At 42.1% G+C, this 72,089-nt stretch overlaps 1 protein-coding gene, 1 long non-coding RNA gene and 1 pseudogene across 3 annotated transcripts; 2 read left to right on the forward strand and 1 right to left on the reverse strand.

Annotated features, from left to right (window-relative positions):
- The first annotated feature begins 18,718 nt into the window (after positions 1–18,718).
- On the forward strand, positions 18,719–20,497 carry Spin2b (spindlin family member 2B). The gene is made up of 2 exons (NM_001408862.1): positions 18,719–18,951; positions 19,663–20,497. The coding sequence occupies exon 2, from the start codon at positions 19,728–19,730 to the stop codon at positions 20,436–20,438; it is 711 nt and encodes a 236-aa protein (NP_001395791.1). The 5' UTR covers positions 18,719–18,951; positions 19,663–19,727; the 3' UTR covers positions 20,439–20,497.
- Positions 20,498–36,622: 16,125 nt separating this feature from the next.
- On the reverse strand, positions 36,623–37,724 carry Fdps-ps5 (farnesyl diphosphate synthase, pseudogene 5; annotated as a pseudogene).
- A 17,802-nt stretch (positions 37,725–55,526) lies between these two features.
- LOC120099300 (uncharacterized) lies at positions 55,527–59,529 on the forward strand. 2 transcript variants are annotated; one of them, XR_010061640.1, is made up of 3 exons: positions 55,533–55,697; positions 56,185–56,290; positions 58,939–59,529. It is a non-coding gene; the product is annotated as an uncharacterized LOC120099300 (long non-coding RNA). The 2 variants fall into 2 exon arrangements; XR_005498377.2 differs by lacking the exon at positions 58,939–59,529 and having other exon boundaries at positions 55,527–55,697; positions 56,185–58,301.
- The last annotated feature ends 12,560 nt before the right edge of the window (positions 59,530–72,089 follow it).

Raw genomic sequence — 72,089 nt, forward strand, 5'->3', positions numbered from 1 at the left:
GCACTCCACCACAACTGTCTATGATAGCAAAGATTATTGATTTGTTGGAGCAAGATACACCTCAGAGTTGAGGTTTTTCACAGGCTTGCTTCTCCTCATTTGAAGGACTGTGATGGTTTCTATATGCTTGGCCTAGGGAGAGGCACTGTTGGCAGGTGTGGCCTTGTTGGAGTAGATGGGGCTTTGTGAGTGTGGGCTTTAATAGACTTGTTCTAGCTACCTGGGAGCCGGTATTCTGCTAGCAGCCTTAATATAAAGATGTAGAACCCTCAGCTCCTCCTGCACCATGCCTGCCTGGATGATGCCATGGCTCCTGCCTTGATGACTGTAATGACTATTCCTGGTTGTCACCTTGACTACATCTGGAATGAACTACAATCCAGAATTAGAGAGCTCACCTGTGATCCAGATCTTGAGGCTGGAAGACACAAGTTTCTGACCTGGATTGTGGCATGGAGATCTTGAGGCATAGTGGCCATGAAAAGCTTAGGGCCAGGCAAGGTTGTACAGGCTTTTAATCCCAGGAGACTGAGGCAAGGAGATCTCTGAGTTCCAGGTCACCCTGGGACAAAACAAGTCTCAGATCCCCATGTGGTGGTACACACCTTTAATCTGGGCTACACCTTTTGCTTACATTACATAAGGACATTTGAAGAAGGAAGATGCACTCTTCTTCAACACTTGCACTGACTTGCCAGCACATCTGTTGGAACCTACTTCTACAGAAGAGCAGCTGAAGCAACTACCTCATGGGACTGAGTAATTACTAGATTCTTGGACTTCCCATACACAGCTGACCATTGTTGGGGAGTTGGACAAAAGACTGTAAGTCATCATAATACATTCCCTCATTATAGGAGGACATTCCATACATTGTGACTCTAGGGAACCCTGACTAATACAGTGGCCATGCTTAAAAAGATCTACAGTGAGAAGGAATTAAAGAAAAACTGAGAGGTGGGCATAGTGGCTTCATGAATCTCAGAAAAGACTTTGAACTTTGGACTTTTAAACACTGTCTATATATTACTTATGCTCCTCTCAGTGTGGAAATCCAGTCTCCTTCTGGCTGCCTTTGGATCAAGTTTTAGAACTCTTGGCTCTTCTAGAACCATGTCTTCCTGCAAGCTATAATAATAATGGACTAAACTTATGAACCTGTAAGGCAGCTCCAATTAAATATTGTCCTTTATAAGAGTTGCCTTTGTTATGATGTCTCTTCATAGCAATAAAACCCTAACTAAAACACCTATATAATATAGTACTTGAAGTTTAGCTAGAGAATTCAAGGAGATCAAGGGAATACAAAATTGAAAAAAGTCAAAATATGTTTATTTACAAATTGTGTGATTTTTATACATAAAGGACCCCTAGAAAATCCACCAGAAAACTTCAGCTGGTAAACACTTTCAGCATAGTAGCAGGAAATAAATAACAGAGGAAAATCATTAGCCTTTTTGTGTACAAACTCACTAGAAAGAAATGTGTGGAACAATACCTTTTACAATTGATTCAAAAAGATTGTAAAGCAAGTAGAAGAGTTATATAATAAAAATTTCAAGTCTTTGGAGAAAGAAATTTGGAGAAAATATCAGAAGATGCAAAAAATGTCCAATGCTCATGGATCAGTAGGATTTACATAATAATAAAAGCAGCCATTCTAATGAAAGTGATCTACAGTTTGAATGCAATCCCCACCAATGGGAGGGGAAGTCCTTGGTCCTGCCAAGGCTTGACCCGCTCAGTGTAGGGGAATGTCAGGGCTTGGAGGGGCAGGAAGGGGTGGTGGATGGATGGGGGAACACCCTCATAGGAGAAGGGGGAAGGAAGGGGGTGGGATAGGGGGTTTATGGATGGGAAACTGGGGAAGGGGATAACATTTAAAATGTAAATAAAAAATTCAATAAAAAATTCTAACACTATTCTTAACACTAATTAAAAAAAAAACAAAGCCAATCTTTAAGTTCATGTAGAAATACACAAACCCAGGGTAGCTAAAACAATCTAGAGCAATAAAAGGCCTGTAGGAGGTATTACCATTCCAGATTTCAAGTTTTACTACAGAACTAAAGTAATAATAAAAGGGAATAGTATTTTCACATAAACATACATGCTGATCAATGGTATCAAATTTAAGATCCAAACATAATTCCACATAACTTTGGACACTTGTTTTTTGACAACACTGCCGAACATGCTTGCTAGAGAAAGACAACATTTTAAACAAATGGTGCTGGTTAAATCGTATGGCTAGGGGAATCCAAATCCATCTCTATCAGCCTGAACAAATCAATTTCAAATACATCAAGAAGCTCAGCATAAGACCAGACGCCCTGAATAAAATAGAGGAGAAAGGAGAAATTGGCCCAGAAAAAGACTTTCTGACAGAACCCCAGTAGGTCAGGCATTAATACCAACAATTACTCAACAGAACCTCATAAGGCTTAAGGGCTTCTAAACAGTAAAGGATAACATTTCTGGAGCAAAGCAGCCTACAGAGAAACAAAATGCTTTAGCAATTGTACACTGCAGGGAAGGTTACTATCTAGAATATATGAAGACCCTCAAAAACTGAAAACTAAGAAAAAAATTTTAATGAGATTTAGAATGGAACAGGAAGTTCTCAAAAATATTAAATGCAGATTGCTGAGACTTTTTTTCAATATCTTTAGCAATTAGGGGAGTGCAAACTAAAACTACCTTGATGCTCTTAACCCAATTGAAATGGTCAAGGTCAGTAAAACAAGTGACAGCACATGCTGCCAATGATGTAGTGAAAGGAGAACAGTTACTCATTGCTGTTGGGAGTGTGAATTGGCATAGCCTCTAGGGAAGTCAGTGTGGAGGGTCTCAAAAATGTATCTGTCACATAATCCAGCTGTACCTCTCTTAGACATACTACCAAAGGACTTACTACAGAGATACTTGTTGATCCATGTTCATAATAATAGTCAGAAATTGGAAACAGCCTAGATGTCTATCAGCAGATAAACAGATACTGAAAATGTGGTATACTGACACAATAGAATACTATTCAACTGTTAAGAAAAGTAAAATTATCGAAACCTCAGGTAAATAGATGGAGTTAGAAACATTCATCCTATGTAAGATAATCTACTCAGAAAGGGAAACATTACATGTTTTCTCTCATGTGTTGATGCTAGCTCTTACACTTTGGATGAATGTGTTCCATTCAGAATATTTTTAGAAGTTAGGTAGGTAGTAAGGGACCAGAGGGGAGGAGTGGATCTTTCAAGGATATAGTGTTGTAAATGGGTAAAGGGGAAATTATATTGAGATGATTAAATTGGGAGGAAGATGGGAGGACAAGGTAGAAGCAGGAATTTGGGGAGCAATAAGAAGCAGTAAAGGCCTTTTGATAAGACATAGCAAAACACACTTCTATTGAAGCTTCATAAAATTTATACGTTTTATAAAAAGGAATTAAATAAAATTACCTTACAATGGTAAGTATACTGGTCCAAATGCTACAAATAAAATCTCCAGTAGCCAGAATGAATTATAGTTGTTGAGTCATTGGGCAAAGTTATTAAAAGCTAACTAGTTTATTTTGATATTTATAATAGTAGAAAAATATATGAAATTAGAATAATAATCTACTTTCTTTTTCATCTACCAGCATCTCAGGAGAAATCTGCAGTGTTCTTTATTTCATTTCCCATCATGTTCACCAATATTAAGTTCCTAGTATGAATTCTTTCAAATCTTATTCTATTATATTAAAAACAATATCCCTTAAAATATACATAAAGATACCTTGAATTCTTTCCATATTTTTAATATGTGAGCTTGTAGTATATACATTAGTTTATAATTATAAATTGACAAAATAGCTACAAACCATCTTCCTTGTAATTATATATTCTATAGTTCACACATCATGTACCACAATGTACTCAACTATTCTGTTGTTAGGATATTATCAGTTTTGTTCAGCTATTTTGCTATTATTACCAATGTTGCAATAACAAGTGAATGCAATCTAATATTGACATGTCTTACTCCATTGATTGCCAGAGATGTTGGTGCATATAATTACTCTCTCAGGGACACTGAATTCATTTAATTTGAATTTACCTGAACGGACATGAAGCATATTTTCCAATAATGTGGACAACTATCTTTTAAAACTGAAAATTCTTCCTTGTCTGGGCTTCTGTTTAATATTAATATCAACATTCTTCTAAAAAATAACTCTCTGTGGATGTGTGTAACCTTGTAGAGACTTGATGTGCCAGGGTGGGGGAATACCCAGGAGCCCCCACCAGCTCAGAGGAGAAATGGAGGGGGGATAGGAGAAAGGTTTATGGGAGGAGGTGATGGGGAAGGGGGCAGTGAGCAGGATGTAAAGTGAATAAGTAAAATATAAATAAATAGAAAACATTTTTGTATCAAAAAGAAATTGTTTAACAATTATAGAAAATTTGAAAGATTGTGTAAATAATACCCTAATATGAGCCAGGTCTAGTGGTACACTCCTTCTATCCCACACTGAGACAGCAGAGGCAGGTGGACCTCTATGAGTTTAAGGACAACCTTGTAGTCTACATAGTGAGTTCCAGAACAGCCAGAGGTACATAGTGAGACCCTGTCTCAAAACAAAATAAGCAAACAAACAAAAATAAATATAAAACAAAACAACAACAGTAAAAACCTAATGTATTAGAAATGTTTGTAATGGCCAGTTCTACTCAGTGGGAAATTTTGTGTATTCCCATTACAACTGAACTCAAAACCATTGCCATCTATTCCATAGAAACTTAAAAGGAAATAACCAGAATTTGCAGAACCCAATAAAGCAGAAATCAGATTAGTAGGATACACACCAAAACCTAAATCTAAGTTTTGTTATAAGGTAGAATAAAACAAAACAAAACAAAAATCTGAAAAAAAAACTACTAACGAGTATAGAAAAATAGAGAAGTATAAAGTGTATTTATAGCAAGTTTCTCTTCTTCTTATATTTTTTTAAGATTTATTCATTTATTATATATAAGTACACTGTAGCTGTCTTCAGATACACCAGAAGAGGGCATCGGATCTCTTTACAGATGGTTGTGAGCCACCATGTGGTTGCTGAGAATTGAACTCAGGACCTCTGGAAGAGCAGTCGGTGCTCTTAACCACGGAGCCATCTCTCCAGCCCTTCTTCTAATATTCTTGACAGCATTCACTAGTTCTGTGTTCTGCATGACCTGGATAACAGACATTCTAATTGCAAGAAAATGAACCCTCCATTTATTTTTTATAATTTTTCATACAATATATTTTGATCATATTCTTTCTCCTCCCCCAACTCCTTCCACATTCTCCATACCCCCAACATCATGGTTTTTTTTACTCTCTTAAAAATCAAAACAAAACAAAAACAAAACATACAAAGAAATTCAAAGAATTTTGTGTTGGCCAACTACTCCTAAGCATGAGGACTGTCCTGGAGTACAGTTAATACACCCAATGCCATTCCATTGGAGAAAACTGATTTTCCCTTTCCCAACAAACCAATTACAAATAGATTCTTGTTTAGGGGAGGGCTTTGTGTATACTTTTCCCCTCTCCATGCTGGAACGGAGTCTGGCTTGAACTTGTAAAAATTTCCTTTTATTACATGGAGTGGTTTTTGGAGGATTTTGGTGTCATTCTAACCAGCCCAGAAATTCTTTTTTACTTCAAAGCCATAGGCCTCCTTTTTATCTGAAGCCCTTAAAAAATTAATGAATTGTATTGTAGATGTTTGGGTTGGGATTGGGTCCCTTGACTCTGTAGTTCAATTGGTCGTGAGGTTTTGCTTGCTTATTTTGTTTTGTTTTTGGAGACAGGGTCGCACTACGCACGTAGCTCAGGCTGTCCTGGAACTCACTTTGTAGACCAATTTGATATTGAACTCACTGCCTACCTCTGATATCTTAGTGCTGAGATTAAAGGTGTGTACCACCACATCTGGCTGTTGTTGTTGTTGTTATTGTTTGTTTGTTTTTTCTGATGGTCTCTGATTCAGAGAGGCTTCTGTGACCATAATGAGGGGTGAGGACTACACCTAATCTGTGGAGATAAGGACAACTACTTGGAATGTAGTTAGGGAGTATGCTAGTTTAGTACAATGATAGTTGTAGGTTCTCCTCCAGGATCCATGACACCACTAGCTCTGAGTCATTGGCTAGGTTTCCAGAACTAGTCATAATTTCTCTCTTGTTGAACCAGCAGAAAGATTATAAGAGCCAGAGAAGCAGGGACTTTGTTATGAGATGGTGTTTTCTAGTAATGTCAGAAGCTACTACACCCATAAAGTCTGTAGTACAACCAATTTAAGCTTATCCCAGACTAGTTTACACATAAATGAGACTCAGACTATGGTTATTTTATTTGGCTTTGACAATTACTGTTGAATCACCCTTAATCCACTAACTGCCAGACCGGAGGGGCTGGGGGCAATCCAGCAGGGGGAGGGTTATCCCTTCACCCCAGTTGCCAAACATCCCTCCCACCCCCTGGACCATCCTTTTCCCTCCATCCCTGACGGTTCTGGCCTTCCCAAACTGCTTTTGATCTTCTGATTCCTCTTGTGCTAAAGCACACCAAGTCCCATCCTAAGCACCCAATTTGGGGGGAGCCTGTATTTTTTTTAACGATACCCCTACTCCTCATCCGTTCCATCCCATGCTGCCAACTTCTAAGCACAATAGTGACTCTGTGCTTGTCTGTTTAGTTCTGTGTGTAAATGAACTGTGGAAATGACCCTCCCCGCACCAGCTGGTTGCCCTCCCCTTTCCCTTGATCTTGGCCACTCATGGAAGCAGGACCAGTAAGGGACCTTCAATTTAAAATACACACACACACACACACACACACACACACACACACACACACACACACAATAAAAAGGCTAATTAACAATGAAAAAAATCCACTAACTGCTGGCCTGGTTACCTCCCCAGCAGTGGACCCCAGATACTTGCTATTTCTCCTGGCCATGAACTCATGGTTCTTCTCCCCTCATGGCAGTGTCCTCCTCTCTCCTGTTCTTCCTCTCCTCTTCTTCTCTCTCTCCCACAGTCAGGTCACTTCAAACCTATCTACACCTAATCCTCCAGTAAAAGGTTGTAGCCAATTTTATTTAACCAGTAGCTTTACATCAAAGAACAAGGTTTGCACAATAAAGCCGGTAAAGATGAGAATTCATTCATACCTTTTTTGGGTACAGAATTAGTGTTACAATACATAGCAACAGACTGAACCTCAACAAAAGGTATTACCAACATGACCAACACCACTGGTTTTCCAAAAATATTTCTAAAAATAGGTATACAAGTAATATTATACATAATGAGTAGGTTGTATTTAGAAATTTATATTGTATGCATATATATGTATGATAAATATATGTATGTAACAATAATTAAGGTAAGAAGAGGCAATGGATTAGAAATAGAGCAAAGAGGGGTATATAGAAAGATTTGAAAGGAAAAAGGGGAAGGGGAAATGGTAAAATCGTACTATAATCTTAAAATATAAAAAGAAATAATAATTACAAAAAACAAGACCTGAACACTGCCAACAATAAATGCTATGCCAAAAAAAAAAAAAAAAGTGGTGAATCTCATGGGGACTGACCCTGGATGAAGGGTTTCAAATAATCAACCAGCGTTCCCTAGGGATGAATCCCTGAATGGTTGGTTATACAACACCAAATGGTTAGCCTTAGAAATATAAACAAGTAGGAAACACTGAACAGACTCTGCAAGGCACATTTATATATGTATTCATGTACATATAACAACATTGGTTTAAAAGGAGGTGGCAGTTAATTTGGAAGGAAGTTGGGAGAGGACATGGTAGGTAAAAGAGATAGGATAGGGATAGAGGAATGGCGTAATTATATTTTAAATACAAAATATTTTACATACAAAAGAAAAAAATTCCTTAAGAACTTTTATTTTTAGTTGGGGGATAAGATGAGGAAAAATAATTATATACTTGAATGAAAACTTCAAATAATAAATGAAATAATAATTTAAAAAGAATAATTACTATTGTAACTTCTAAGGAAATAGATTACTTGAACTATGTTTTTTTAATATTAACTAGATTGAATAATTTATTTTATGACTTTTTTGTCTGTCTTTCTTTGTTTCACATTTTTGTGGAATTCATTAATGCTGTCCCATGCTCTTACATATAGCTTACTCATTTTCATGAATGTGTGGTTGAAAGACCCCCTCCCAGAAAGGGAATTGTACAAGCCCAAGGCCCTCAACTATAGAAGTAAAAAGTAAGTTTTTAGATATGTGGGACAAGCTGACCCATCATTTAGACGAAACAGACCATAAAAGAAAACAAAATGCAGAAACCAGACTAAATTATGGGCACTACTCCATGGGCCACCTGACAGGAAAAAGAAAAAGTCCCTGACCCCCCGGAAGCCCTGACCACCATGTACTTTTTGCTAACTCATTGTTATGATTATAGCCAAAATAAGTAACATACACGTATGCCTCATTTACTCCACCAATCACATCCCTGTAACCATGCATCTGCTTCTGTAAGCCTGCTTCTGCTCCCCAAAATACTATAAAAAGCCCACCCTGGCTCTGCTAGGCGCGCCAGTCTTCCGAATTGACTGGGACGCCCACAGATACCTGTGTATCCTGATCAATAAAAATCCTCTTGCAGATTGCAGCCTGTGGACTCGGTCTGGTCATTGGGCTTGAGGATCTCCCTCCTGAGGGAAGATTCTCTCTGAGAGTCTTACATATGGGGGCTCGTCCGGGATCGGAGATCCTCTGCCTAGAGACCACCGACCACCCACCGGGAGGTAAGCTGGCCAGTGTTTGTCTTGTCCTGTCTTGTCTTGCTTTGTGACTTGTTCTGTAAATGCTTAGTTACTTGGCTTGGGTCTAGACCGTTTGTATTTGGGCGGGCCAGAGAAGGAGCTGAGGAGCTCGGACTTCTCCCCCGCAGCCCTGGAAGACGTTCCAAGGGTGTTTAGAGCCCGGTTTTTCGGGGCTCAGCCTGTATCGGAAGGATACGTGGTTTTGGGTTGGAGGAGAGAGGAGAGAGCCGGATCCACTGAAGGATCCGGACCCTTGTCGCCTCTGTCTGAATTTTTGGTTTCAGTTTGACACCGAAGCCGCGCGGTGCGTCTGTCTGTCTGACTGTTGGAATTGTTTGTCTTCTTTGTGTCCTAATTTTCTTTGAACATCTGTGGAAATTGGTTATAGGATGCTTTGTCTTGGTCTTGTTTGTCTGGGTTGTTTTCTGTGGTATTGTCCAGTGTCTTTTTGGCTTTTGTTTCGTTTTTGGACTTTGGATAGACGACTGTGTTTAAAATCTTGGACTGACAACTGTGTTTAAAATCATGAAACTGTTTGCTTTGTTTGTCAAGGAGTTTTACTTGGTCCTCTTGGTGCTTAACTTGGAAATAATTTGCTTGAGAAAAATTGTTTTCTGCTAGGGAGTTTTATCTTTCTCTCTTAGCCTCCTCCCCAAGGAGAGATGCCCCTCCCTTTGCTCCCCTTGTCCATTCTAGCTGCTGTTAACAGTTGTGTATGAAGAACTCCAGGTTAGTGAGTGACCCTGTCTGAAGCAGGTATTAACAAGAGCCTGAAAGCTTTACCTTAGATCCTGAAGAAAAATTCTCCCTGTTGCTTAAACATTCACAGCTTCTAAGGAAGGGACAACACAGAGTAGGAAAATGTAGGGGCTGAGGGTGGTGAGCATACAGGCCTGCTAGCAAGCTACAGGCCGCTCGTGGGCAGTGGCGCAGCTCAGGCCAAGTCAGCGTAAGAGGAGTTTCAAGGTGATGAGGCCGGCCGGCTTTGACAACAAGAAGATAGCGTAGAGTTAGTGGTTGTTTTATGAGACTTTTGGCCCTGAAAAAAAATAATAATTCCAGTTGCTGCCTTCAGTGACCAGACCTTCAACACTTGCTCACAGAAGGAGAGTGTTCATTAAGAGAAGTTCTTTAAGGGAGCCTGCCTTATCTGCTGGCCCTATTCCAAGAGAGGAGTTGATCTCCAACATTAAGTCACCTTCCCTGTTAGTCATCATTGATATGGAGATTGCCTTTGATCCTATCCCCACAGCAGCCAGTTCCTGCCCCTGTGGTCAAAATGCCCCAGGTTGGGGGACAGAGAAGCCCCTGAGATAGTTTCGGAGGGAATCTACAACAAACTGTGATGAACTTTGTTTTGCCAGTCAAAATTTAGAATTCGGGCTTTGGCTGTGGCCAAGGTCAGGATTAATGTTTTCTTTTCCATGGGCCTTTAGCCCACTGAGACAGTTTGGTAAAGGGCTGCTACTGAGGTCCTGAAAGTCCCAGGTGAACTGGTTACAATTCTTTTGTCAGCCACTTGGCATCTAGCACCCAGGTCCTAACCATCTCTCCATCCTTTTGTTATTAGTTCTTAAGTCCAGAGAGACAGTCGGTAACAGATCAGCTCCCTCTCTGCTTGCCGTTCTGTTTCACAGACACAAAGCTTGTGCTTATTTTTACAACAGCCTTTTTGTCCCAAAAAGTCCTCCTGGTTTAGCTGTGTGACTAAATGCTATTTGTCCTCTTCAGTGAACCTCTATTCCCTAGATTCTCTTGTTTTCTCACCATCCCATTTGAGATGCTTGTTAGTAACTGTTACAGGTCTTCTTTACCACTGAGGAAAGATGGAATCCTACTGGAGGCCAAAAAGAATGTTCCAGACATGGATAGAAGACCCTCACTCCTGACTGTTGACTTGAATACCCCTGAAGGTAGGGAGTGCTCCAGGTCTGCCACCAGGCTCCAAGGGTGGGTCTCCGAGGGGCTGGAAAATGCCCCACCAATCTGGCTAAGATAAGGAAAAGATATAAAGAGAGAAAGTTACAGAAATTTGAAGGGTTAAGCTAAGTTGCTGAGAGTTAGTGTAAGTTGCAGAGAAAGTAAAGTTGAAGTGTAGTTACATAAGTGGACAGCATCTAATAGCTGTAGAGGAAGAGGAAGATGCAGAAGATATGAGAGAGAGACTGAGGAAGAGAAAGAGGAAAGAAGGTAAAAAGAGCAGGAAGCTAAGGAAGAAAAGAAGAAGCTAGAGAGCTAAAGAGAGATAAAAGACAAGAGAGAAATATATACTGGCCACAGTAGTTAGGGAACCTAAGAAGACAGTACCCGGCAACAGAAGAGAATTCCTAAGCTAAAGATCAGTGTGCCTATCGCAAGGAAAAAGGACACTGGGTCAGGAACTGCCCCAGGAAGAACAAGAGGGGCCTCTCCAGCAACCCGGAAGGCAAGCCTCTTGGTTCTAGAGTGCTGGCTATGCGCTAAGATAGAAGGGAAGCCGGCCCAGTTGTTTTGTGAATACGGGGGCCCAACACTCTGTGCTCCTACGCCCAAATGGGCTAGTGTCAAGCAAAAGACCTTGAGTGCAAGGGGCTACTGGCAACAAATGATACTCATGGACTACCCGAAGAACGGTGGAGCTTGGCGTGGGCCGGGTATCCCACTTGTTCCTTGTGATTCCAGACTGCCCCTACGAGTCTAAACCCTGCAACCCTGCTCCCGGACCCCGACCTAGACACCCCCCTTCATGACTGTCAGCAGGTGCTCACTAAAGCACAGGAGTGGCATAAAGATCTGACTGACCAGCCACCAGAGGGGGTAGATGCCATCTGGTTCATAGATGGGAGTAGCTTCTTAGAGAAGAAAAAAAATGGGCTGGGGCAACAGTGGTAGATGGAAACAGAATCATATGGGCTCAGGCCCTACCAGAAGGCACTTCTACTCAGAGGGTAGAGCTCGCTCCCCTCACCAAAGCCCTTGGGCTGAGAAAGAGACTTAACATCTATGTGGACAGCACGTATGCCTTTGCTACAGCCCATCAGCAGAGGGGCCTGCTGACATCTGAGGGCAAGAAAAAAAGAGATTCTGGCTATGTTAAGGACCCTCTATGACCCAGCCAGGCTGAGGAAGAGACTCTGCTACACCTCAACGAGAAAGAAGATCCTGCTACAATTTTTACAGGCAGAGGCATGGTAAAACAAATGCATCAATAGACTCACTTAGGGGTAAGCAAACTCATCCAGACGTTTTCAAAAACTAAATATTATGTCACAGGTCTCAAGTATCTCGTGGAACAGATAGTGCACTGATGTATACCATGCCAAAAGGTAACTGTTTTCAGGAAAGTTGACTCTGGTAGGAGGCTCCGTGGGGAACGGCCTGGATACTACTGAGAAGTGGACTTCACAGAGATAAAACCAGGAAAATATGGTTATAAATGTCTCCCAGTGTTTATATATATCTTTTCAGGAATAGGTAGAAGCTTTCCCCACCAAGCAAGAGACGGCCTCAATAGTCATCAAGAAGATACTGGAAGAAATCTTCCCCCGATTTAGAATGCCCAAGGTAATCTGGTCAGACAACAGCCCTACTTTCATTGCCAAGGTAAGCCAGGGTGTGGCCAAGTATTTAGAGGTCAATTGAAAATTACGTTATATTTACAGACCTCAAAGTTCAGGACAGGTAGAATAAATAAATAAAATTTTAAAAGAGACCCTGACCAAATTAACCATGGAGACTGGCACAGACTGGGTGACACTCCTTCCCTCTTGCTCTCTTTAGAGCAAGAAATACCCCTTCCAGATTCAGCTTTACCCCCTTTGAGATCTTATATGGGGCCTCAGCTCCCCTGACTAGAATTATTTAAGGCTATCTAGGTGCTACAAGGGCAGCACAAGGACATCTTCAGTTGCCCTACAATGCAAAAAAGAATAAAAAAGACTTTTTAGCTGACCTCCAAGAATACCTAACCTCCCTCTCAGAGGTAGTCCTTCAAAATAGGAAAAGATTAGACCTGATATTCCTTAAAGAAAGAGTCTGTGTGCTACACTAAAAGAAGAATGTTGTTTCTATGCAGATCAGACAGGAATAGTAAGAGATACAGACTTTCAGTCATTCAAACTTTTGTGCTGAGACAACAGTATCAGATGGTGGAAAAAAAAAAAAACAGAGGTACCTTAACCAAGTTGAGTGGAAGATTCCACTCAAGGACAAAAAAAGAAAATGGGGGAATGAAAGACCCCCTCCCAGAAAGGGAATTGTACAAGCCCAAGGCCCTCAACTATAGAAGTAAAAAGTAAGTTTTTAGATATGTGGGACAAGCTGACCCATCATTTAGACGAAACAGACCATAAAAGAAAACAAAATGCAGAAACCAGACTAAATTATGGGCACTACTCCATGGGCCACCTGACAGGAAAAAGAAAAAGTCCCTGACCCCCCGGAAGCCCTGACCACCATGTACTTTTTGCTAACTCATTGTTATGATTATAGCCAAAATAAGTAACATACACGTATGCCTCATTTACTCCACCAATCACATCCCTGTAACCATGCATCTGCTTCTGTAAGCCTGCTTCTGCTCCCCAAAATACTATAAAAAGCCCACCCTGGCTCTGCTAGGCGCGCCAGTCTTCCGAATTGACTGGGACGCCCACAGATACCTGTGTATCCTGATCAATAAAAATCCTCTTGCAGATTGCAGCCTGTGGACTCGGTCTGGTCATTGGGCTTGAGGATCTCCCTCCTGAGGGAAGATTCTCTCTGAGAGTCTTACATGGTAATCCAACATACAAATATACCAGAATTCTTCTAATGGAAATTTGAATAATTTTGTTTCAAGCTATTACAAATAGAAGCAGTTCAAAGAACTAAAAAAAAAACACTATACTGTAGTATGATTGGCATACAAAACACTGTGTATGTTTAATTAATTCAACCCAATAGCAAGCAAAAGTATTTTATAATAAATAGTAAATAGATATTTTAGTAACAGAAGATAATAAGAAAACACCACACACATACCAAAGAGATTGAATAATTCAAAACAATTTTTCCACTAAAACCACAAAAAATCCTTAACATTAAAAAAATCCCTAAAAACACAATTTTCTTAAACATATCTGAAAGCTATAAGGGCAGATAACAAAAACCATGTAGAAAAGGCTATGGCAAGCTAGTAAATTTCCTGGAGATGGTACACCATTTTGCATGGGTGCATGCTGAAAAGGCACAGCCCAGAGACTTCATCCCAGGATTGTTCCTTGCTGTTGATCTGCCTTTCCTGCCACTATTACGTAGCCTAATGATTCCTGGGCATCAGCCCACCCTATTTGGCAAATTTCCTAAGGGCAACATGAATGAACTTTTATAAATTAATGCTGTTTAGATGAATTAATGGCTTTGTGGAATTCCTAATTTGAGTCAAATACTTTTAGGAAGAAAGTTTAAGAAGATGGTTTTAGTTGTGGGTCCCCTTTTCATAGAATAGAAAGTAAAGGTTGCAAAATAAAGGATACAATGAACTTACATAAGTTGCACTAAGAAGAGAAGTAGGCTTAGGACAGATTCCTGATCAGGGAAAAACATTAATTCCAGGTCAGAGCCAGGAGTAAGCCACAGGTGTGCATTATGATATAGCAAGGCCATGTGAAACTGTTGTTTTGAACTTATAATGAGTTTCTAGAATGAAACATTGCTTTAAATTTACTATTGACACCCTTCTGTAACTCCTTTGTGTGTAACATTTTATCTATAAAGTAATTTTCTAACGAACTTTTGTCTAAGAAGGCATAAAAGACTGAGAGGGGAAAAATGTATGGCTGTTGAGGCTCTGCTCCATCTACCAAACACACACACACACACACACACACACACACACACACACACACACACACACGCATATATATGTATGTATGTGTATAGGTATATGTGTACATATAAAGTATGTATGAAATTGATAAACAGGTAGTTGGAGCTAGCCACTGTGTGTGTGCTATGCATGCGCATACCTGACACACATACTTTCACTCTTTCTTTCTTTCTTTCTTTCTTTCTTTCTTTCTTTCTTTCTTTCTTTCTCTCTCTCTCTCTCTCTCTCTCTCTTCCTTCCTTCCTTCCTTTCTTTCTTTCTTTCCTTTTTTTCTCTCTTTCTTTCTTTCTTCTTTTCCTTATTCTGTAAAATTGCCAAAAGTCATCAGCTTTTGGCCCCAGAATAGCAAGAGAGAGTTAAATTGCCAGAAGCCATCAGCCTTTGGTTGTAGAACATTGAGTTTAATTGTCAGAAGCTATCAGCTTCTGACCCCCAGAACAGTGTGAATTACAAGTCCAGGGGTAATAAGCCTTTTATTAATATTTATTAATTTTATTAATATTATATATTAATAATTAATGTTATATATTATTAATATTATATAATATAATATTTTATTAATATTTATTAATATTATTATGTTGTGTCCCACCTCAGTACTTGACACTGTTGAGGTTGGCTCCCAGGAGGCAGACAATAATTTTCTAGCCTGAATAAAATGGCATTAGTGTTGAAAGGACAATATAAACCCCATTTATCCCCATTTAAGGACCCTGTATATCTACATTTTCAGGACCAGGCCTGATTTCAAAAATGGTTGTAAGGCACCAGCCTCACAAATGGATCATAAGTCCCAGAAGCTAGGTCATAAGACACTAGGTCTGGGAATAGACCATAAAATACAGAACAAGATCATAAAACCTTTTCATCGACTGGGCAGCCCGATTTGATCACATGACTGAATGCTCATGTCAGTCAATGAAGAACACTGATCACCTGTGACAACCCCCCCCCAAAACCCACCAATGAAATTTTAGATTACCTAATTCTTCTAGAGAGTTCCCCCAGTTCCCTATAAGAAGGCCTTAGTGCCTTTAAGTGGGGTCGACATTTCAAAGCAGTGTTGACTCCCGAATGCTGGTTGTTTCTACAGAATAAACACTCTTTGTTTTTGCATACTGTCTGAGTTTCTTTGGTGATTTTCAGATCCTTGCAGTGTTAAGATGTTTTTCCCTATTTTTTAACACTTATTTGTGTGTGTATGTGAGAGGAGTGGGAACACTTGTGCCTTATCATAATTTAGGGGGTCAAAAGACAACTTGCAAGCTTCCATCTCTCCTTCCAGCACAATGGGTCACAGGGAGGGAACTGAGGCAAGTGGCTTTAGTTATTGAACTACTTCAATAGGGCATAAAGTCTAAGAGTTCAGCAAGAATTCCATGGATGCTTATTTCCTAAGGAATTGCATCCATTATACAGGAAATTAAGGAGTAAATATCAGAATAAGCTTATGATTAATTTTTTTAAATGACAGTTTAAGGCCCAGATAGCCCTATTTCACTGTGGGTTAGGATTTCAAGGATAATCACCTCAGGTGTAAGTTTTAGATATGACCTCAGGGAAAGTATGGCATATCTACTGATTGCTTGCTATGAATAAGCATTCTCTTACCTTGCCATTGGATAGAGACTTCTTTTTAAAAGGCAATTAGGTTAATATTCTAAATTCTTTAAATGTTGAATCATATGATCATGCTCCTTTTCCTATTTAGTCATTTTTTCATTGTCTTAAAACTAGTCATGCTGTTAAAGTAAATAGTTTGTGTTTCAAATACCATGTGACTTAGTCAAGCAGATCTCTGAGTTCAAGGCCAGACTGAAACAGAGCAAGTTCCAAGGAAAGAACAGCTTAGGTACAGGCAGAGTGATACACACCTGTAGTCTGGGCCATACTTTCTGCTGGAGGTCTACATAAGGACAATGGAAAAAGGTAGGTTTCCTTCTTGTCTCCCTGCTTGCATTGGCCAGCACATCTGTTGGAACCTACTTCTTCAGGATGCCAGCTTATAAATACCAGCTGAAACACCCAGCCTCCTGGGACTGAGCAACTACTAGATTCTTGGACTTCCCATACACAGCTGCCCATTGTTGGGTTAATGAGACAGCAGACTGTAAACCTTTCGAATTATTTTCCTTATTTATAGAGATATCCAAAAAGTTCAGAGAGAACCTTGATTAATAGAGGCCGACTGACAGATTCAGAGGTTTAGTGCTTTATCCTCATGGTTGGGGTATGTAGGCAGACAAGGTGATGGAGAAAGAGAGAAGAGATGTACATTTGGATCTGCAGCAGCAGAAACAGGCTGAGAGCCACTAAGCCTGGCTTGAGCTTCTGAGACCTCAGCCCATCCTCACCGACATACTTCCTCCATCATGACAATACCTACTTCAAAAAAGCAACACCTCCTAATAGTTCCATTACGGAAGCCTATGGGACCCTATATGGGAGCCTATGGGAGCTTATGGGAAAGGTTTTCTTTCATACTATAAGTGCATCCTAAATATTTTTTTTTTTTGGTTCTTTTTTTCGGAGCTGGGGACCGAACCCAGGGCCTTGCGCTTCCTAGGTAAGCGCTCTACCACTGAGCTAAATCCCCAGCCCCGTGCATCCTAAATATTTATTCATACGGCTTTGGATCATTTTACTGGGTATTTGCTGTGTTTGATTATGCTATGTTATATTCTTTTTTTTTTATTTATTATATACAAGCACACTGTAGCTGTCTTCAGACACACCAGAAGAGGGCATCGGATCTCTTTACAGATGGTTGTTAGCCACCATGTGGTTGCTGGGAATTGAACTCAGGACCTTTGGAAGAGTAGTCGGGTGCTCTTAACCGCTGAGCCATCTCTCCAGCCCCCGCTATGTTATATTCTTAATGAATCAAATATGAATGCAGGAGCAGATTTACGGCAAAAACTTAATAAATTAGTAAATTATTACTCCAGTATTTGTTAAGTAGACTTAGTTTTAATTCACAGATTATATAAATTGATTACTTTCCCCTTGGAATTTAAGGTATTTCACAAACATTTACATTCTGATGAATATTTTATTACTAGTAGTATGGAACTGTTCTTCTAAAACTCAGAGACTAAGAGAAAGCTATGTCCACTGCAAAGCCAAATTTTACACACCGAAGACAGGAATAAAACTGAATAAGCAATAACCTTATATTAAATAAAAAAGAAAAACAAACTTTAAATTCTGTAATGTCCTCAGAAAACACCAACAGGAATGGGGTAAATGAAATAATTTTAATATTTAGCTATGAGGCATAGGAGCTGAAATATAAGTTTGAAAGTGATCTTGTTCTTCATGTCAGTTTCAAGAAATTTACATCGCTATAACGACAATTCTTTTTCCATAGGGTAAAGTCTTAAAGAAGGGAAAAGGAGAAGGGAAAAACCCCATTCAATAGAAAGAACTAGGAAAGGTCAACAAAAATTAGGTTGAGACTAGGTCAAAATGGCAAAATAAGGACTAGCACATTTTTCCCTTCAAAGGTTCTCCAACTGAAAGGAAAGTGAATTCTGGTACACCGAACAATTTCATAAGTGTATTTGGGGCAAGGGGTGTTATGTTTGTAAAACAAATTCCTGAAAGAAGAAAAACAGATGAAGGGGTCACTGAGAGGATTTAAACAGAAACAGGGAACCAAGGGATATAAATATAACAGAAAAAAAGGAGAGTTCTAGACTAGGTTAATAAGGGTTTTGCAAAGACTTGGAGCCAGAACTAATTGATCTCCCTGAGAATCTAGTGGAACAGAACTTTAAAACAGTGGGAGGGAGGGCTCTGTAGTAGGAAGGGGGACTCTGCTTTGCAGGCAGGAAGCTGGTCTCCAGGAAAGGGGAGGGAACAATTATCGCTGAAGCCTTTGGCTGTATCTCCAGGTGGCAGAGGAGCCTCCTTCAGGAGAACTAAGCAGAAGGGCCGGCGAGCCCACCAGCAGCACCAGGACACCACGTGAGCAAAGCAGAAGGGCCCGCGAGCCCACCAGCAATAACAGGACACCGCGTGACCAAAGCAGAAGGGCCCGCGAGCCCACCAGCAATACCAGGACACCGCGTGCGCAAAGCAGAAGGGCCCGCGAGCCCACCAGCAATAACAGGACACCGCGTGACCAAAGCAGAAAGACCGGCGAGCCCACCAGCAGCACCGGGACACCAGCAAGGGTCACTTTGCCTGTCCCTCCACCAGCTCAGACAACTCTTGAAGGCAGCCGGCAGATCCTCCCTTCTCAGCTTTGGTGAGCACTTCTTAGGTTGGACGCCTTCCCCTTAGGCTTTTAGCATAGTTCTTAGGAGCCCCCCTCTGGCAGCTACTATCCCCTTAGGCAGGAAGCCAGACTGTACAAGCTAAGAGGTGGGCGACCTAGAGCGGTGGTGGGGGATGGGACGGAGCCACACAGGAGAAACAGAGTAGCAGTGGGTACAGGCTCCCTCGGGAAGGGAGGGGGCGGGGTGAGGGAGTCTGCGGGGAGCTGCAGGATCTGGGGGTTGTCCTTAGGAATCTGAAAGAGCTGGGTGGAGCCCAGAGGGGGGTACCTGGAAGTAGTCAGGGAAGGCATAGGGGACTGTGAGCAACAGACCGGACTGTGAGCCTCAGGTGGGGGCCCTCAGGACACTAAGGTGGAGGGAGGAGAAGCCCTTTACTGCTCTTCTGGACTTCCGACCAGATTTGCAACAGTCCTGTGGGGGGTGGGGCGCTGGCTGCTGAGCATGGATTCCCTAATTCCCTTGCTGGGGGATTCCGAATTTTAGTGGGCACTGGCCACCCTGTCACTACTTTCTAGTACTTTCTTCCCAGGGGCGCTAGGGTACCCCAGAGCTCCCACCGCACATCAGGCGCCCAGCCAGGTTTCCAGCCTCATTCCCAGGCTCCTGAGCCAGCAGTTAGAGAGGCTCTCACTAGAAGTTCACCATTTACCCCTTTAGTTTCTCCCCCTTTCACCCTGCAGCCTTGGAGCCCTCCAGGACCCAGAAAGCAGAAGAGCAGCATACCAGCAAAGCTGCAGGACAGGTCATGGAAAACGCAAAGATGAACAAGAAGAGAGCTGGTCAGAAGAGGCAAAGAAGCAGATCTCCAACCCCGCCCCGAGGGAACATTGTGGGCTGCAGAATTTCTCATGAATGGAAGGAAGGAGATGAGCCCATCACTCAGTGGAAAGGAACTGTGCTGGATCAGGTGCCTATCAACCCCTCTCTCTACCTGGTGAAATACGATGGCATTGACTGTGTCTATGGGCTGGAACTTCACAGAGATGAGAGGGTACTGTCCCTAAAAGTTCTTTCCAACAGGGTGGCATCATCCCAAGTCATTGACCCCAGCCTTGCTGATGCCATCATTGGCAAAGCAGTGGAACATGTATTTGAGGGCGAGCATGGCTCTAAGGATCAATGGAGAGGGATGGTCCTGGGCCAAGCTCCTATCTTGGATGCCAGCTTTTATATTACTTATGAGAAAGATCCTGTGCTTTACATGTACCAGCTTCTGGATGATTATAAAGAGGGTGACCTCCGTATCATGGCAGGGTCCAGTGAGCCCCCTCCTTTAGACATTGACCTGGAGCTGGTGGATGGACTGATAGGTAAACACGTGGAATACACCAAAGATGATGGCTCCAAGAGAGTTGGCATGGTCATACACCAGGTTGAAGCCAAGCCCACTGTGTACTTCATCAAGTTTGAAGATGATTTCCACATCTATGTCTATGACCTGGTGAAACAGTTCTAACCATTTGTCACAGTGTTGCCAGAGCTGTAGAAATAAAGTTGTAAATTTTTTTGAAAATACAGCTGAAGTTGTAATTTCTAGATTTCTGGGCTAACTGCAGGCATAGTGTTGTCCTGACAAAAGCAGGATTCTGTGGGTATGGCACGCTGTCAGAAGCACTTTGCTGGGTGTGTCTGGTGGGTGGAGCAGGGAACCATGAAACAGCTGTCAATTCAGCCTCTGAGAGAAGTGAGCTTGTCTCATAAGCAGTCATCTAAAAATGCAATGGGACTTAGCTGGTCTGGTCTTGGGGGGAGGAGGAGAATGAACTGGAGATGGTTTGTGGAGGAGGGAACAGGAGGAGGTAACTGCCTAGAGAGGTGGAAGGAAGCCAAACAGAGAGGGGGAGACTCCTTGAAGAGGAACAGAGTGAAGGAAGAAATATGGATTGGGAAGGGAGGGCTGGAAACAGAGTGAAGCCTGGTGGCACCTTCAGGCTTTCAAGAAAGCTAAGGAATTCAGGAAGAAAGATTTAGTGTAAAAGAGGTATACAGCAAGGGTAGGCAGAGTAAGCCATTTACAAAGGTCCCTGAGTAGAGGCTCAAGGATCAGGGAGTCCAGGAAGACCCATGCATACATAGGTGGTGGAGCGACTAAAGGAGATACCCGTAGGAGGCACAATTCCAAGAAGAAAGGCAGTCTCTGGGTCGGGGGAGAGATAAGGAAGGATGGTGGGTAGGTTTGGGGGTGAGGGAGGGGGCAGGAAGGCCCAGAAAAAGTTGGCCTTCTGATGGCATCCGTGTACATTGGAGGGTCACTAAAAGCCATTTCAACAGGGACTACTTGGACAGTTTCAACCACAAGTCAATGTTGTATCTATCTCAGGCTTTTCTTTTTTCAGAGAGTCTGGCATAGCCAGCAGCCTGAACAAACTAGTAAGAGTTCAAGGCTAGGTCTGGGCACAGGGCAAGTATTTTCTCTGGAAAATGGTGGATCCAGGAATAGCAGTCGTGTCCTTCCTCTGTTGAAATTGTCCTTGCCTTCCTGGGGGGAGGAGGCATCTGATGATTGTGCCTCGTGTCTCCCTGATGTAGAGAGAACTTGTCTGTCCATGTTCCCTCACAGCTGCCTGAAGCCACAGGTGGCTCCCTTCCTTGCCCAGGCAAAGGGAAGACACCCTTCTTTTGCAGCCCTTTCTGCTTAGACTCCCACAAAGCCTATTCTCCTGACATCTTCTAGGTACCTCTTACTCAAATAGGTTTTCCCTTCTTAAACTGGGAGCTAACCCTGAAGGAAATGTGTGTACCTCTCTGAAATGGGAACTTATGGGTTCTTTGAAAATTCCTTTGTGTTGCAAGGTGTTTTGCAAAGGCAAACACTTTCTGGTCTAACGTCTAGGGGCTAAGCAGAGGCCAATGTAAAAAATTGTTATTTTTTTTATTTATTTATTTTTTATTAACTTGAGTATTTCTTATATACATTTCAAGTGTTATTCCCTTTCCCGGTTTCCGGGCAAACATCCCCCTCCCCCCTACCCTTCCTTATGGGTGTTCCCCTCCCAACCCTCCCCCCATTGCCGCCCTCCCCCCATAGTCTAGTTCACTGGGGGTTCAGTCTTAGCAGGACCCAGGGCTTCCCCTTCCAGTGGTGCTCTTACTAGGATATTCATTGCTACCTATGAGGTCAGAGTCCAGGGTCAGTCCATGTATAGTCTTTAGGTAGTGGCTTAGTCCCTGGAAGCTCTGGTTGCTTGACATTGTTGTACTTTTGGGGTCTCGAGCCCCTTCAAGCTCTTCCAGTTCTTTCTCTGACTCCTTCAACGGGGGACCTATTCTCAGTTCAGTGGTTTGCTGCTGGCATTCGCCTCTGTATTTGCTGTATTCTGGCTGTGTCTCTCAGGAGCGATCTACATCCGGCTCCTGTCGGTCTGCACTTCTTTGCTTCATCCATCTTGTCCAATTGGGTGGCTGTATATGTATGGGCCACCTGTGGGGCAGGCTCTGAATGGGTGTTCCTTCAGTCTCTGTTTTAATCTTTGCCTCTCCCTTCCCAGCCAAGGGTATTCTTTTTCCTCATTTAAAGAAGGAGTGAAGCATTCACATTTTGATCATCCATCTTGAGTTTCGTTTGTTCTAGGGATCTAGGGTAATTCAAGCATTTGGGCTAATAGCCACTTATCAATGAGTGCATACCATGTATGTCTTTCTGTGATTGGGTTAGCTCACTCAGGATGATATTTTCCAGTTCCAACCATTTGCCTACGAATTTCATAAACTCGTTGTTTTTGATAGCTGAGTAATATTCCATTGTGTAGATGTACCACATTTTCTGTATCCATTCCTCTGTTGAAGGGCATCTGGGTTCTTTCCATTTTCTGGCTATTATAAATAAGGCTGCGATGAACATAGTGGAGCACGTGTCTCTTTTATATGTTGAGGCATCTTTTGGGTATATGCCCAAGAGAGGTATAGCTGGATCCTCAGGCAGTTCAATGTCCAATTTTCTGAGGAACCTCCAGACTGATTTCCAGAATGGTTTTACCAGTCTGCAATCCCACCAACAATGGAGGAGTGTTCCTCTTTCTCCACATCCTTGCCAGCATCTGCTGTCACCTGAGTTTTTGATCTTAGCCATTCTCACTGGTGTGATGTGAAATCTCAGGGTTGTTTTGATTTGCATTTCCCTTATGACTAAAGATGTTGAACATTTCTTTAGGTGTTTCTCAGCCATTCGGCATTCCTCAGCTGTGAAATCTTTGTTTAGCTCTGAACCCCGTTTTTTAATAGGGTTATTTGTTTCCCTGAGGTCTAACTTCTTGAGTTCTTTGTATATTTTGGATATAAGGCCTCTATCTGTTGTAGGATTGGTAAAGATCTTTTCCCAATCTGTTGTTGCCGTTTTGTCCTAAATACAGTGTCCTTTGCCTTACAGAAGCTTTGCAGTTTTATGAGATCCCATTTGTCGATTCTTGATCTTAGAGCATAAGCCATTGGTGTTTTGTTCAGGAAATTTTTTCCAGTGCCCATGTGTTCCAGATGCTTCCCTAGTTTTTCTTCTATTAGTTTGAGTGTGTCTGGTTTGATCTGGAGGTCCTTGATCCACTTGGACTTAAGCTTTGTACAGGGTGATAAGCATGGATAGATCTGCTTTCTTCTACATGTTGCCCTCCAGTTGAACCAGCACCATTTGCTGAAAATGCTATCTTTTTTCCATTGGATGGTTTTGGCTCCTTTGTCAAAAATCAAGTGACCATAGGTGTGTGGGTTCATTTCTGGGTCTTCAATTCTATTCCATTGGTCTATCTGTCTATCTCTGTACCAATACCATGCAGTTTTTATCACTATTGCTCTGTAATACTGCTTGAGTTCAGGGATAGTGATTCCCCCTGAAGTCCTTTTATTGTTGAGGATAGCTTTAGCTATCCTGGGTTTTTTGTTATTCCAGATGAATTTGCAAATTGTTCTGTCTAACTCTTTGAAGAATTGGATTGGTATTTTGATGGGGATTGCATTGAATCTGTAGATTGCTTTTGGTAAAATGGCCATTTTTACTATATTAATCCTGCCAATCCATGAGCATGGGAGATCTTTCCATCTTCTGAGGTCTTCTTCAATTTCTTTCCTCAGTGTCTTGAAGTCCTTATTGTACAGATCTTTTACTTGCTTGGTTAAAGTCACACCGAGGTACTTTATATTATTTGGGTCTATTATGAAGGGTGTCGTTTCCCTAATTTCTTTCTCGGCTTGTTTCTCTTTTGTATAGAGGAAGGCAACTGATTTATTTGAGTTAATTTTATACCCAGCCACTTTGCTGAAGTTGTTTATCAGCTTTAGTAGTTCTCTGGTGGAACTTTTGGGATCGCTTAAATATACTATCATGTCATCTGCAAATAGTGATATTTTGACCTCTTCTTTTCCGATCTGTATCCCCTTGATCTCCTTTTGTTGTCTGATTGCTCTGGCTAGAACTTCAAGAACTATATTGAATAAGTAGGGAGAGAGTGGGCAGCCTTGTCTAGTCCCTGATTTTAGTGGGATTGCTTCAAGTTTCTCTCCATTTAGTTTAATGTTAGCAACTGGTTTGCTGTATATGGCTTTTACTATGTTTAGGTATGGGCCTTGAATTCCTATTCTTTCCAGGACTTTTATCATGAAGGGGTGTTGAATTTTGTCAAATGCTTTCTCAGCATCTAATGAAATGATCATGTGGTTCTGTTATTTCAGGTTGTTTATATAATGGATCACGTTGATGGTTTTCCGTATATTAAACCGTCCCTGCATGCCTGGGATGAAGCCTACTTGATCATGGTGGATGATTGTTTTGATGTGCTCTTGAATTCGGTTTGCCAGAATTTTATTGAGTATTTTTGCATCGATATTCATAAGGGAAAGTGGTCTGAAGTTCTCTTTCTTTGTTGTGTCTTTGTGTGGTTTAGGTATAAGAGTAATTGTGGCTTCATGGAAGGAATTTGGTAGTGCTCCATCTGTTTCAATTTTGTGGAATAGTTTGGATAATATTGGTATGAGGTCTTCTATGAAGGTCTGATAGAATGCTGCACTGAACCCGTCTGGACCTGGGCTCTTTTTGGTTGGGAGACCTTTAATGACTGCTTCTATTTCCTTAGGAGTTATGGGGTTGTTTAGCTGGTTTATCTGTTCCTGATTTAACTTCGATACCTGGTATCTGTCTAGGAAATTGTCCATTTCCTGAAGATTTTCAAGTTTTGTTGAATATAGGCTTTTATAGTAAGATCTGATGATTTTTTGAATTTCCTCTGAATCTGTAGTTATGTCTCCCTTTTCATTTCTGATTTTGTTAATTTGGACGCACTCTCTGTGTCCTCTCGTTAGTCTGGCTAAGGGTTTATCTATCTTGTTGATTTTCTCAAACAACCAACTTTTGGTTCTGTTGATTCTTTCTATGGTCCTTTTTGTTTCTACTTGGTTGATTTCAGCTCTGAGTTTGATTATTTCCTGCCTTCTACTCCTCCTGGGTGTATTTGCTTCTTTTTGTTCTAGAGCTTTTAGGTGTGCTGTCAAGCTGCTGACATATGCTCTTTCCTGTTTCTTTCTGCAGGCACTCAGCGCTATGAGTTTTCTTCTTAGCACCGCTTTCATTGTGTCCCATAAGTTTGGGTATGTTGTATCTTCATTTTCATTAAATTCTAAAAAGTTTTTAATTTCTTTCTTTATTTCTTCCTTGACCAGGTTATCATTGAGTAGAGCACTGTTCAATTTCCATGTATATGTGGGCATTCTTCCTTTATTGTTATTGAAGACCAGTTTTAGGCCGTGGTGGTCCGATAGCACGCATGGGATTATTTCTATCTTTCTGTACCTGTTGAGGCCCGTTTTTTGACCAATTATATGGTCAATTTTGGAGAAAGTACCATGAGGAGCTGAGAAGAAGGTATATCCTTTTGCTTTAGGATAGAATGTTCTATAAATATCCGTTAAGTCCATTTGGCTCATGACTTCTCTTAGTCTGTCGACATCACTGTTTAATTTCTGTTTCCATGATCTGTCCATTGATGAGAGTGGTGTGTTGAAATCTCCCACTATTATTGTGTGAGGTGCAATGTGTGCTTTGAGCTTTAGTAAGGTTTCTTTTACGTATGTAGGTGCCCTTGTATTTGGGGCATAGATATTTAGGATTGAGAGTTCATCTTGGTGGATTTTTCCTTTGATGAATATGAAGTGTCCTTCCTTATCTTTTTTGATGACTTTTAGTTGGAAATTGATTTTATTTGATATAGAATGGCTACTCCAGCTTGCTTCTTCTGACCATTTGCTTGGAAAGTTGTTTTCCAGCCTTTCACTATGAGGTAGAGTCTGTCTTTGTCTCTGAGGTGTGTTTCCTGCAGGCAGCAGAATGCAGGGTCCTCGTTGTGTATCCAGTTTGTTAATCTATGTCTTTTTATTGGGGAGTTGAGGCCATTGATATTGAGAGATATTAAGGAATAGTGATTATTGCTTCCCGTTATATTCATATTTGGATGTGAGGTTATGTTTGTGTGCTTTCATTCTCTTTGTTTTGTTGCCAAGACGATTAGTTTCTTGCTTCTTCTAGGGTATAGCTTGCCTCCTTATGTTGGGCTTTACCATTTATTATCCTTTGTAGTGCTGGATTTGTGGAAAGATATTGTGTAAATTTGGTTTTGTCATGGAATATCTTGGTTTCTCCATCAATGTTAATTGAGAGTTTTGCTGGATACAGTAACCTGGGCTGGCATTTTTGTTCTCTTAGGGTCTGTATAACATCAGTCCAGGATCTTCTGGCCTTCATAGTTTCTGGCGAGAAGTCTGGTGTGATTCTGATAGGTCTCCCTTTATATGTTACTTGACCTTTTTCCCTTACTGCTTTTAATATTCTTTCTTTATTTTGTGCATTTGGTGTTTTGACAATTATGTGACGGGAGGTGTTTCTTTTCTGGTCCAATCTATTTGGAGTTCTGTAGGCTTCTTGTATGTCTATGGGTATCTCTTTTTTTAGGTTAGGGAAGTTTTCTTCTATGATTTTGTTGAAGATATTTACTGGTCGTTTGAGCTGGGAGTCTTCACTCTCTTCTATACCTATTATCCTTAGGTTTGATCTTCTCATTGAGTCCTGGATTTCCTGTATGTTTTGGACCAGTAGCTTTTTCCGCTTTACATTATCTTTGACAGTTGAGTCAATGATTTCTATGGAATCTTCTGCTCCTGAGATTCTCTCTTCCATCTCTTGTATTCTGTTGGTGAAGCTTGTATCTACAGCTCCTTGTCTCTTCTTTTGGTTTTCTATATCCAGGGTTGTTTCCATGTGTTCTTTCTTGATTGCTTCTATTTGCATTTTTAATTCCTTCAACTGTTTGATTGTGTTTTCCTGGAATTCTTTCAGGGATTTTTGTGTCTCCTCTCTATGGGCTTCTACTTGTTTATTTATGTTTTCCTGGAATTCTTTCAGGGATTTTTGTGTCTCCTCTCTATGGGCTTCTACTTGTTTATTTATGTTTTCCTGGAATTCTTTCAGGGATTTTTGCGATTCTTTCAGGCATTTTTGTGATTCCTCTCTGTAGGCTTCTACTTGTTCTCTAAGGGAGTTCTTCACGTCTTTCTTGAAATCCTCCAGCATCATGATCAAAAATGATTTTGGAACTAGATCTTGCTTTTCTGGTGTGTTTGGATATTCCATGTTTGTTTTGATGGGAGAATTGGGCTCTGATGGTGCCATGTAGTCTTGGTTTCTGTTGCTTGGGTTCCTGCGGTTGCCTCTCGCCATCAGATTATCTCTAGTGTTACTTTGTTCTGCTATTTCTGACAGTGGCTAGACTGTCCTATAAGCCTGTGTGTCAGGAGTGCTGTAGACCTGTTTTCCTCTCTTTCAGTCAGTTATGGGGACAGAGTGTTCTACTTTCCGGCGTGTGGTTTTTCCTCTCTACAGGTCTTCAGCTGTTCCTGTGGGCCTGTGTTTTGAGTTCACTAGGCAGCTTTCTTGCAGCAGAAAATTTGGTCTTACCTGTGGTCCCAAGGCTCAAGTTTGCTCGTGGGGTGCTACCCACGGGCTCTCTGCAGCGGCAGCAACCAGGAAGACCTGTGCTGCCCCTTCCGGGAGCTTCAGTGCACCAGGGTTTCAGATGGTCTTTGGCTTTTTCCTCTGGCGTCTGAGATGTGTGTGCAGAGAGCAGTCTCTTCCGGTTTCCCAGGCTTGTCTGCCTCTCTGAAGATTCAGCTCTCCCTCCCACGGGATTTGGTTGCAGAGAACTGTTTATCCGGTCTGTTTCCTTCTGGTTCTGGTGGTGTCTCAGGCACAGGGGTCCTGCCGCTCCTGGGCCCTCCCCCACGGGAGCCCAGAGGCCTTATACCAAAAATTGTTATTTTTAAGAGGTGGTTCTTAATTTTTATTCTTAAGAGGTGGTTCTTAAGAGATGGCTGCGCTGATGTCTAGCGGGGATCTTTCAAAAGCACTTAGGAACCATCATAAAACAGGCTCTGAAAAAAATTAAAGTTACATCTCTCTTTTGGGGAATCTCTCTATAACTACCAGGGGGGCTGTCAACTGTTGCTTTCTCCACATAATTCCTTTGACTATATAATGCCACTTGGAAAGGTTTGCTTCCTGGGAAGAAGACTTGGCAATGCCTGCACAGTGCCTCAGAGCTTTGCCATATACATTCATGTGGAATCCAGGAAATGGGTCTCTGTCTTCACCCTTTCTTTGTTGTCCTGTCCCATGCTTCCAATGTCCTTCTGTGAACTCTGTGAGTGTGTTCTCTTCCCTCCTTTAGAAAATGTTGTTATTGCCTCTGAAAGAAAGAGTGTTTCTTGTTCCTGCTGCTGAGTTCTTCCCAAAGCCACAAATGGAAGAAGGAAGGATCTCCCAGACATTGAAAGAAGGTGTCCAATCTCGACAATGTTCACTGCCTACCAAGCATTGACTCTATAGGTTGATTGCATCAAGAATGATGGAAGACCAGCACACCTCACCAGGGCAACTGTAGTTTTCTTTCATACATCATATGTTGTGCTCAGGTAATACCAGCAGGTCCTCTTGGCACTAGCTTTCGTTGTTCAGTGATTGTGTTTTTGTTGTGTTCTATGTCCAAATAGACTTTTGATAAGTTCATATCATGTAAAGGCATTTGAACAGGACCCACATTCCAACAAGGATACAAGCACCATGGTGTAAGGAAGAGGCCATCACATTTCAACCTTGGAAAGGTTTCTGTTGAGCATGCCTCCAGTTGCCCTGCTTTACCCTGCCCTTCAAGCTCATACCCTGTTAGGAAGTGCATTTATAGCATTATGGCTAGACCCAGGGATACTTGTCTCACTTTACATGCTTGATTCCACAGATTCTCACCCAATTGATTTGTTTTACCTTTGTCACATAAACACTCTGGCCATGCAGTGTTCTATATACTGCAGTCAGCAGAGGCAGCAAATGGACAGATCGTATCCCTTTGGAGTTCTCCTCCTAGTGTGGGAAATGAGCAATATATTCCTGTAGCTAATAAGCCTATCTGAAGCATTTTCATATTGGTAAGTGATAAGAGGGGACACACCAAGTCTAGGTTCAAGAAAATGAAATTTCAGGGCCAGCATTCTTTTCAGAGAGTTACAATGGTCAGGAAAGGTATCAAGGAAGCTCTAGGTTTAGAATGGAACAAGAGAGAGAGAGAGAGAGAGAGAGAGAGAGAGAGAGAGAGAGAGAGAGAGAGAGAGAGAGAGATCCAACAGCAGTCAAGGGGAATGTGCATTCCAGCTTATGTGATGACAATTGCTGGGCCAGAGAAGACCTGGCATGCATGAGGAGAAGCAGCTGGGATGAAGGCATGGCTGGATATGATGAAGGGTGGTAGAAAATTGTGAAAAGTGATTTCTCAGAAGTCACAGGGGTGTCAGAGAGCCCAAAGCCCTGCAGGTTAAAACTTCTACAGAGGAATTTTGCTTTTACCTTGAGTGAGAGGGGGACATGTTAGTGCTTTTAAAGTTGAAGCATCTCATAGTTTTTGTCATATTTTAACAGGCACACTGCAGCAACTCCTGAAAATCTTCTCAAAAATCTTGGAATTTGGAGCATGAAAATCAAATATATAAATTCCACATTGTAAGTAGGTGAGAATACATTTATACAAGAATTTTGTGCCCTAGTAGACCTTATATATTATTGAAAATACCAATTACTTAAAGGATTTTTCCCCTGTGGCTTTGATGTATCTTGCCTCATTCAGTGAGGTCTGACTATGTATGTCAAACATAGGCCTGCATGCACTTTGTTCTCTGGTGAAGTATCATTGTACTGGCTGGTTTTGTGTGTCAACTTGACACAAACTGGAGTTATCTCAGAGAAAGAAGCCTCCCTTGAGGAAATGCTCCCATGATATCTAGCTGTAAGACATTTTCTCAATTAATTATCATGGGCAGGAGGGCCCATTGTTGGTGGTGCCATCTCTGGGCTGGTAGTCTTGGGTTCTATAAGAAAGCAATCCAAGCATGCCAGGGGAAGCAAGCCAATAACATCCCTTCATGGACTCTCCATTAGTTCCTGCTTCCTGACCTGCTTGAGTTCCAGTTCTGACTTCCTTTAGTGATGAACAGCTATATGGAAGTGTAAGCTGAATAAACCCTATCCTTCCCAACTTGCTTTTTGGTCATGATATTTTGTGCAGGAATAGAAACCCTGACTAAGACACTCATGAAGAGCATTTTAATTAAGCACAACAAGCTGAGAAAGGAAAAAAAAACAAAATATATTGTTCAAAGGTTCAATTAAAGGGTCACCAAGAAGTAGAAGAGAGCTGAATTCTATGTTCTAGAAGACACTAGATTAAGGGAATGAGATTTTTGGGTAAGACCCCACACAGTTAGGTGCAGGCATGTTGGCAAACACTTTTAATCCCAGGAAACAAAGCCAATGAGATCTCTGAGTTCAAGGCCAGTGTGGGACAGAACAAGTTGTAGGTGAAGAAAAGCTTAAGTTCAGGGGTGGTGGAATGCACCTTTAGTCCCAGGAGACAAGGATGCAGATCTCTGAGTTCAAAGTCAATCTACAGAACAAAATCCAGGATAGCCAAGATTAGGTAGTGAAGGAGTTGGAAAACAGAAAGCTAGTAGTAATGTAATAGCAAAAGGGGGCCATGTTCCAGCTCCTGCAAGCAGCAGAACTTAGTAGCTTTGGCTATGAGGCTCTGGCTCTAGAGTGATGAATAGAAAGGACTACTGGGACAATTGATGCTGGTTAGCTGAAGCTAAGCAATTAGTGGTGATTATGAAGAAACTGTAAGGCTCGAAGTGAGTCTTAACTAATGGGAGACCCCCCCCCAAGTGATATATGAGAACAGAGTTGGATGCAAACGCAAGAGGTTTATATTCTTGTGCATCGGGGTCGACCTTCAATCAGCCCCACATGGCGAGTGACTGGAAGATGACCCCGAATGACTATAACAAGCAGTTCTTATACTTTTTAGAGGTACAGGTTACATCAGCAAGGTTACAGTTTAAACTTAGTGGCTAAGGATATTGACCTTTGAATCTATTGGCTAGCAAGCATATCACATGCATTTGAGCTCTATCTGGGACCAGAGGGTCAGGTGACTATCAGTCAGTACATTCTGTGGATTTTCAAGAATGTCCCTGCTCCTCCCAGAACTGTGGGCAGAGAATGGAACTTGGCCTAGCCTTGACCTGAGGCAGGAAGCAGGTACTTGGCCTAATCTTGACCTGAGGTGGTGGGTGTAAAGCTGTCGAAAGCCCTTAGGGTCCCCATAACCTACCTACTTTCTACCAGGCCAAGTCTCTTAATAGCTCTTAACACTTTAGTAAGAACTCTGGTGCTTCAATCTGAAGACTACTTTGACATCAGACTTGGAGATGTTTGGAGATGGTATAGCTGGTTTTCTTTTTTTTGGGGGGGGGGTATTACAGTTAAGTGATTGGATGAATCTCAGAAAATATTTTGAACTTTGGATTTTTCACATTTTTGAAACTGCTTTAGACTTTGGAGAATTTGCGAGTTGGACTAAAATGTACTTTTTAATTATGCCATGGGTAGTTATGTCTCCCAAAGTCTCATGTATTTCAACAAGCCTATGGAGGCTAGGGAGTGGAATATGATGATTTGTATATGCTCGGCCCAGGAAGTGGCACTATTAGAAGGTGTGGCCCTGTTGGAGTAGGTTTGTCACCATGGTTGTGGGCTTTAAGACCCTCATCCTAGCTGTCTAGAAGCCAGTATTCTGCTACCTGCCTTCAGATGAAGATCTCTGTTCTTCCTGCACCATTCCTGCCTGGTGCTGCTATGTTCCTGCCATGATGATAATGGAATGAACCTCTGAACCTGGAAGTCAGGTCAATTAACTGTTGTCCTTTATAAGACTTGTCTTGGCCATGGTGTCTGTTCAGAGCAGTAAAACTCTATCTATGACAAACTCCTTTTTCATTTTTGTTGACTGCAACAAAATTCTCTCCCCTGGGCTGGTTCCACTTCCTGTTAGCAGCTTTCTTCAGCATATACCTCATGGTCCTGGCACCTCAAACATCTTGGAACCTCTAAGGTAATTTGAATGTTATAGATTGTTTCAATGTCTGTAATCTACACATCATCTTCTGGGCTCCTCCAAAGGGCTGGTGTCACTTCTCCAGCTCTGGCCTCTGTAGCACTCTAAGCTCAGATTGATCCACTCCACTGTTGTGTTATTGTTCATGGTGATCATCCCATAGTACTGGCATCTTCAATATACTGGGGTCTTCCACTACAACTAGGCTTTGCCAATAACCTCTCATAGGCTCTCTTCATGGTGCCAAACCTCAAATCCTTTGCATAACCCTTTAGTTCTGGGCCATCAACTGCAACTGAGGCTGTACCTTCACCAATGGCCATCCATGGCCTCTCACAATGCATGACTCCTTCATGCCTTCAAAACCAGTACCACCTGGGTGACTCTTGCACATTACCAAGTACAGCTCCAGCAAGAGTTACAACCTTGGTTATCTTTGGAAAACAGATTCTTTTTGCTCTCAGAAAACACTTCCCAGAAGATTTCACCTCAGAAATGCTAGTCTCTCTCTTTTGTTTTTTTAGAAATATTTATTTTGTATGTGAGTATACTGTTGCTGTCTTCAGACACTCCAGAAGAGGGCAGCAGATCTTGTTACAGATGGATGTGAGCCACCATGGGGTTGCTGGGAATTGAACTCAGGACCTTTGGAAGAGCAGTCAGTGCTCTTAACCTCTGAGCCATCTCTCCAGCCCCCTGGTCTCTTCTTTTTTTTTTATAGTTGCATATTTCACTTTATTTTTATTAAATTAAAAGCTACAGTCTGGCAGCAATTCCATATCAGAAGGTAAGGAGGCTCCTTATAGGGGCAGAGAAGAGCGAGAGAAAGACAGACTGACAGAGACAGACACAGGAGAGAAAGGACCCTGGTCTCTTCCTAATCACCACTAATTTCTTAGCTCCAGCTAATCAGCATCAACTGTCCCAGTAGTTTCCTTCTCCTCTTGACTATAAAGCCAGAGACACATGGCCGAAGTTGCCAAGTTCTGCTGTTGCTGGGTTGAAACATGGCTCCCTTGTTCTATTACATTATCATTAGTTTCCTATTTTCCAACTCTTTCATTGCCCAAGCTTGGCTGTCCTAGATCTTGTTGTGTAGATTGACCTTGAACTCAAGAGATCTGCTTCCCTGTCTCCTGAGATTGAAGGTATGCACTACTATGCCTGGATGCCTGGATTTAACCTTCTCTTTACCTAAAGCTTGCTCTGTCTCAGGCTGGCCTTGAACTCAGAGATCTGATTGGCTTTGTCCCCTGGATCTAAACTGAGCTGTGTAGTATTTTTGCACCGAAGTCTCACTTCCTTAATTTGTTATCTTCCTGAACACAGGATTCAGTTTCATTTCATTTCCTGGTGCCCCTTTAATAATCAAACCATATGTTTTATACTTTTCCTTTCTCAGATTGCTATGCTTGCTTAAAATGCTCTTCATGAAAATTAACCAGAGAACAAAGTCTATGGTGGGCATTTCTGAGACTTCCTTTGTCAATGCAATTAATCTGAGTCTCTTCACCTTCACCTCAGGCAGACTCTTCAGACAAGGGTAAAAAGTAGCTACATTCATCACCAAAATACCACATACTGAAATTCTTCTTTTCTGAAACCTGTTGAGCCAGGTCAGCAAAGTTCAAATTATTCTTAGCAACAAAGTCTTCCATATTCCTACTAAGACCCCTTTAAAGCATCCCACTGCTTTCAAAAATCCAAAGTCCCCAAATCCACATTTTTCCAAACAAAAGCATGGTTAGGCCTATCACAGCGATACCCTACTCCTGGTACCAATTTCTGTCTTAGTTAGGGTTTCACTGCTGTGAACAGACACCATGGCCAAGGCAACTCTTTAAGGATGACATTTAATTGGGGCTGCCTTACAGGTTCAGAGGTTCAGTTTATTATCATCAAGGTGGGCACATGGCAAGAGCTGGACAGGCATGGTGCAGGAGGAGCTGAGATTTCTAAATCTTGATCTGAAGGCAGCTAGCAGAATACTGGCTTGCACACAGCTAGGAGTAGGGTATTAAAGCCCATTCCTACAATGACACACCTACTCCAACAAGACCATACCTCCAAATAGTGCCACTCCCTGGGCTAAGCATATACAAACCATCACAGCACTATAGATGAGTTATTTATTAGTTTTTAGGTGCTTCCTTACCCAAATGAGCAATCCATCTGGTAGTATACCCATGTAGAAATAAAATGCTGAGGGAAAGAATATCAATTCTCTGGACAATATGACCTTTGTGAGTTCATAGCTAACCCTAATGTCCAAAGCACTTGAGAACTTTAAAGATCCTATCTTGCCACCCCAACTTATGATTAAATCCCAGGAGGCAGATCCTGGCAGATCTCTGAGTTTGAGGTCAGCCTGGTCTTCATAGTGTATTTCAGGACAGCCAGGGCTACAGAGCAAGATCCTGTTTTGGAAAATTAATAAAATAATATAAATATAAACAAAAATGCAACATTCTTAACTGGAAAGTATTTGGCTATGGCTGCTGAATGAAAACCTTTTCTAAAGCTAATCTATATACTGTGAGCAATTGGTACTTTACCTTCTTTTGACAATAATAAGTAATATTGAAACTATGTATAGTTCAGTTTCATAAGGCATAAGTCATTACTAAACCATACAGAATAAAAAATAATTGTTGGGTCCTTCTAAAGGCCCAGAGTAATTAATTTGTCATGTATGTCCTTTGATTCCATTTTTTTCCTTCACTACAACCACAATACTCATCAGAAGAAAATGGTTATAAATTGGAGCCTTGGGCCCTTTGTTCAATGCCATAAATAACCTTTGAGTAGGATGGGCTTTGTTTTATGAAATACTTATTATGGCTTTATTAGGCATCGATGCCTAAAATCTCTAGCTACCAGGCTCAATGGAGGCAAAGGCTACTGGAGATATGTGGGAGTTGAGAATCATTTTGAGTGAGGATCAACATGATATTAGAAAGTTATACACACATTAAATGATATTCTCACATCAGAGTGTATCCCACATGTACTAAGAATTGTTGCCTGTATTTCTTGGCCCAAAAACAGTGTTTGTGGAACATTGATTCTTTGATTTTTTCCCCTTCCCATCTCTTCTTGGTTGGTTCAACACAGAGAAAACAGAATCTCAGGAAAAGGAAGGAAAACTCAAATCTGTTCTATAATGCTTAATGTAGGTATTAGTTGGAAGAATAAAGATTTTTATTCTCTTACGTGCTATAAAAATCTATAACAGGAGCTGAAAATTTGTAGGTGGTCATCAAATTCATTCCTGCTATGGCCCAAGCTATTGCAGATATCATGACTGTGAGTCCATTTTAGAAACTGGTGACACATGAAACAGTTTTGAGCATTTATTATCCCTTCTTTTTTATACTATTGCCTTCTGTGGATTAAGAAGTTTTCATTCACATGACAATACCTATAATATGACTCAATGGGCCTTGTTTATGAATAACATTTTTTCCAATTGCCCTAGTAGAAATATGCTTTAAATGAAAAGGTAGTTATTGGCACTTTCAGAGATATTGAACCCCAGGTTCTTCCATCTACAAAACTGTTGGCTAGATGAAAAGTCCTTGATTCACAAAACTGGGGCTAAATACTTGAGTCTGTTTCATTAGTGCCCAGTATGAATTGAAACCTGAGGGTTCCCATTGTTCTGCTGTATATGTTAAATCTCACTGGAATAATATATGTAGAACCAAAAACCTTTCTGAGTGTTCTCAGTGCCCACAACTTAAGACCGTTTTCACAGGTCTGGGTCATATTTCACTGGACCAATGGTTCTCAACTTGGGAGGTTGTGACTGAAAGAGTAAAAAATACAGCCAAGAAGTCAGAAGTTTAAAAATGCTATCTCACCCCTAAGGAGCCCTAAATACCTCAAATTCCAGACCCTGCTCTCTGCCTGTAAGTAGGTAAAAGGTCACATTTCTTGAGCCTACTCTCCCAGGAACTAGATAAAAGGGCTTAAGATAAGCCCTTAAGTAAGTAAGTGATCCTGACCTAGTAAAGATAACAAGAAGCTTCTCCCAGGAACTAGCTGACCATAAAGTTAGATTACAATCTTAAAAGCAATCTTGAGAGACAGGAAACTTCTCCTTGTGATTTTTTTTTTGTTGAACAATAATTTATTGAGACCTCTCCCTCTCAGCCTGTACAATTCGAGGTCACTTTCTCCACTTGTAGATCTTCTTTGCTAGTTCTAGGAAGATGGATGGGGACAGGGGCACAGAGCACTGCTCTATGAGACTCTTGAGGTGGTTGTAACTGTCTTCCTCGTACTTGAAGAACACATTCTGCAGATCCAGCGCCTCATACAGTGCTTTCACCTGCGCCACTTTTTCTGGGTCCTTCTGCCCATAATTCTCCTCTACTTTCTGGCGTTGCTGAGAAGTGGCTCGTAGGAGACACTGAACCACCGGCCAGCTGCATTTGTTGTCCTGGATGTCAGTGTCGACCTTTCCCGTCACACTGGGGTCTCCAAAGAGATCAAGGTAGTCATCCTGGATCTGGAAGAACTCGCCCATCTCCAGCAGGATCTTTAGAGCATTAGCATGTTCCTTCTCCCTATCGAATCCAGCCATGTACATGGCAGCTGCGATAGGGAGGTAGAAAGAGTAGAAAGCTGTCTTGTACTTGACAATCGATTTGTACCTCTTTTCAGTGTATCTACCAAGATCCACTTGGCCCTGGGGTGCTGCGATGAGGTCAAGAGTCTGCCCGATCTCAGTCTGATAGGTACTCTGTAGAAAGAGTTCCAGCAGGTTGAGGTAGTAGGGCTACTCCCTGCAGTAGAACTTCAGCAGGTGGTAGATGGAGGCTTCCAGAAGCAGAGCATTGTTGATGGCATCCAAGCCTATGCCCGGCTTCTGATACCAGCAGATCTGCCCCCGGAGACTGTGGGAAGAGTCCATGATGTCATCTGATATGAGGAAGAAAGCCTGGAGCAGTCCTACACACCAGCCCGCCATCAGGGCCCGCTGTAGGCTCTCAGCATCCTGTTTCCTCAGCTCCACAAGCTCCTGGAAGGTCTGTACCACTGTCAGACCCCGATTGTACTTGCCTCCTACAGTGTTGTACTCCAGGACCTCCTTGAGCCGGGTAATAGCATCTCTCTTCTCTGAGTGTCCCAGTTCATCCTCAGTCAGCACCTTGACAATCTGGGAGAAGTGCTGGATGAAATTCTGCTTTTCTTGGTTATAAACATCCAATTTCTGGTCCCCATTCATTCTGACAGAGGAGCTAAATGCTCTGTGCTTCAACGCGGATACTCCCCCTCCTTGTGATTTTTGACCAGTATTCTCGACATTTTCTAATGACGCCATCCCTACTCCCTTGGGTTGTGGCTTCTTCCTTTAAGTACTCCTTATCTCAGCTACTCAGGGTCGAGCTCTTCTACCCCTGCGTGGGATACGAGTCTTGACCCCAGTGCACTGGTTCCTATCAATAAACCTCATGTGATTACAGCAAGGATGGTCTTATGTGAGTTCCTGGGGGGTCGTGTCATCCGGAGACTTGAGTGAGGGTCTCCCTGCTCAAGAGGTCTTTCAGTGACCCCCTTGGAGTGTCAGATGACCCTTTCACAGGGGTCACATATCAGATGTCTAACATATCAGGCATTTACATCATAATTCTTAACAGCAACAAAGTTACAGTTATAAAGTAGTAACGGTAATAATTTTATGCTTGGGGTCACCACAACATGAAGAAGTATATTAAAGGGTCTCAGCATTAGGAAGGTTGAGAACCACTGTTCTATTTGAAGTTTGGTATACTTTGGCTGACTAGAAGAATATTGGAAATGGATTTCTTATTGGGTTTGCCATGTAGGACTGAAAAAGCTAGAAAAAAAATCTGCTGGTACTGCCAAAATGGAGTTATTCATGCATGTGATCACCACAGTAATAAAGCACTTTCTGATGAGACTGAAATAAAGCCCCAGAATTAATATGCACTATTTAAATTGTTAGAAATTGTGACAGGATTTATCATTGTACTATACATGGTAACATACTGACTGGTAGGTTATATCTCCTTAGGTGAAAAAAAAAGCCAATTCAAGCAGATTAGAATATATTAAAGGCAGGTTTATTGGGAAGATTCTCTCAGGGGACTTCACTGGCCCCAAGGACCAAGGCCACAGAAGTCACTTTGGTAAACGTTGGGGTAGGGGGCAGAGAAAGGGAGAGGGCACACACAGAGAGAAGGGAAGGATAAGAACATTGAACCCAGGCCCTGGGCTGGAAAGTTCAGGGTTGGTGGCAGGGTATGCCAGGTAGGGACTTAAGGAAGCTGGGAGAACCTGGAGGCCAGGTCTGCTTTGATATGTAAAATATGCACCTCAGTCCTTTGTTCTGGGTCTGAAACCAATGAATAATCATCTATGAATATTTCCTGCTGACATTGGGGCACAGGTCCAGGGTGTGGGCAAAAAAAAAAGCTGGAATGTTGGCCAAGTCTGGGAAGGGCTGGGTGTTTCATTGCTGTCCAGGTTGTGGGACCGTCTGGTGGTAGGAGTGCATGGCCAAGTTGAAGCAGTCTGGAGGCTGGTCAGAGCACCCGTGGGTGACTGTGTTGGAGCTTTCCTGGATGCAGGTTCTGAGAGAACACCTGGGTGTTAGGAGCAGAAGGGAAAGTTAAAGAGTTTAGGGAGAAAACCTTTTTCTTCGGTATACATTTGAAACTCTTAGGACCATGGTCTTGGTAATTGGAGGAGGAGTTGGGGGTCCCAGGACCAGAGAAAAAGGAAATAGACCCTACTCTCAGGATTAGGCTGGTGGAGAGGAGGATAAATCCCACCCTCAGGAATAACCAAGTCTGCTTTGATATGTAAAATATGCACCTCAGTCCCTTGTTCTGGGGTCTAAAACCAAACAATATATAGCTGTCAAAATTGAAGTGTACAGTCCTTGTAGTGATGAAGTTTACTATCCAATGCCAGATTTACAAATCTTTCCAAACTGTCTACAAGAGTTGCCACATTGCATAAGAAGTTTTGTCTCCAAAACCAATTTATTAACACATTGACAATACAAGATTTTATTTTAACTCCTATAGTGCTTACTGTTGTGCTTTACCACTGCTAATTTTTTTTCATATTAATATTATTGATCTGCTCTACTGAACTAACTCTGGATATGTTAGCATGGTCATTTGATGCTCACATGGTTATGTATTTATAAATTGATACCATTTTCCAAAGGTATATCTTACGTCTTAGTTACTTGTCTATTGCTGTAATAAAACATTATGATCAAAATAACTTATAGAAAAAAAGTTTATTTTGATCTTATAGTTCCAGAGGCTTAATAGTTCTTGATGCTGAAGTGGAGGGAGCAGGGGGCAGACAATTGAAACAGCAGCTGAGAGCTCATGTCTTGAATTGAAAAACAAAGCTGAAAGCACATTGGAAGCAGCATAATTTCTTCTAGCAAGGCCATATCTCTCAAGTCTACCAACTAAGGACCAAATTTTCAAATGCTTGAGACTTACGGGAAACATCTCATTTAAACTACTAGTCTACTCCCTGGCCTCATAGACTTGCAGCCATATATCACTAATCTAAAGTGCATTTAATCCAACTTCAAAAGTTCTCATAATCTTTCACAGTCTCAAGATTGTTTAAAACCCATTTTCTGAGACTCAAGCCAGCTTCTTATTTTAAAATTACAAATACACTTGCCCCATACAATGCATTCTGATCATGGCTTACTCTCCCTCATCACTTTCCAGATCCTTCTACTGCTCCATCTCCATGCCTTCTTTCTCTCTCTTTCTAGAAAAATTCAAATAAAAAAGCCAAACCAGAAAAGAAAACAAAAGTCCAAAGAAAGAAAAAGCATCACACACACACACACACACACACACACACACACACACACACACACACACCAAACTCATAAAAACGTACAATCAGAAAACCGCAATATGTAAGCAAAAAACCTAAAAGGCAAAAGGTGCCCAACAGTCCAAACAAAGCATTTTGGAACAAAACATATCCAAAACTGCTGCTGAGTTCATTCTGTGTATGCCATCTACTGCTGGGCCTGGAGCCTGCCCTTTAGTGTAGTTTGTGTACCCAGTGAGGCTCTACTGGAAAAAACAGATTTTTTCTTGTGAGTGTTTGTCAGTTGGTGATAGCTCCTGGGTTAAGGATGGGGTTGTGGTTGACTGAAAGAAAATAGCACTCAAAGGCTCATTAGGAGTTGACACTATTTGGAGGTGTGGTCTTCTTGGAGGAAGTGTGCCACTTCCTCCCTATGAACATACACAATGATGTACTTGGATATCACAGGTACAAAATAGTGGATTCAACTGATCATGGGTTGAAACCTCCAAAACTATATCATCTTTTTAAGTTTATTTGTATTATAGTAATGAAAATATGACTAATGCATTAGACATACCATTTTTATATTTTGTTAGCTTTTGATGAGCATTTTGTTGTCCTACATTGAGCTATTATGAATAATGCTGATATATATGTATATATATGATATATATATAGTACATGTTTTGCTTAGATGCATTTTAATTTTCCCTTCTTAGATTTATATAGAAGGAAGGATATTTGGCCATATGGTAGTTCTATGTTTAATTATTTGAGGAATCACTAGTGATTCCAAAATGGTTGTGAATTTTTATGTTCATAAATAGTACATAAGGATTCCATTTTCTGCATGACAGAGATAGCAGCCTGGCTACCCAGGGGGTAGGCTGCCAGCCTGATGATTCTGAAAGAGAGAGAGCCAATGATGACTATTCTGAGATTTAAAAGTCAATGGGGGTGTTGGGGATTTAGCTCAGTGGTAGAGCGCTTGCCTAGCAAGTGCAAGGCCCTGGGTTCGGTCCCCAGCTCCGAAAAATAGAAAAGAAAAAGTCAATGGGATTGACACATGTATTGACACATGTACATTTCCAGCAATTGTGAGGCTAAGGCAGGGGAATCACAGAATGTTCAAGGACAGCATGAACCTCATGGTGACTTCCAAGCCATCCTAGGTTACAGAAAGAGACTTTGTTTCAAAATAAACAAAACAAAACCTAAATTTTCTTTAGTTTTGAGTTTTTTCTTGCTACACATGATCCCCTTTTCCACTAAATTTCTCTCTTATTAAAAACAAATTGTTGGAGAAAAGAGAAATTGAAGCCCTTTGAGCAGAGAAACTGGTTCCACCCTACTAGAAGACAGCAAGAAGTAACATAATAGCTCAATATTTTAAAACCTAAGCAGAGGACAGAAGTCAGAACAAAAGGCATTTTAAAATGTCTGAATTAAAGTCCAATCTCTTTATTTCATTCTTTCTAAAATTTATCTTTGAGATTATAATATAATATCTATCTATTTCCTTTCTTCCCTCTAAACCCTCCATTCACCCTCTCAGCTCTCCTTTACATGCATAGCCTCTCTGTTCACAATTGCATGCATATTTGTATATTATTTCTAAATACAACCTTCTCAGTCTGTAGAAGAATTAAGAGGGTTCTAGAGAATTCTGACACATCTTAGTTGACAGTGGCTAGTTGATAAATATGTAGACATTTTTCACCTACTATATTAACATTTAATTGTAGTAAAACAGAATTTAGATTATTAAAGCTATTGCAAATTACCATAAAGAACCATATTTAAAAAATTGCTGCTTCATTAGCTCAGAAATTAGGTAGTTGTCTGTGAAGTCAGGTTATGCGTGACATATCCACCAGTTTATCAAACTTGGGGCAGTGAGAACTACCTGGGGAAACCCAAAAAGATTGATCTTCAATCCTTTCTTTTCCATTTAACAGGACAGATGATGCTGACATCTTACCATTTTAAGTACACATCTTTATTAGCTATGGTGTGAAAGTATGCTGTTGGTCTAAATGGTAGTAAAATAATATATGATTTGTATCTTCTTGTCAGTCAATATATACATACCTACCCTATGAGCAAAGCAACAAGGTCGCCTTATAGAAAGCACACTAGAAGCTTCAAATTAATGATTAAGCTCAAGCCTATCAACATTTCAACACAGGTAGGGAAGGAATTCTGTAATGGGTTGGCCAGACCGCTGCTTGTATGCTAATACTAATATTGGTTCTTCAAGACTTGGTTGCCCCAGGGAAGGTTAAAGTCTGCCTGTAGAACCAAGTAACACTTATGTGACCTTGCTCCCAAATAATTTCTGACTGGTGAATAAAGCTGCCACCAGCCAATAGCTGGGCAGAAGAGACATAGGTGGGTTTTAGGGTTTCTGGGCTTAGGGGTCAGAGGAGAACCACAGGAAGAGAAGAAGGGAATGGAGAGGAAGTTGACATGGCTTAAGTGAGTCATCAAATGTGGCCCTACAGTGACTGAAACTTCTATCATTTCCAAAGTAAAAACCATTCTGGTAAATAATAAAGTATAGATGGAAAAATAACTGTCACAAACAAAATAATGAATCAGTTAATCAACAATAGAATCCATTTGGTGTCTCAAATGAAACTCAGAGCAATAAAATAGTGTTTTCTCTTAGAAAAATTATACCAGATGCAAAGTTTTTAACCAATGCTTCTGCTCTGGCAATATGAGTGGAGACTTTCAAATATATGTAGCATAGCTCAGAGGAACATTATTGCTAAACTATATGATAATGAACTATTAATGATAGAGTGACACATTAATATAATGACTAGTAAGGACTCATGTTCTTCAAGTTATAACTGCTATAAATGATATTATTGGGAAACAATGTCTGGGAACTGCTCCCTACAAAGCCATCAGGTCTTGTGTCCCACACATATTGGCAGACACATCATTACACAAATGAAAAATTTGATGATATTTAGAAAGGCTCTTTATTATAATGAAAAGGTATTATGGTAACATGCCCAATATACCACAGTGTGTTGTATATACACCCCCCCCCCCTTTTTGCTTTGTATTTAGAAAGCTATGAAAATAGAAAAAAAATTAGCAGGTTCCTGAACAGATGAAAGAAATAGGCATCAATTGGTGGGCCAAAAGTGACACGTGAACATCTCCACTCTGAGACAAGGATTAAAGGCACATAAAACTAAATTACACTACATAGTCTGGCCACTCCTCAGGGATCAGAAGCCAGCTTTCTCATTGTAAAAAACAAAGACAGGAAGAAAGAGGGGGGAGGTACAAATAATCAAAGAAGAAAATTAAAATATTTTGTTCTATTAATGCCAGAAACAGTGAGATGAAGCCAAACAGACTTTCAGGATTAGGCTATCTGGAAATGCCCAGCACAAACATTCTCCAAACAGGAAAATTGTAAAAGGGGTATTGTTAGGGTATAGAGAGAATGGAGCCATGCTGAGACGTGACAACAGCACAGGAAAAGACAAAAAAAGTCCAAAGGCAGGTTTATGGATGAGGATGCTAGCAACTCTAAAAACTGGAAAGTTTCAAATTCTTCACAAAGCTTGATCCCACTTACATAAATAACCTGAAATCTTCACAGCTTTAGAAAAAGTTTTCAGAACATCACAGCCAGGACCCATCCAAGAACTGACGTATGGTCTGATCTGGAATGCTCTGGGAGTTAAAGATTCCTGAATATGTATATTTCTCTTTGGGACCCCAAAAGGTGATTGTTTAAGAAAAAAGTTTAGGATGTTCCAAGAAAGGCTGATAATCAGTTATGGATATGATTAGAAAGGATATATAGGATGTGAATAAGAAAACTGCTAAGATTAGGAATTTTTTAGAAAGAAACAGATTTTAGGAAGTCAAATGAAAGTACCACTGAAGGTTGAAACAGATTTTAAAAAGCAGATGAAAAAATATGGGAATTTAATATGACCTTTTAAATATTATAGTACAAGGAAAACTAGAAAGTATGAAGAAAGTATGCAAAATCATTGGGAAACCATTCAGTGAACAAATACCCTCATTTTATGGACAGTGAAGGATGGGATGCATGGATATAGAAGTCTATTCAGTAAAACAGTGGCTGAAAATATCCATAGTTGTGGGAAAGATATAGATACACATACACAAGAGGGAGTAGGACCAAGTATAGACATAAACAGAACCGGACAACATGTTGTGGGTAAACCATCAAAATTAAAAAAAAAAAGGAATAGGGCAGGGCATGGTGGTACATACCATTAGTTTAAACACTCAGGAAACAGTGGTGGGTAGATCTCCGTGAGTTTTAGGCCAGCCTGCTATACATAGTGAAACACTTTCTCAAAAAAAAAAAGAAAGAAAGAAGAAAAAAGAAAGAGGAAGAGGAAGAGGAAAAGGAAGAGGAGGATGAGAGGATGATGAATAGGAGGAGAAGGAGGAGGAAGAAGAAGAGGAAGAAGTAGATTGCTCACTACATCTAGATAATAAGAATATGGCTGAAGACTGAAAGACCCTCAGATTGAAGAGACTTTTGCTCCAATCCTGAGGACACCCACCACCCCACAAACAAGCGGGACTCAGTCTTGATGTAAAAACAAGAGGTTTACTTTGGGAAACCAATGCATTGGGGCTTGACATGGTCCTCATACAGGAGGGATGTGAAGAGCCTCGAACAGCAGAAATGTATGGTTTATATAGTCACACAGCTTCATTAGCTCAGCTATTCCGGTGCCAAGGATATCTGACTAGGCAGATGTTTCCCATCCTGGAGTTCCCAGGACAAGGCTGCAACCATATCAATGCAGCCATTTCAGTACCAAGGACGTCTGACTTGATATATGTTTTCCAGTCCTGGGGTTCCCAGGACAAGGACCAAGGATATCTGACTTGGCAGATGTTTCTCTCCTGGAGTTCCCAGGACGAGGCTATAACTATATCAGCACAGCTATGTCAGTACCAAGGACACCTAACTTGACAAATATTTTTCGTCCTGCAGCACAAACTATAGTGGTCAGTCAGTTTCCCGGAGATGTTTCCTGCCTTGTAATTGCCCTGCAGTAAATACGATCTATACCATCTGTTCTTATGGTCCAGCAGCTTCCTAGAGAGTGGGTGGGAATGTGCTTTCTGTACTTTCTGGTCTATTGTCTAATGTCTAGGGGCTAAGCAAGGGCCAGCTTAAAAGATTCTCATTCTTAAGAAATGGCTGCACTAATATCAAATGGGGATCTTTCAAAGACATCACTTGTTTTGAATGCAGAATGTAATGACATCAACCTCAAATGACCAACAAATGCTCTCTCTGCAAACTAGCATTCATAATGCTAAGGTATTATACAGACTGCTGGGGAAGAAAAGATTTTGCTCAGCACTAGGCACTGCATGCTGCAATAATGACCTGAAGTGGAAACTTGAGGGTTCTTTGGAAAATCAGTTGTGTTGGAGGTGTTTTGCTGGGACAAACAGGTGAAGGAATGTTTTCCTGAAGCAGACACAGTGAAAGGATGTTTTGCTAAAGCAGACATGTGAAGGGACATTTCACTGAAGCAGACACAGGTGAAAGTGAAGGACCCTAGGGGCTTTCACCAGCCTTATATCTACCTGCCTCTGGTCAAGGCTAGGCCAAGTTCCATTCTCCACCCACAGTTCTTGGAATGTACTGCCTGATAGTCACCCGACCCTCTGGAAAGTCCCAGATAGAGTTCCAAAGGGTGTCATGATCTGCCCAGGCTTGCTAGCCAATAGATTTAAAGGTCCATATGCTTAGCCAATAAGTTTGAACTGTAACCTTGCTGATGTAACTTGTGACCCTAAAAAGTATAAAAAATTGTTTGTAATAGCCATTTGGGGTCACCTTCTAGTCACTCACCTTGAGGGAGTAATTGAGGGTGGATCCTGATGCGCAGGAAAATAAACCTCTTACTTTTGCATCAATCTGCATCTCGGTGTCTCACTTTGGTTCGTGGGGGGCATCTCGAAGTAAGTACCACTGACCAAGGGTCGGGGGGGGTCTTACAAAAGGATGTTCTGCTAAAGCAAGCATGTGAAACGGACACGTGATAAAGGATTCTTCACTAATGACACTCATGTATTAGTCTGCTTTACATCGAGTAGTTGAATTCCATTTGTCAGGACTCAATAGAGAGAAACACACTAAAAAACTTCTGGTGGTATGCATCAGCTTCTTGTCACTTCCACAGACTTGACTGACTGGCAGAATGATGTCAGCTGAGATAGATTTACATACTGAGGCAAGACACATGGTGAGGCAAGACCTGTGGAAAACACATGGTATTTGGAGGGAGTATAAATAGGACCCAACCAACTATGACTGAGGCTGAACTTGGTTTGCTTGTATAGCTAAAAGCTTATTGGTCTCATGTCTTCAATGATCTTTGCATCTTTGAGAGAAGCATAACTAAGAACTTCTGGTTTTCCTGGTGATCCTAGTCCCTCCTTTGACTCATGCTGAGGCCTAGCTTTTCCTGTGATGTCTTGCCACTGCTGCTGCTATCCCTACACTACTGAACTGGATTGCTGGTATATCCACAAAATGTTTGTGAGTGGATCAAGCTGCAGCTGCTAACCTGTGAACTAAACTGCTAATTTACTGACAACACAGATGGTATTTGTTCCAAAGAACCATTTCTTTTATTTTTTATTTTTTATTTATTTATTTATTTATTTTTTATTAACTTGAGTATTTCTTATATACATTTCGAGTGTTATTCCCTTTCCCGGTTTCCGGGCAAACATCCCCCTCCCCCCTCCCCTTCCTTATGGGTGTTCCCCTCCCAACCCTCCCCCCATTACCGCCCTCCCCCCATAGACTAGTTCACTGGGGGTTCAGTCTTAGCAGGACCCAGGGCTTCCCCTTCCACTGGTGCTCTTACTAGGATATTCATTGCTACCTATGGGGTCAGAGTCCAGGGTCAGTCCATGTATAGTCTTTAGGTAGTGGCTTAGTCTCTGGAAGCTCTGGTTGCTTGGCATTGTTGTACTTTTGGGGTCTCGAGCCCCTTCAAGCTCTTCCAGTTCTTTCTCTGATTCCTTCAATAGGGGACCTATTCTCAGTTCAGTGGTTTGCTGCTGGCATTCGCCTCTGTATTTGCTGTATTCTGGCTGTGTCTCTCAGGAGCGATCTACATCCGGCTCCTGTCGGTCTGCACTTCTTTGCTTCATCCATCTTGTCTAATTGGGTGGCTGTATATGTATGGGCCATATGTGGGGCAGGCTCTGAATGGGTGTTCCTTCAGTCTCTGTTTTAATCTTTGCCTCTCCCTTCCCTGCCAAGGGTACAAAGAACCATTTCTAAACAGGTCTATTTTCCCTGTATCCTTTCTTTTCCACTACCTCTGGTGGGTGGTGGGCTTGAAGGGAGGATAGGGCATTTAAGAACCATCATTAAAAATAAGATTTGAAAAAATTAAGTTACAATGTCCTACCAGGCAAGGTGTGTCCAGTAGTGTACTAATGCTTAGACATCTTATAGGAGTAACCAACTGATCTTTTATTGTACTTGAGGTCTATTCCACACTAGAAAATCCATGCCTGTTACTTTAAAAATGGTCAAAACCCATGGCCAGGGAATTCATAGGTCCTAGTGTTGGTGCCCATGCCGACATGGTACCGAGAACCAGGCGTAGGCCAGCGAGGTTTAAGAAAGAAACGTACTAGGGTCATTTGTGTTACGTGAATGCCAAATCTTTTACTTGATTCATGGAATATATACCCCAAGTTCACTGGGCGGAGAAATTCAGGAACCACAGTGGAAAAAGTGGCTTATGCCTCAGGAACAAAGAAAGAGGAACAAACAACAGAACCGATTAGTAGTGTTATCGCCCAGGTGTACCACCCAGGAGTGCTGCTCAGGGCCAGGGCGTTCCTTTGTTAGGAACAAAACACTTCCACATGAATCAGCAAGGCTCAACAGGGGTCAACCACAGACGGGGGGCTCCGGGAGGGTCCGACATCCTAGGAAAGAACCCATGGATTGATGTTTTACTAACTGGTCATGTTATTAAAGTGCCTTCTAAATATATATATATATATATATATATATATATATATATATATATATATATATATGTTTATATCAATAGTTTAGTGCTGCTCCCATCCATGGGCAGAGAAGCTTCTTGTGCTAGTTGGGTGTTAATTAATGGAGAGATGTATTACTGTTCAAAGTGCTGAGAACAAATGACTGGGCGGGTTCAACAATAGATGGGACAAACCCAGGGAGCATCAAGGAAGATGGAGTACAAAGAATGCAAAGGCCAGAGGATTGGGAGAAACTGTGCAAATTATCTCCTTCGAATGTGATGTGGCTGTTGCCCAAGACTCACTCATATCAAGCCAGTTACAAATTCCAGCAAGGAGGTGGGAGGGTTTCCTGGGCTGGAATTTACTGTGTATTCAAGTTCGGCCTCCAATGTCAACTCCACAATTTCAATTTACATATCGGGGGGGGGGACCCTGGTAAGAATAAGAAGTGGGAGAAGGGGAAGGAGGAAGAGGAGAAAGAAGAACCCATCAACCTGAAAGTAGAATAGTTATTGTTAGGGACTGAGGATGGTTTAAGGTGGAGAGTGTGGAGAAAAGTTGGTTGAATATGATTAGTGAGTTGTATGTATATATAGAGATATCACAGTGATATATATATATATACATATATATATATAGTGAGCGGCGTGGCGAAGATGGTGCGGACAGCCAGCCCCGTCTGAATGTAAACAACTTACCGCGCATGCGCAGGCTTGTCCCCTCAGGGCAGCTGTATGATCTGGCGCTCTCCTGTGGTGAACAACAGTACTGTGCATGCGCGGGGTTTTGCACCTGGCGTCAGTCTGGCTGGGGCGGTACTATGCAAATGGGAGGTTCATGCTGCGCCAATCTCTGGAGGACAAGTAGCTGGGATGACAGTGGGGTGATAGTGGGGTGACTCGTGCCCCGCCAATCCCTGAAAGATTATTAGCATACTGTTGTGTATATAAGGCGAGCGCTTTTGCTGCTCACGTCCCCGTATTAGCAATGAAGGTGTCCTGCAGTAAAGGCTGTTGAGAAGAATCCAACCGTGTTGCGTCTTCCTTGCCCGCCGAGGTGGGCGCGACATATGTGTGTATATATATATATATATATATATATGTGTGTGTGTGTGTGTGTGTGTGTGTGTGTGTGTGTGTATAAACAAAAAACAAGGAGATGAGTGAGCAAGAGCAGGGAAGTCTCAGGGGTTTAATATTATGAAGCAGACATATTGGGGAGGTTGTGCATGAATGTGGGATAAATAGGAGGTGGGACTAAAAGATTTTAAATAAACAATATGACAATACACACCTCAGAGATTAGGAAAGAGTAAGTTCTATTTAGCAGAAGAAAGAAAAGTAAGGGTAGAGAAGACAAAACAAGAAGACAAATGAAGTTTCTTTTACAAACCAATGAATAAAACTTTGGGCTAGACTAAGAATAAAACAAGACTCACAAGTAAAACTGTAAATGAGCTTTTCCCAGGCTTCTAATAGAGAGTCCTGTGGGTACAGGGGACAATCTTTTATGTTCTTCTTCAGTTTTAGGAAATAAATGAGCTAAATTAGGCAGAGTGGAAGCTGGATCCTACGTGAGTTCTCCACACACTCCAGCTAAACCGTGATCTTTGCTGGCTCATGTTGATTAACTTTGATTAACCTTGGCACAAGGACTCTGGAGGCAATGACTGTTGTAGCCTCCTGCAAGCTGCCCTTGCTTTCCAAGCTTGTAGCCCACTTGCGTGGATGTCCGCTCATATCTGAGGTGCTCTGTTAATATACCCACAGGTGTATGAAATACCAAGGTAGGATCAGTAAAACCTCCCAGTGTTGAGACTGGAGAGATGGCTCAGTGGTTAAGAGCACTGACTGCTCTTCCAGAGGTCCTGAGTCCAATTCCCAGCAACCACATGGTGGCTTACAACCATCTGTAATGGGATCTGATGTCCTCTTCTGGTGTGTCTGAGGACAGATGCAGTGTACTCCTATACATAAAATAAATAATTAAAATAAAACTCTCAATGTCTCTGAGCGTGGTGGAAGCAACCCAACCCAAACAATATATGGTGGGACCCTGCCATCCTCAATTCTAATAGTCTTTATCCCAGCTCCTGTATGACACAGCCTATCTTACTCTTCAGTATCAGATTGCTACTCTTACATGGCAATGCCTTCTGATTACAATTCCACCATAGACACTGATTCTCACTATGTGGACTTGAACGTATAAACTTGTGTGCAAGTCACAATCATTTTTCTAGTGTCACAGTTGTCATAAAGGAGGAAATCTCTTGAATTATGTCAAAGGAGAGTCCCCTGAGAGTCGAAGAAATAAAAAGACAGAAATTTATAATGTGGTAGGACACCTTTTGTGATAAATCTCCATCACAGCACATAAATATGTGAAAATGTTCAGGAGATCAGTTTGTTGTAGAAATCCCTTACAATATGAATAACTTAGAGGCCATCATATAGCAAATGGGGATTGTCATCACTTAGAGGAGGAATGCTCTGGGAGGGACCAGTTGAGGAGGATGGATATGTGAGTGATGGTAGCCCAGCAGCACAGTGTGGAGTCTGGGTTTGAGAGCTCCAAAGAGCACAGAGGATTTGTATAGTCTGGAAGCTTATCTACAGCTAGCAGATTTTTGGTGGTGTTTTATGGAGTTTCAAAGCAAGCAGACTGTAAAAACTTTTCCTTACTTTAGGATATATTTAAAACAGGATATGTAAATATTTGGCTTTCTTACTGATAAACTAATAGCTAATGAGCATCAGCCTGCTATGGAAAAATTAGCAACCTAGGAGCCAATACACAGATGTCACATCTTGTTAATCTAGACGTTGTAACGTGGCCATTTTTCATTCTTTTCCCTATTCTTGAAGCTATGAAAAAAAATCAGGTTAATGAATTGTTGCACGATGTCTTTATTTATACCTTGGGTAATTAAAGATGATTCCTAATTCTACAAATTCACTTTAGGCACTTTGCAGGGATAAAGATGTGTCCTTGGGACAGAACTTTTTCTAATAAGCACTTGAGCATGCTGTTTCCTGGGCTGAAATGTAGCTCTTGTTTTTGTGCAGCTATGGGAGGGGGAAGTATTAAAGACAGTTGGATTAGGAGCTTAGAGTCTTCTTGCAGAGAGATAGGAACAGACCTCCTGCCAACTTCTTACCAATCATTGAAACGAGAGAAATGAATATACTTCAGGATGATCTTGGCTAAATTCTAGTCACTGGAAACAATATAAAAGGCTCCAGTGGATCTTTCTGGGGAGAGAAGTCTGGTGATTGAGATAAAAACAAAACTAAAGTCTAAGAGTTCTGGAAGCTAGATTGTTTTTGTACAACTTGTGGCATGGGTTGAAAGCCTTTTCGGATTCAGTCACTCTGGCTTCAGAACAAAGAAAACATTTATTACCACAAAGCAAAGCTATTAATTTTGAAAACAAATACAAAAAATACAGATGCTATTCAAAATATAAAATGTTCCTTGTATATTTTATTGTTTCTTTAAATATGAAAGAGAACAACCAAATAAATAACATGTTGAGCAACTGTGATTTGTATTATACAGTTTAGAATGTAATGTGGCAGTAACACAGGCTATGGAAGTTTTATGTGTTTTAAGTTGTAACTCTGAATGCCATAGTAGCAAACAAAACCACCTGGCAGATATTTTTATCCATCATGACTCTGAAGGAAAACTTAATGGAATAAATGAAATCAATTATCCTCCCTTTTATGTGTAATATACTTCTTTCACAGTATATTTTAAGTAGCTATCACATAAATGAACAAAAGTTGACCACTGCCTCTTGGATTCTGGATTGCTACTTTTTCCACAGCAGAACGAAGCTTATTAACTAAAGTTTTTCAATGATACAGTCAAATTTTTACAAATCCCATAGTTTTAAATATATCCCCAAGTAAGCAAAATTTTGCTAATGTAGGGTCTGCTTGATTTGCATCTCCATAAAACAATGCCAAAATCTGCTGGTTGTAGATAAATAAGCCTTGAGACTATACAAACCCTCTTTTGATGCTGCTCTTTGGAGCTATCAAACCCACAGACTCCATACTGGGCTGCTGGGCTGCCCTCCTCAAACCTTCCCATAAGGCCTGTCAACAAGTTTTCTCCAAACCATCACCTCTAAAGGAGGAAGGGATTTCTTTTTACATGCAAACCTGTCAGCAACATAGGCAAACCTGGGCTATAGGAAAACCTGCCAAAAAGAAGGAAGAAAGACAAAAAGGAAAAAATAACCCAACAAAACAAAAACAAAAACAAGCAAGCCAGCCATCTCAAACCAAGCTTTTCTGCATGTCACTGCCACTTTGTAGTGAATTTTTTCTGGGTTAACCATTAAAATTCCTCAGTATTTACAGTAGTAGTTCAAATTAATAACTACCAAGGACATTTTCTTTGAATGACATTCAGCATCTTCTCCTCACAACACTAATTTACAAAGTACTCAAACGTATGCTACAGAGGAACTTAGTCATGAGAACATCAAGCAGATGTTTGGATCTTGCACTAACTGAATAGAAGCCACTTCCCTCTACCACAACTTAATATTTAAAAGTACATTTGATACAATCAACAGTATCGATAGTATGCATGGCTGAGGATTATCTCTAAAACATTTTTAAGTGGAAGGCAGAAAAGGGAGATTTCTCAATGTAGTCACATTAGGAAGAGAATAAAGTGCCTTCTGTAAGTTTGCTCTTGGGGTCTTGAATTGAGATGAATGTTTAAATACAGGATTAGAGGTATGCAGTCTCAGTCAAAGTATGGTTCCATGCACCACTGACCCTTCCTTGTCTGAGCCTCAGTCTCATTCTGAAAAGGGGTCCATGGTAGTTTGAGTAAAAATGACACCCCACAAGGTTCATTTATTTGAATGCTTAGTCATCAGGAGGTAGCACTACTTAAGAAGGATTAGGAGGTGTGGCCTTTACTAGTTGAAGTCTTATTAGAGGAAATGTGTTACTGGGGGTAGGCTTTGACATTTCAGAGGCTCAAACCAGACCCAGTCTCTTTCTCTTCCTATTGCCTTTAGATCTGGATGTAGAACTCTTAGCTACTTCTCCAGCACCATGTCTGCTTGTGTGCCACCATGCTTCCTGTCATGATGACAACAAACTAAACCTCTGAACCTGTAAACCATCCACAATTAAATGTTTTCTCTTTTAAGAGTTGATGAGGTCATGAAGTCTCTTCACAGCAATAGAATAGTGTCTAACACAGGGCCTGAAAGGTTGTTGGAACTATGTAAAATCTCTTTCTGTAAGACAAGTTTCTCCAGCAGCTGGATCTTCTTCCTTCTCCAAGAATAAGATTTCTGGGAAATTTTCCTCCCTTTGAGGGGAAGAGACCATTGTTTCAATAGTGTTATGTTACGTTGAGAGACACAAACATATCTTTAGAACTGTAACAGAGCCCAAGACATAGAAGGCCACCAGACCTTAGCACAACTGACTCCATGGTGGAGTTGTGCTAAGGTTGGTGGCCTTCTCAATCTTGGGAAAGTGTACTAACCTTGCTTTTTGTCTTCTGTAGTTCTGCTTCTGGTTAACTGTTCTCGTTAACTAAAGTATGTCACGACAGACCATGGTTTTTATGCTTAAAAGCTCATCTTGAGAAAGGCTCAGGGTTACACTGGGATCCCAAACACACAGTGTAGTCACCACTCTGCAGATACAGACTTTCTATTGGCTTAAACCCATGTCTGAACAGTCTTTTCTGGTGAATGCCCCACATTATTTTTCGAAGTTCTACATCTTGATCTGTAGGCACTCAGGAGACTATCTTCAGGCAGCTTGGAATAGGGTCTCAAAGCCCACACCCACAGTGGCATTCTTCCTCCAACGAGGTCATATCTCCTAATAGTGCCACTCTTTGGGCCAAGTATATTCAAACCACAAGTGCTTTTATGCCTCCAAACCATAAACATCTATGCCAAATTATCCTATCAATTAGGACTTAGAGATGGGGACTTCCTTAGGAACATGTCTTCATGGTCCATTTATCCTGGGTTGGGTTATTCAACTGTGGCTGGGCAACTTGCCTAGCCTTCATGCTCCAACTTGCCAACCTAGATGTCACTAAACCATGTAAAGGTCACTTGCAGTCAAGCAGGATGTCACTTTCTAAGGGAGGTCTTGGGAACTTAAATTTTATTTGACCCCTCCTTTTCAAAAATGTAAGTTTTATTAAAAATGACTTCAGTTTGGATCCTTTTTACAGTCATTGTATTCTCCTGTCTGTTCAGAAGAGTCAATGTGTGGCGTAGGAATGTCTGGTGGCCACTCATTGTTGTCTTTACAATGTCTGTGTGTATTTCTGTCAGTTCTGTTTCCCTATATTGACCAGTGGCTTTCTTTGGTGTGATGGTTTCAATGAATACAGCCCTTATAGGCTCATAGGGAGTGGTACTTTTAGAAGGTAGGGCCTTATTGGAGTAGGCGTGGCTTTGTTGGAGGAGGTGTGTCACAGGGAGGGGGTGGCTTTTAAGTTTCAGATGCTCAAGTCAGGCCCAGTGTCCCTATCTCTTCCTGCTTTAGAACTCTCAGTTACTTTTCCAGCACTATGGTTGTCTGCATGTCAATATACTTCCTGCCATGAACTAAGCCTCTGAACTGTATGCCAGCACTTAATTAAATGCATTCCTTTATAAGAGGTCCCTTGGTCAGAGTGTCTTTTCATAGCAATAAAAACCCCAAGAAGTTGTTCAATCCTGTGACAGGTCTGACCATGTGTCTTTTTCTTGGGAAAATGTAGAGTTTGAGACTTTAGATTAGGAAATAAGATGAAACATTTAGTTGGAGCTTAATGGGTCATCCTTGTAGGAACATGGAAGACCATGGTGATGAGGGCAATTTGAACTGTGGGGGACTGGCTCAAGAGGTTTCAGAAATAAAGAATATTAATATGTGACCTGGAGACTGCTCTTATGTTATTTTGACAATGATTGTGGCTGATTTCTGTCCTTGTCTAAAAAAATCTTCCTGAGGCTAAATTGAAGAGTTATGGGTTAACAAATTTGACAGAGGGCATTTCCAAACAAGCCAGCATTGACTATGTTCTGTGGCTACTAGTGGCCAGTCTTTGCTGGTAACTATTGTGACTTCATAGACAGAACTGCAACAAAGAAAGTTTGGGAGTGTTTCCGTGGCTTCTCCCTGTTTTCACAGGCTGAGGCCAACTGACAAAGCCTAACAGTTTCTTCTGTATCAAACTGCCCTTGTGGACTCATGAACGGTGTTCATGAGTGGATAGAGCTACTGATGTTGATTCATGCGACCTGAACAGCTAATATCCTGAAATGAAGATTGGATTCGCTCCAAAGAATTATTCCTAAACAGGTCCACATCCTCCTTTGTCCTATTAACCTTTCATTTCTACTACTTCTGGTGGGCGGTGGGCTAGAAGGCAGATTAAAACATTTAAGAAGGGGTTGGGGATTTGGCAAGCACAAGGCCCTGGGTTCAATCCCCAGCTCCGAAAAAAAAGAATAGGAAAAAAAAACATTTAAGAACCATTATTAAAAGTAGGTTTTGAAAAAATGCAAATCTTACACACCAGTATTTTTTAAAGCACAGTATACTTTTAAACTATAGATCATTCTGTGGAAAGGGAGCTTCTCACTGCTGAAAAAGGGGATCTTTAAAAAAGCTTGGCCCTCTAGAGGCTATTAGGATTCTTCTACCAATAGTTGACCTCAACTGCTAGGCTGCTAACTGAGTTGGCCAACAAATGGCTCTAAGATCAGTGGGGCCTCCACTGCTTTCCAGGCTCAGGGACCAGCAATTGGCAGAAATCTCTAACCATTTCTTTCTCACTTCAATATAGGCCTTTCAGTTCTCCATAAAGAGTATTTTATCTGGGAGACCCAGCCACCCTCTTGGTCCAACAGCAGTTTCCCCTTCTCCAAGTGGAGTAATATTTTCTGGATCATGTGAGTAGTCAGAGGGATGATAGAACTAACCTGGAAAGGACATTTAAGGTGATTCTCTCCACTCCTGTGGTAGTGAAAGTAGCTGCCATTACATCATGGATCCACCACTACCAGGGCCAGATGGTAGAAGCCAGAGATGCTGCTACTAAACTGATCATCTCCGGCTCACATACTCATTGAAATTAAGGATCCATTGGGTACTCCGGTCCTTCTACTCTCTGCCCATCTACTTCTTCCTGACTCTCATGTTTTGTACTGTGAGTGTGAATGCAGGATGAGGATATAACTCCCACTGCTCTCAGGCCTGCTCTGGAAACCGAGAAAGACAAATACAGGGAAGGTATTATCCATTGTGACTCTGAATGGGCTACTTAAACTCCACATTGACCTTTTCTTAATGCTGCCCACTGTTAAGTGTCTGGTTGTAAGGAGGAAAGGGAAGACGTGGGAGTTTATCTTTTGAAATAGGAACACAGAGTTTATGATTCTAGACATGCACTGCAGTTGAACCTCTACTTGCCAGCACAAAGGAGTTTCCAGTACAAAAACTGGGGCTGTAAAACTGAGGCTTCCTGAAAATTCCTTTAAAAGATCCTGGCCTTTGGGAAACAGGAAAAACCTAGGGAATCAGACTCTGTGCCACAGGAAAGGACTCTGAGGGATAATGTTGATCGTTCCCAGTTGGTTATGCGTCCACAGTCAGGCCCATCCTACACCTGCACAGGGACAGGAACTAAGCAGACTGTCAGGCCACTGACAAACCTAACTCACTGTGACTGGGGACAGCCAAAATTAATGTCAGAATATGCATAAGGGGCTAAACTGTTTCTAATATCCCAAAATTTTATAAAACTCAGGCCCTTCCCCTATTCTGATGCCTGCCATTCTGCCTTATGAATTCATTCATACAGAGAACAGCGGTAATACTGAGCCCCTGAGAGTATTTGTTGGCATGTTTTAATAATGGTTTGACTAAATGTGTCTCTTCAGTTTTTTCCAAACTAAGAAGACACGTTCAACAGGACGTAGAGGTATGAAACATTTCTTTTTAGCAATTAAAACCACAGGTAGATTCCCTCATACCAATGGTCCTATGACTTGGAAAGGCTTAGACTTACTTCTCATGAGATAAAGGATCCCATGTCTGGCTTTAGGGAAAACCCTGTTGTTTCTGTGGTAATTGATCAGGAGTAGTTAAAAAAAATCTTGCCACAGATCCCAAAAAAGTCTCAGAAAGAGAAAGAGAAACACAAACATCAGATAAGTACTACTAGTCTGTGTTCTCTTGGACCCCTGGAGCAACATTAGAGCACATTTATTTAGTGTTAGACAGCTGTATGCAGTGCTCATGGTGCTCAGAACAGGGGTCACATCTCATGGATCTGGAGCTGTTATTGGCAGTTATAAACTGCCACACGAGTACTGGGAATCAAACTTTTGTCCGCTGAACAAACAGCCAATGAACACTCTTGACTACTGGGCCTTCTCTCTACCCTGGAATAATTTTCCATAATCTTTAGGCATTTAGTTATTCTTGGAAGGACTGCCATAGGCAACTCTATCTCATTGGTTCAAGGTAGTGTTTTATCATGAATCCTAGCTTCCCAGGTGCTAGGATTCCATACATATGCTTCCATACCAAGCATGACTTTATATCAGTTTTGGCTATGATCCTCCTTGACTCTAAACAGTATTCTCTAAAGACAGTGCCGATTAACCATCTGATGGCTCCTTCTCCATTGTCTCACAATCCTAGACTAGCCCTGGTTAGTCTGATATGTACTCACATTTTCGGGAGGGTTAAGTGACATGTCAATTATTACTAAAATCCTCTTTAGGCCTATTTCAAGCATTTGAGGTATAGAAGTGACCTCAAGTCAGGCATACCTAAGAACCATTGTTTATCTTGTGCATAATGTTCTAGCATCTCAGAAGTGTTGTTCAGTTTACTTTGGTAGGAAGCCTGTCTACAGACCATTCAGTTTGTGAGGCCTTACAAAAACATAGCTCCTGGGGTTGGGGATCTAGCTCAGTGGTAGAGTGCTTGCCTAGGAAGCGCAAGGCCCTGGGTTTGGTCCCCAGCTCCGAAAAAAAGAACCAAAAAAACCAAAAACATAGCTCCCGAGTAACAGACAGTAGCTCCTTATAAAATTTCAAAACAATCAAAAAGAGTAGCAGTGTTTGAAAATTAAGTCATTACATACAGATTTACAGCCACCTAGTACTCTTAGAAAGTTTACATATTTTGTCTCCCCTTATATTTAGACTGAAACAATTAGCACAACACAGAATTATATAGAACCTACTTCAGATGAAAAATGTGTAAACTTTGGTGAATAGGTTTATTGTACTAGAATATATTTACAGTGATTGCTTACAATGTGGTGATTTAAAATATCTCAACATAATCTGACTCTTAAATAAAGTTAGACAATGTGGAAACAAGTTCCTACATAGCCAAAAGTCTGAAATGGAAACGAATTTTCAACAAATGTTAAGATCACATTCATCACACAAATACAATCTCTTTAAGAATGTCTTGTTGCATTAGACATAATTGGGTTCCTCATGCAAGGCCTTAAGTAGTGGGATTGGGACAGCAACCCAGCCCCAAGACCTCTAACCTAGAGTTTGTTTCATGCCTGCAGGATGTGTTAGGACTGGACGCTAGCACCATCTTAATCAGAGACGCCAGAGACTCCATCCACCAATGGATGTGAGCAGATGCACAGTCCCTCATCCAAATATTCGGTAGAGCTTGGGAAGTCCTGGGGGGTAGGAGGAGTAGGGAATGGAGAAACCAGAGAGGTCAGGGACCCCACAAGAACATGGCACAGTGAATGAAGAGAGTGGGACTAAAGTGGGCTCACAGAAATCAGGGAGCCTATGTGGATCTGACCTAGGTCTTCTACATATAAGTTATGGTTGCTTAACTTGGTGTTCTTGTGGGATTCCCAAAAGTGGGATCATGGTCTGTCTCTGACTCTTTTACCTGCCTTTGCAACCCTCTTCCCCCTAGTGGGTTGTCTTGACCAGCCTTAATGTGACAAATGTGCCTGGACTTAAAGTGGTTTGTTATGCTTTATTTGGTGGATGTCTATGAAAGGCCTGATATTCTTTTTTTTTTTTTTTTTGAGGTGGCGACCGAACCCAGGGCCTTGCGCTTGCTAGGCAAGCGCTCTACCACTGAGCTAAATCCCCAACCCCACAAAGGCCTGATATTTTTGAGGGGAGGTGAAAGGGAGGTGGATGTAAGGAAAGGGGAGGTAGGGGGAAGAGCCTAAGGGGAGGGGACAGAGGGGCAACTGCAGTTGGGATGTGATGTATGATGGATGAAAATGTAAAAAGGAACCAAATATTTGATTCCTATGTTAAATTGTTCTTTTAACATGAGAGCGTTTACAATTTTCTAATAGATTATTAGTTCTCAAAGAATGGATTTTTATAGTTGGGGTGAGGTATCAATTTCCTTTAATTTATATATTTAGCCATTGTCTAAATTTGTACTACAAACAGAGTAGATTTAATGAAAATAAATACAGAAAGATTTAACAGTATCAACTAAGTGATAAGCTAATTGCCAGACCACAGGTAATCATTTGCGGTGTGTGTGTGTGTGTGTGTGTGTGTGTGTGTGTGTGTGTGTGTGTTTTGCTATGGTTCTCAAGAGAAAAATAACTTATACAGCAGACAGATTAAGTTTTAAACAACCTCCTATATGTATTTACTATAGAGTTATGTGTGAAGCAGGACCATCTCAGTGAGGGCTGACTGTAAACAACAATAGTAGAATGTAGAGAACACTGGCATATTTAAGGTCTAAACTTCAATAACATCATTAGGAGGATTATCATAGACGGAATCAACTGAAAATAGGGCACCCAGACTCCTCTGGACTGTACTTAGTTGTGACTAAAGGAGAACGGCGCCTCCAAGCTGTTTCTAGGTCCACTGACATAACTGATAAATATGTGACTCAAACCAAAGGAAGGGGAACAGGATAGTGAGGAGAAACACCATTGCTAGAAATATTTTGTCCTTTAAAAGTACTGTTCCTCTTCTAGGAAGAGTTTATGTACAGCTTATCCAACATGCTAACAAACACAGGAGGTACAACAGAACGGAGAGAACACCCCAGTGTTTTGAAAGCACAGAACAGTCAGCACAGTCTAGATGAATATCACCAAGTTTACCAAGATGTTCACAAGTCTCGGTACTCCAGTAAAATACAACTCTGTATTTGTACAAGAGAAAAAGGAAAAATAAGTTTATGTGTGGATAGTGAAGGAACTGCTGAAGAGCGGAACAGGAGATTTTAAAATTCTCAGGCAATCGAGAGACAGGTAGCTCAGGTTTTGTGTTTGTCCAGAAGCCTGATAGATTCTTGTTGTGTCCTGGCTGAGCTTGGACTTGAGAGAGATACTGCAAGCTTAGATCTATCGAGATCAGCTTGATGGCCCTTTACAGCTTCAAATAGCAAGAGGAGAGACCTCTCTTGCAGGATATTTCATCACAGTGTGAACCCTGATACTGTATTATTCACTGAAACAAACAAACAAACAAACAAACAAACAAAACCTATCCTCTTTCTTGTTGTGATGTGGCTTAGCCCCTAGCCCACACCTTTAATCTAACCAAATAAAGGAAAAGTTAGTTTGTGGAAGGAAGCACCCATGCTTAAAAGTGATGTCTAAATGATGGATTTCAGAGTGATCAATCAAAGAAAGACTTGACACAATGCAATGTGCCCAAGTCTCAGGAGAAGAGAAAAGCTATTTAAGAGGGCAGTGGAGAAGAAGGAAGCAGGACAGTTTTACAGAGACTTGTTGTAGAGAGAACAAGCTAGATATAGACCAAGACAGAATGAGCCAGAGAGTCAGAATTAGCCAGATGTATAGACAGATTGCCACAGGTAGTATGAGTCCAAGCACAGTAATTCAGTCAGAAGCTAAGAGAAGTCAGGTTGAATCAATCAGCATGGAAAGGCATTTGTGCCAGAAGAGTTGAGTTGAAGTAACCAGCCAGATTTCAGAAAAGATAAGAAAGTGTAAGCTTATTCAGGAGTAAGTCTCAAAGGGAGATCCATTATATTGTATAGAGTGTTCAGGAGTAGGCCTAGGTTAACAGATTTAGGCAATAAGTCTCAGAGACAATATATCAGGCAATAAAAGTTACTTTTGCAGACCTCCTTCTTCTTATGTCCCAGTTTTAGCCCATCCCCTCATTGTCTTCAGGGTCTCACGTCTTGGTGGCATAGTGTTGCAGGGATTAGCAGATTTAGGTATTATCTAGAATGGACTACTCCCTCAAAGTCTGCCTTGAATTCCCCCTTCAGGATTTTTGGTAATACTAGAGAATGAAACATCACATCTGTAACTCCTTTGGATTTACAGTTATACACTAAGGGAGCATTGTCCAGGATCATTAAGAGAAAGCTTCTTCCTCCTTCTCAAAGAATCCAATATGACTTGTAACTCTGGTCCCTGGTAAATGCATGACGTGTGATCCAAAGATAAGAACATTGCATTCTAATGGCTCTTCTCTTAAGATTTCCTCCCTCAGGCAGAAGAGAAGTTTTAGTGTCTAATAATGCTTGCTGTTACACCAGAGGTCCTGAATTTGTTTCCCAGTCTCCATATTGGCAGACTTAGAGCTGTCAGGAACTCTACTTCCAGGGAACTGACACACGTTTCTGGACTACGCAGGTAGGTACCTGCACTCACCTGCCTGCTCTGCAGCCTGCAGGCACTCACATGTCTAGTCTGCACTCTGCAGGCACCTGTATTCTTGTGTCCACTACCGTCTTCTCCCCTCTGCAGGTGCCTGAATTCACATGCCCACCTTCAAGGTCCAGCTGATGCAGATACCTGAACTCATATTCCCACTGCCACTTTATGGTCTAATAAGCTACACTATTATAATCAGGATGCATCCTCATCCTCCAGCTACCTTGTGTGGTCCCTAGAGGAACCTGCACTCACATGTTCACTGCTCCCTCTGGCCTCTGCATGCACCTGTACTCATACGGCTATGGCCCCTGTCTGTCTTCTGCAGGTACCTGCGCTCACATGACCACTGTTATCCTGTCCTTTGCATGAGCCTATACTTACATGCCTACTACCTGACCTGTCCTCAGCATGTACCTACAGCTACACACACACTGTCCCTCCATTTGCCTCTAAAGGCATCTGTGATGACTTGCAACCAACCCCACTCTGTCCCCATACAGGCATCTGCAAACAAATACCCACTCACTCTCTGGCTCTGCAGGCACCTATAATCATATGTCCATGAACCTACTCTGCTCTCTACATACTTGGATTCACATGGCCACGGCCCTCCTCTGTTCCCTAAGGCAAGTGAAGTCACATACCTACAGCCCCCACCCAACTTCTGCAGGCACCTGCATTCACAGTCTACTGTCCCCATGTGTCTTGTGGAGACACAGGCAATCAAATGAACTTACCTTCTATTCACTGCAGTTACCTGCACTCACATGACCACTGCACCTCTCTGGCCCTCCATACACCTCTGATCAAGTACACAGTGACTGCCTGTCCTGTGCAAGAATCTGAACTAACATGTTCACTGCCCACCTCTGCTTTTCTTGCTAGCTACACTCAAATGACCAGTGCCTTCCTGATATCTGATGGCACATGCATTCACATACCCTTCCCCTACATGTCATCAGCAGGCGCGTGCACTCACATATTCCCAGTTACAGTTAGCCCTCCGAAGGTGGTTGCACTCAAATGTACAATGTTTCACTGTCATCACAGGCACCTGCAGTCTCTCATCCACTGACTCCCTTCACCTCTATGACACCTGCAGTCATCTGCCTACCTCTGGCCTCTACAGGTACCTGCACTCACATATCCCTGGGCTCTACAAGTACAGGGACTGACAGTCACATTGTCCCAATCTGGCCTCTGCACTCACTTGCACTTACATACTCACAGAATCCCTATGCCTCTGCAGTCAGTTTCACTTGACTTCTCTGGTCTCTTCAGACACCTTCATTCACATAGCCAACGACTGCCTGAGAAATCTGCACTAACATGTCCACTGCCCACATCTGGTCATGGTGTTTAGCTGGACTCACCTGCAAAACACCCCCTGTTGTATGCTGACACCTATGCTCACATGACTACTGCCTTCATGGTATCTGCAGGCACATGCTCTCAAATACCAACTGTTCCACCTTGTCCTCTCAAAGCTCCTGCATGCAAATGCCCACTGCCCCGCTGGCATCAGCATGCACCTGCACTCACATGCCCACTGATATTCTGTTCTCTGCCAAACATGCACATATCTACTGCCTGCTCTTACCTCTGCAGGTTCCTGAACTCACACGCACTGCCCCACACTGCACTTACATATCCACTACCATACTATTCTCTCCAGACCCTGTGCTCACATGGCCACTGCCCCACTCTGTTCTCTACAGGAGACTGTATTCACACATCCACTGCCCCTCCTGGACCTTAGTCAGCATGTGCACTCAGACTAACCTCCCACTCCTGATATCTGCAGGCAGCTGCTCTCACAGTCGCACTGCTCCATGTGTCTTGTGCAGGCGCATGTACTCATATGCACATGGACAGTCCCTCTAAGCACATGCACTACCATTCCAACTCCCCACAACTGACCTCTAGTGGTACTTACATCTAAGGGCATACTGCTATCCTGTCCCCAGCAGGAACATCAACTCACAGGCTGACTTCTCCCCTCTGACCTCTGCATGCATTTACACCCACATGTCCACTCACACCTGCTCTCTGCAGGCTCCTGGACTCCAGGCCCATTTACCCTCTCTTTCTTCTGCAAGCAGCTGTACTCACAGACCTACAGCCCTAAAGTGGATTCTAAAGGTAGCTAGACACCCATGCCCAATGCTGTTCTCTGCAATCACATGCTCACTGCACATCTCTGCCTCAATGTACAGGTACATGCCCATGCCCATAGCCCATTGTTGGGCTCTGCAGTCACTCACACCCACATGCTCAATGCCCACTGGACTCATACCCCTGCACTCACTCTCCCACTGCACCTTGCTGTATTCTAGAGACACCTGCACTCACATACACAATGGCTGTCTGGTCTGTGCAGGAATCTGCACTAACATGCCAACCACCCAGCTCAAGTCTTGATGTGTAACTGCAGTCCCACCAGCACCTGCACTCTCATGGCCAATGCCCACCTATGCTCTCTGCAGGCATATGATCTCACATGTGTACTGTACTCTTGGCCTCTGAAAGGCACCTGGGCAAATATAGCCACTAACCACCTTGTCCTCTACACCTACTTACACTCACATGCACAATGCCTTTCGCTGCTCTCTGAAGGACCTTGGACTTAAAATGACTATTGTCCCCCTGTGACCTCAGTAGGGACCTTGACTCACATGTTCACTGTGTCTCTCTGTCTTCTGCAGGCACCTGCATTCACAGAGCCATTGCTGTCCTGTTCTTTGTAGTTTCCTACACTCACATGCCCACTTCCCAGCTCTGCTCTCTGCAGGAACATGTAAGTCTTAATCCCCCTGCCCCATGTTGGCCACAGCAGGCTCCTACACACCCATGTCCCTTCTCTCACACTAGGTTCAGTAGGCATCTACACTCACATGCCCACTGCGTCCATCTGTCCTCTGCAGGCTCCTACACTCAAGGGCCATCTGCTATCCTGTCCTTCCCAGGAGCCTGAACTCACAGGCCCACTTCCACCTTCTGACCCAGTTCCCCATTTGGACCTCTGCAGAATCTGCACCTACAAATCAGATCACATGCTGGTCTCTGCAGCAGGCACCTGAATGCACATGTTCACTGCTCTACTCTGGCATCTACTGGTAGCTATCCTCTTAGATCTACTGCCTGTCTCTAACCTCTACAGGCATTTGCATTCATATGGTCAATGCCACCCTCAGGCCACTGCAGGCACCTTATTCATAGGCCCACTGCCCTTCTCTGTCCCTGGCAGGCACCTGCAAACAAACTCTTAGAGTTTCTTTCTGGTCTCTCCAGGCAAGTATAATCAGACACCCTTTGCCTTCTTCTATGCGCTGCTGTCACCTTCATTCACATGACCACTGCCCCCTCTACTGGCAGTCAGCCCCACTGTTCCTGTGCCTCTGTAACCATCTGCGCTCACAGGCTCTTTGCACTGCTCTGTTCTCTCCAGACACCAGCATTCACACACCAGATGACTGCCTGGAATGTGCAGGAATCTGCACTAACATGTTCACTGCCTTGCTGGCATCTGCAGGTATCTGCAGGTATCTGCACTCATGTACCCAAATTCCCCACTGTCCATTCTACAGGCACCTTCACTCACATGCACACTGCCCTCGGGTGGCAGTAGTGGAAGCTACACTCACAAAACCTGTGCCTGTCTTGTCAGTGTCAATGCAGTTGGTCACAGCAGCCATCTGCAGTCAGACATCTACTGCAGTGCTCTGTCTTCTGAAGGCTCCTGCACTCTCATGCCCACTGTACTCACCTAGTCTATACTCCGAGGACACCAGGCATCACAGGCTCACTGCCCTGTCTTCTGAAGGCAGCCGCACTGACTTTTCTTTGAATTCATCCATCCTCAGAGGGAGGGCACCTGTACTCTCATGCTCACTGCCCCCAACTGCAGGCAACTACACTCACATTTCCACTGCCATACTGTCCTACATATGAGCATACACTCACATGCCTACTGTCTGCTCTAACCTCTGCACAACATACACACATGCACACTGTACCATACATGTGCCTCTCTCTACAGGCATCTGCACTAATGTGAAAACTATCCCAGCAAGTCCCCTACAGGTACCTGAAAACAAATGACCTCTGTCTTTCTCTGGCTCTGCAGGCACACAACCATATGCTCACTGCCCCACTCAGCTCTCTACAAGGACTTGGACCCATATGGCCATTGTCCTCCTCTGCTCTTTGTGGGCAAGTATAGCCACATAGCCACTGCCCCTTCCTGAACTCTGAAGGCACCTGCACTCACAGTCCATTACCCCCATATGTCTTGTCCAGACACCTTCACTCACATGCACACTGCCAGCCATACCCAGTGATTTCTTCACAGGCCAACCTCCCGCATCGGACCTCTGGAGGCACTGACACTCATGGGCAAACTGCTGTCCTGACTTCTGTAGGAATGTGAACTCGTGGGTCGACTTCCCCCTTTGACATCTTGAGACACCTACATGTTCACTCAAAAATTAGTATCTACAATTACATGCACTCACACACACTTTTCTTTTTCTATCCGTTGCAGTCACATGACCTCACATGACCACTGCCCCATACCATGTCTGCATACACAGTCACACACCCACTGCCTCCAATGCCTTCTGCACTCTCCTACTCCTACGTGCCACTGCCCCTCTCTGGCCTCCCCAGATACCTATAATTGCATACATGTGACTGCGGGCTGCCTGGCCTGTGAAAGAACCTGCATTAACATGTCCACTGCCTACCTCTGGTCTTCTTGCTAGCAATACTCATATACCCCCTACCCTCCTGGCATCTGATAACACATGCACTTGTATGCCCGTTGCTGTCATGGCATCAACAGGCATGCGCAGTCAAATGCCCACTGCTCCAGTTAGCTCTCTGAAGACTGCTACACTCAAATGCATTATGCTTCACTGGCATCAGAAGGCACTGACAGTCACATGCCCACTGACCCCTGCAATGAAGGGACACATGCAGTCACTCCTTCAATGCTTCCCTTTGTGTCTACACACATATACATTCTTGTGTCCAATGCTGACTTCTGGCCATTGCAGGTATTAGCACTTATATGTCCACTGACATCCAAAAGCTGCAGGCACTCATGCAGGGGTGTGTGTATGTGAGGAGGGGGTCAACTCTGGTATTTTTCGGGTTCTTTCTTGAAGGCAGTTGAGGGAGAAGAGTGTTTGGGGGGTCAAGACTTAGTCTTGTGAGATTCTTAGGGTTGCATTTTTAATATCAAACGTTTACCTGTCTTAAGTCTAAGTTACTGTGCAGGAGTAGCTGGCCCTCCTCTCTCAGTTCCTTTGAGGTCAGATCTGCAGCCTCTGAAACACCTCACAGTAAAACAGCAGGGGACTGGGTAAAGTAGCCTTTGTTTTCATCTCAGCAGGAACTAGGCAGCTCTAATTCCCAGCCTGCTAGTTAAAGTCAGAGGAAGAACAAGAGGGACACTTTGGAAAATGATTTATTTTTATTTTTATTTTTATTTTTCTACATTTTAATTTTTTTATTAACTTGAGTATTTCTTATATACATTTCAAGTGTTATTCCCTTTCCCGGTATCCGGGCAAACATCCCCCTCCCCCCTCCCCTTCCTTATGGGTGTTCCCCTCCCAACCCTCCCCCCATTGCCGCCCTCCCCCCACCAGTCTAGTTCACTGGGAGTTCAGTCTTAGTAGGACCCAGGGCTTCCCCTTCCACTGGTGCTCTTACTAGGATATTCATTGCTACCTATGAGGTCAGAGTCCAGGGTCAGTCCATGTATAGTCTTTAGGTAGTGGCTTAGTCCCTGGAAGCTCTGGTTGCTTGGCATTGTTGTACATATGGGGTCTGGAGCCCCTTCAAGATCTTCCAGTTCTTTCTCTGATTCCTTCAACGGGGGTCCTATTCTCAGTTTAGTGGTTTGCTGCTGGCATTCGCCTCTGTATTTGCTGTATTCTGGCTGTGTCTCTCAGGAGCGATCTACATCCGGATTCTGTCTGTCTGCACTTCTTTGCTTCATCCATCTTGTCCAATTGGGTGGCTGTATATGTATGGGCCACCTGTGGGGCAGGCTCTGAATGGGTGTTCCTTCAGTCTCTGTTTTAATCTTTGCCTCACCCTTCCCAGCCAAGGGTATTCTTTTTCCTCATTTAAAGAAGGAGTGAAGCATTCACATTTTGATCATCCATCTTGAGTTTCGTTTGTTCTAGGGATCTAGGGTAATTCAAGCATTTGGGCTAATAGCCACTTATCAATGAGTGCATACCATGTATGTCTTTCTGTGATTGGGTTAGCTCACTCAGGATGATATTTTCCAGTTCCAACCATTTGCCTACGAATTTCATAAACTCGTTGTTTTTGATAGCTGAGTAATATTCCATTGTGTAGATGTACCACATTTTCTGTATCCATTCCTCTGTTGAAGGGCATCTGGGTTCTTTCCATTTTCTGGCTATTATAAATAAGGCTGCGATGAACATAGTGGAGCACGTGTCTCTTTTATATGTTGAGGCATCTTTTGGATATATGCCCAAGAGAGGTATAGCTGGATCCTCAGGCAGTTCAATGTCCAATTTTCTGAGGAACCTCCAGACTGATTTCCAGAATGGTTTTACCAGTCTGCAATCCCACCAACAATGGAGGAGTGTTCCTCTTTCTCCACATCCTCGCCAGCATCTGCTGTCACCTGAGTTTTTGATCTTAGCCAATCGCACTGGTGTGAGGTGAAATCTCAGGGTTGTTTTGATTTGCATTTCCCTTATGACTAAAGATGTTGAACATTTCTTTAGGTGTTTCTCAGCCATTCGGCATTCCTCAGCTGTGAATTCTTTGTTTAGCTCTGAACCCCATTTTTTAATAGGGTTATTTGTTTCCCTGCGGTCTAACTTCTTGAGTTCTTTGTATATTTTGGATATAAGGCCTCTATCTGTTGTAGGATTGGTAAAGATCTTTTCCCAATCTGTTGGTTGCTGTTTTATCCTAACCACAGTGTCCTTTGCCTTACAGAAGCTTTGCAGTTTTATGAGATCCCATTTGTCGATTCTTGATCTTAGAGCATGAGCCATTGGTGTTTTGTTCAGGAAATTTTTTCCAGTGCCCATGTGTTCCAGATGCTTCCCTAGTTTTTCTTCTATTAGTTTGAGTGTGTCTGGTTTGATCTGGAGGTCCTTGATCCACTTGGACTTAAGCTTTGTACAGGGTGATAAGCATGGATCGATCTGCATTCTTCTACATGTTGCCCTCCAGTTGAACCAGCACCATTTGCTGAAAATGCTATCTTTTTTCCATTGGATGGTTTTGGCTCCTTTGTCAAAAATCAAGTGACCATAGGTGTGTGGGTTCATTTCTGGGTCTTCAATTCTATTCCATTGGTCTATCTGTCTGTCTCTGTACCAATACCATGCAGTTTTTATCACTATTGCTCTGTAATACTGCTTGAGTTCAGGGATAGTGATTCCCCCTGAAGTTCTTTTATTGTTGAGGATAGCTTTAGCTATCCTGGGTTTTTTGTTATTCCAGATGAATTTGCAAATTGTTCTGTCTAACTCTTTGAAGAATTGGATTGGTATTTTGATGGGGATTGCATTGAATCTGTAGATTGCTTTTGGTAAAATGGCCATTTTTACTATATTAATCCTGCCAATCCATGAGCATGGGAGATCTTTCCATCTTCTGAGGTCTTCTTCAATTTCTTTCCTCAATGTCTTGAAGTTCTTATTTTACAGATCTTTTACTTGCTTGGTTAAAGTCACACCGAGGTACTTTATATTATTTGGGTCTATTATGAAGGGTGTCGTTTCCCTAATTTCTTTCTCGGCTTGTTTCTCTTTTGTATAGAGGAAGGCAACTGATTTATTTGAGTTAATTTTATACCCAGCCACTTTGCTGAAGTTGTTTATCAGCTTTAGTAGTTCTCTGGTGGAACTTTTGGGATCACTTAAATATACTATCATGTCATCTGCAAATAGTGATATTTTGACCTCTTCTTTTCCGATCTGTATCCCTTTGATCTCCTTTTGTTGTCTGATTGCTCTGGCTAGAACTTCAAGAACTATATTGAATAAGTAGGGAGAGAGTGGGCAGCCTTGTCTAGTACCTGATTTTAGTGGGATTGCTTCAAGTTTCTCTCCATTTAGTTTAATGTTAGCAACTGGTTTGCTGTATATGGCTTTTACTATGTTTAGGTATGGGCCTTGAATTCCTATTCTTTCCAGGACTTTTATCATGAAGGGGTGTTGAAATTTGTCAAATGCTTTCTCAGCATCTAATGAAATGATCATGTGGTTCTGTTCTTTCAGTTTGTTTATATGATGGATCACGTTGATGGTTTTCCATATATTAAACCATCCCTGCATGCCTGGGATGAAGCCTACTTGATCATGGTGGATGATTGTTTTGATGTGCTCTTGAATTCGGTTTGCCAGAATTTTATTGAGTATTTTTACGTCGATATTCATAAGGGAAATTGGTCTGAAGTTCTCTTTCCTTGTTGTGTCTTTGTGTGGTTTAGGTATAAGAGTAATTGTGGCTTTGTAGAAGGAATTCGGTAGGGCTCCATCTGTTTCAATTTTGTGGAATAGTTTGGATAATATTGGTATGAGGTCTTCTATGAAGGTTTGATAGAATTCTGCACTAAACCCGTCTGGACCTGGGCTCTTTTTGGTTGGGAGACCTTCAATGACTGCTTCTATTTCCTTAGGAGTTATGGGGTTGTTTAACTGGTTTATCTGTTCCTGATTTAACCTCGATACCTGGTATCTGTCTAGGAAATTGTCCATTTCCTGAAGATTTTCAAATTTTGTTGAATATAGGTTTTTATAGTAAGATCTGATGATTTTTTGAATTTCCTCTGAATCTGTAGTTATGTCTCCCTTTTCATTTCTGATTTTGTTAATTTGGACACACTCTCTGTGTCCTCTCGTTAGTCTGGCTAAGGGTTTATCTATCTTGTTGATTTTCTCAAAGAACCAACTTTTGGTTCTGTTGATTCTTTCTATGGTCCTTTTTGTTTCTACTTGGTCAATGCTCTCTTAATATACCTGCACTCACTGACCAACTGCACACCTCTGCACTAATGTACCTTCACTACAGACGCACCGCACACCTCTGCACTAATGTACCTGCACTATAGACCCACTGCACACCTCTGCACTAATGTACCTGCACTCACAGGCCCACTGCACACATCGGCACTAATGTACATGTACTCACAGGGCCACTGCACAGCTCTGCACTATTGTACCTGCACTACAGACCCACTGCACACTTCTGTACTAATGTACCTGCACTCACAGGCCCACTGCAAACATCTACACTAATGTACCTTCACTCAAATGCCCACTGCACAACTCTGCACTAATATACCTGCACTACAGGCCCACTGCACACCTCAGCACTAATATACCTGCATTCATCGGCCCACTGCACACCTCTGCACTATTGTACCTGCACTCACAGGCCCACTGCAAACATCTACACTAATGTACCTTCACTCAAATGCCCACTGCACAACTCTGCACTAATATACCTGCACTACAGACCCACTGCACACTTCTGCACTAATGTACCTGCACTCACAGGCCCACCGCACACCTCAGCACTAATGTACCTGCACTACAGACACACTGCACAACTCTGCACTAATGTACCTGCACTCACAGGCCGATTGCACACCTCAGCACTAATGTACCTGCACTACAGACCCACTGCACACCTCTGCACTAATGTACCTGCACTCACAGGCCCACTGCACACGACTGCTCTCTGAATATACCTGCACTCACAGACCCACTGCACACATCTGCACTAATGTACCTGCACTACAGATGCACTGCATACCTCTGCACTAATGTACCTGCATTCACAGACCCACTGCACACCTCTGCACTAATGTACCTGCACTCACAGGCCCACTGCACACCTCTGCACAAATGTACCTGCACTGCAGATACACAGCACACCACTGCACTAATATACCTGTACTCACAGGCCCACTGCTCACCTCTCAATAATTTACCTGCATTCACAGACCCACTGCACACCCCTCCTCTCTGAATATACCTGCAATAACAGACCCACTGCAC

The sequence above is a fragment of the Rattus norvegicus genome, chromosome X, assembly GCF_036323735.1.
Source record: "Rattus norvegicus strain BN/NHsdMcwi chromosome X, GRCr8, whole genome shotgun sequence".
Taxonomy (NCBI): Eukaryota; Metazoa; Chordata; class Mammalia; order Rodentia; family Muridae; genus Rattus; species Rattus norvegicus.

Excerpts from the sequence above, each read along its gene's own strand:
- Spin2b (NM_001408862.1), top strand. The coding sequence starts at position 19,728 with ATGGAAAACGCAAAGATGAACAAGAAGAGAGCTGGTCAGAAGAGGCAA.